This window comes from Cupressus sempervirens, chromosome 6, assembly GCF_028749045.1.
Source record: "Cupressus sempervirens isolate cs-2001-9-10 chromosome 6, ASM2874904v1, whole genome shotgun sequence".
Lineage (NCBI taxonomy): Eukaryota > Viridiplantae > Streptophyta > Pinopsida > Cupressales > Cupressaceae > Cupressus > Cupressus sempervirens.
This window is the reverse complement of record NC_143123.1, coordinates 230907915-230980003: the sequence shown is the minus strand read 5'-3', so window position 1 is coordinate 230980003 and position 72089 is coordinate 230907915. Positions and strand designations below refer to the sequence as shown.

The 72089-nt window shown below is 33.2% G+C and overlaps 3 pseudogenes; 2 read left to right on the top strand and 1 right to left on the bottom strand.

The window, feature by feature from the left end:
* Nucleotides 1–24747: 24747 nt before the first annotated feature.
* Nucleotides 24748–38096, bottom strand: LOC149552103 (uncharacterized; annotated as a pseudogene).
* An 827-nt stretch (nucleotides 38097–38923) lies between these two features.
* On the top strand, nucleotides 38924–40318 carry LOC149552102 (formate--tetrahydrofolate ligase pseudogene; annotated as a pseudogene).
* A 1650-nt stretch (nucleotides 40319–41968) lies between these two features.
* LOC149552101 (formate--tetrahydrofolate ligase pseudogene) lies at nucleotides 41969–43750 on the top strand (annotated as a pseudogene).
* Nucleotides 43751–72089: the final 28339 nt, after the last annotated feature.

The window sequence follows — 72089 nt, the reverse complement described above, 5'->3', positions numbered from 1 at the left end:
ACACCTCCCCCTTCTCTAAATATAGTGTTCAAAGTATGCTCTGGGTGTTCAGTGTAGACACCTAAAAATCCTTTAGAAAATAAATTATTTTTATTTTCTGAAAAAGTCCCTGATGACATCATCATTTATTAATTAATTAATTATTTAATTTATTTATTTATTTTTATGCCATTAAATCCCTTTATCTTAATTTAAAATATTTAATTAAGGACTCCCTCCCAAAAATGTTTAAATCTTATTTAAACATTATTTCCTTATTTATTAATTATTTAATTTATTTATTTATTTTTATGCCATTAAATCCCTTTATCTTAATTTAAAATATTTAATTAAGGACTCCCTCCCAAAAATGTTTAAATCTTATTTAAACATTATTTCCTTATTTATTAATTATTTAATTAATAAATTGACCAAAAATCTCAAAATAAATTATTTATTTATTTTTTGCCCAAAACTTGGCCAATTTCCTTAAGACCACTAATCTCTTTCAAAATCTTCTAATCCTTCTTTAATTTCGATTAAAGGCTAATCCCATCATTTCCTACCCCTAATCCCAACTCAAAATATTTAATTAAGATTAAATATTAATCCTCATGTTTATTAAAAATATTTTAATAAATATCTCCTCAACCCAAACCCTTGAAATAAATAAAACTTTATTTATTTCCTAAAAATCTTATTTATCCTCATCTTAGGAAGTTCTAGACTCTTCTAGAAAGTCTTCATCCTCATCCAAAGCCTAGACTCTTCTAGAAGATGTCAATCCTTATCTTTGACCCTAATCCTAATCCCTCCCCTAACCTTGTCACATTCCCTAAACATGGGTTAAGACTTGCTAACCCAAGCCAAAGCCAACAAATATCTCTTCCTTCACCCACCCTCATTAAATGCCATCCACTTGCCCATCTCTAACAAGCCTAATCTAATCTTAACCCAAGCCTAATCCAAGCCTTAATCATTTGCACATTCCTAAGTCAAGATATCTAAACTCTCTCACAAATATCCCAACCATAAAACTTTATGAAGCCCACAAAGCCATAAATGACTCTTACAAGCCCATTCATTGCTCTTACAAGCCATTATGAGGGTCTTTATGAGCTTTGAGCCTCCTTTGTTGACCCCTCAACCCCTCTTGCTCTAACTAATGACCCTGTGACATGTGTCACTCCCTGATTGGTTGTAAGGAAGCACAATCCATTTGCTCTCCTCTCATTAAATCTAAACCTTCCATAAGCTTTCTCCCATCCTTGCATCCTAGCCCTTGATCCCTCAATCCCTTTGCCTATTTAAGGAATCCTCTCCCAAGCCATTTTAACACAATCACCCATAGTAACAAAGTAATGCCATTTTGATCATGAAGTAAAGCCATAATGCATTTTTGAGAAGCCATTTTACATCAAATCCATTCACCCAAGCCAAAATCCATCAAGAACACCATTGAAGCCTTTGGAGAATCGAGCATGCATCCTATCTAATTAGAAAAAGCTACTCAACAAGAGAGCTTCTCATTGAGAGAGCCCATTAATGGCTCATATTCTCAATTGAGAGCTCATCTTAGTCTATCTTGAAGTTATGTTTATTTAGTTTTTTGAATACTTTTGATTTGATATTTAGTGTTCTTTGCATTACTAATCCTTGTATACATTCAAGATCAAGAGGAACAACGACTTTGGCTAGATATCCTTTTAGGATCTCAACTTGCCTTCAAAGTGCATGGAGTTCAATCTCCTCTTGTTCCATGTACTTGAGGACCTCTTTGACTCCCATAGTCATCATTTGTTGAGCTGAATCCCATGTAGGCCTTCTCAATATAACATCCTTCAATTCATAATCTTCTAGGCTAAGGCCTTCTGCATCTATGCCTTCAGGAGGGAGAGCCACTTGTGCAAATAAATCCTAGTTCCGTATGGTGGTGACAAACACCAATGGTGTTGCCTCATGTGATGGAAGACTCAATTTTGTTCAAGATCTTTGCAATGTCACAAATATCTTCCTTTGAAGCATGAAATTGAGGCTTAGTACTCATTATCTCCTTTCAAATCCATCTAGGGATGCATCCTACTTAGGACCTAGCTCTTGATGATGAAGGAGTATGTTCTACAACTTCCTTCCCTTTGTCACTCTTGTTGGGAGTTGTATCCTTTTAGGAGGGCTCTCCTTGTGTAGCCTCAGTCTTGGTAGACCCTGTAGCCTAAACCTTGGTTTCTTGGGAAAGTGGTTGAGCATATTCTACCATTTTTCCTTCTAACACTTTATCGATTTCCATTTGTTTCGGTCTCTCCTCTGATAATGGTTCTTTCTAAAGATGCTCTTCCTCTAAACTCTAAGGTGGGGGAGTCACCAAGCCCTGTTCTACTATTGTAACTCATGGTGGAGATGGAGGAGTAAGATCAAGACCCTGTGTATTTGGCGACGTCTGCATCCAGTCTTCCTATTGAGGTTCACCTATAGGGGTGTCCCTGATCTTATCCCCAATCAACTTTGTACCTATGGGCATGAAATCAAAATCTGACATTGAGAAACCATCATCGCTCTCTTCACTCTGCTCATCTACCCACTGTTGTACTTCATCTTTAAAAGAAAATAGCTCTAATTGTTCTACTTGAGTGGATGGCAGGGCACCCATGGCACTCTTTCTCCTTTGCAACTCTATGGCTCTAGCTAGTTGAGTTCTTCCTTATAGGGGCACTTGTTCCTCTTCCTCTTCTGATTCTTCTTCTTCTTCCTCTTCATCTCCCTCTGGAATACTTTTGGGAATAGATGGATTGGGCACTAATCTTCTACTAATCTGTTGCCTTTTCTTCATCTAAATCTTAATCATTTTCTTCTATTTCTTGGAGGTAGAAGGAGAAGATGGCTCATCTTGCATAGGAGGAATGGAGACTTGCGGAATCTCTCCCTCTTCTAATTAATTAGTCGCAACGGGATGCAACTGTGGTTCATCTTGAACTTGGGTAACTCCAATATCTTGGGACCCTTGTGGGCTTTGTTCCTACTGTGTTAATGTCTGAGTGCAGGTATAGGAAAACTATCACCAAAATGATAGTATCATTATTGTGGATAGTAGGATATAAGTTTGGATTATAGTTCTATGATACTCGAAGTCATTTTATAGGAATCATTAAAGATTATAATTATTACCTTTTGTATTAAGAGCACTTTAATGAATGATTTTTATTCATATTTCATTTGTATTGTGTGCATAGATAACTAAAACCAAGATCATAGAATGATTAACAGTTTAAGTTGTTAATGTAAGTTATTGAAGACTATGATCAGATTGATGTTATTAATGGATATTGTCAAGACTAATGAGTTTTATTGTGCTCAAAATATTGTAAGGAAGTTAATTGAAAAATGTTAGGCATTCCCTTACTAAGAATAATGTTTATTGTGGCAAGGTTTACTATTTTATGTGAGCAGCAATGTAAACTAAAATTATGATCAGCATATACAAGCTTTGGGAAGATGAATGATAATGTTCTTAGATGGATCATATATGCAATGTGTAATACCCCATATCATTCTAGACTTGGACTCAAATTGTAAGAACTTGATTAATGTATGAGTAAGGTGTTTTGATACATATACTATGAATTATCAATGTGGTTATTATTCTTGAAAAGATTGTAATTAGAGGAGCAGTTATAGTAGAAAGAATGATACTTATTTGTAAATGAATTTCATATGCAAATTATTTTGAAGAAAATGATATTGGAATATGATATTGATCTAATGGGTTGATCTATGGTTAATTTAGGGATATGTATTAATGTTTATAGTCTTATATTTATATGTTTGGGTTACTGATGTTAAATTTGAATTTGTGCAGCAAATGATTATGAAGACCTTCAAGAAAACTATGCCAACTTTTGTACAACAATAAAATTCTACCTCAATGAAAACTTCTTCTAAAAATTAGATATGAACTAAAGTTGGACTTTAGAGTGGTTAAAATGGACCCTAGAGTGCATTCTGGGTTAAAATAACTTAACCCGCTTGTACTACCTAGGGTTGGGGGTTAGTTGAAGGTCAAATCATGGTTAAAGCTTTCATTATGACACCTCAAAGGTACCACTTCCCAAGAGGTAAAAAAATGAAAAGTGGGAGACACAATCCATGCCTTCTCCCCTTTTTAGGAGATGTGACATTTGAGTGGGAGATAATGGAGGACATAGAGCCTTGTGCCATCATTAAAATAGTAGGGATAGAAAGTGATAGGGAGGGTTTTAAGAAGAAGGTATGAAGACATTTTTGGGGGGGAATTCATTTTTTTTGGGGGGATGGTGGGAGAGAAGGAGATGGAGGAAGAGGAGGAATAGCTCTTGGTTGAAGATGAAGATCTATCTAAAGGGAGAGCTCTTGAAAAGATAAGTAGCTTATATGCATCTAGAGTAGTTCTTAATGATTAAGATGAAATAATGTTAGAGGGATTATTTCATAATATTTTAGAGAGAAAACTCTTAGGATTTTCATCCATGATCTCTTGGATGAAATGAGTTCTCTTGCATGGGGGTATGGCTAGGGCACAAGAGGCCTCGTGATGTCATTATGGTAGGGTGGAAACGAACATGTGTGTAAATGGTTTTGTAATATTTGTTGTAATCTTGCAAGAAATATAGATTGAAATTAGAGATTTTGTATAGTGTTATTGATTCAAGTTATTCATAATGTTTTGCAAGAAAATATCGTAATTATGAATATTTGAATGAATTGAAATAAATACTTAAGTTGTTTTGATTGGAATCTAAGTTCTTTCAATTATTTCAAAAATTCTTAGTTCATTAAATTAAGAGGAATATTCTCTTAATAAAAATTTAAAACAAGATCAAATTATCAAAATACCTATTGCAGATCTAAATATTGAATATAAATCTTGTTATTTATTACTTAAATTTAAGTAAGTTTTTGGTAGGAAAAAGTGGGCATGGCATTTGGTATCAGAGCATAGATTTTCCAACACTAGGATCTAGGCTCATTACATATCTAGTTTTGTTATAAAATTAAAGAAGAATGAAACCCATAATTGTAGATCTGTAACTTGTTGTGACTAGATTCATTTAATAGCTATTAAAAATTTGATTTCCTTATTTATTTTAGAAGAGGTGTGTAAATTAGAAATCTGATCTACTAGACATTAGAAGTTAATTGTTTTTATATAAACGACTAAGGTCATATTTCTTTACAGTGAAAGAGGAAATAAAATATTAATATAGAACATTTTATAGAATGTTTTATAAAAAAATTGTACATATGAAAACTTGCATAGCTAACACTGAAACATAAATAGAGTTTGGTGTACACATTAAAAGATGTATATTAAACAGGATATACATACGCATTTATACAATGTTATTCTATGAACTTTTTGAAGACAATGTCTACATACTATATAATATATAATATGATATACATTATGAGGATAATATATAATACTATATATCTAAAAAAACCCAAGTGCTATTAGATTTATGAAGTAAGAAAGGGAAATATTATTTTAGCCCCTTAATATAGAATGATTTCAAACTTGGATTTGAAAGATAAATTATAAGACATTAATAGTAAATTAAAAGATAGATCTGCATTTTATGTACAATAAGTTCCAACAAGGTTTAAGAAGAAAATTCCCTTGTAGGTACACTAATTGAAAAAAAAAAAATTAGTGCATATCACAAAAATAAATCTGTAGCTAGTAGTTATGACTATGTAATCATTAGTTTGATACGTGGTTAAGCAAGGCAAATCTGGTTTGTTACATATATTCAAAAAAATTATAAGGGTTTGAAACCCATGACAAAGAAATGCAAAATAACTTCACCCCTAGGACATAACTCACTTTTGTATTTGCTCCAAACCCTAATTTGAATTAGGGTTAAAGATGAATTATACCCACATTAGTTAACTCAAATAACTATGGTTATTTTTGGAGGGAAAGTCCAAGTTGACCCTTGACCCAATTTTGGATTGGACCCTTTATCACCAAGTTTTGTATTTTGAGACATGAAATGAAAGAGGGTAAGTTGGTTAATGGGAGTGGGTGGAAATGTTTGGAAGAGAAGAGATTGAGACTTCAAATGCTACTCCCACCACTTGCTTCTTTTATGTTATCTTTTATCAATGTTTTAATTTATTAACTTAGTGAAATTACTATTTTTATTAATATATTTAACTATGCGATGAGTATCCATATTTGGAACATTTTTTGTTAATATATTTAACTGTGCAATGAGTTTCCATATGTGGAACAATTTTGTCCCCGTTAGTGATTTCTCATCATTGAGTACGTCAATATTGTTGATTCAATAGTGCAAATTTGGGGGTGTTAAAAAAAAGTATAAAACAAAAATTGACTTTCAGTGGTTTCGTAGGGTTTGAGTTATTTTAAGTTGTGATGTGAATATCAGGATTTTTTTTAAGTTTTTTTTTTGTATGTAAATAATAATAATAATAAGTTAAAATGGTAAAAAAATGCATAATAATAATTATTATATATATATATATATATATATATATATATATATATATATATATATATATATATATATATATATATATATATATATATATATATATATATATATATATATATATAACTGATAATAATTACTGGTTATGTATGATGTTAGCTTTTCCAAGTGGATTTAGATATTTAGAATTTTTTTTTTTTTAAACATTTTGTATGGTAGGAGTTATCCCAAGATGATGGAGGTATTAGTAGTGTTAAATGTTTTCCTCGAAGGCATTCTAGCTTGACATTAGATTTACCATCAAAATCCAAACTAATATCTATAAGATTGTTATTGTGATTAGTAATCCTACTATTCAAGAAGGATGTTAAAGACAATAGGTATAATTTGGAGGAAATATTAATATAATTTTATATTGCATTTAAGAAAAGGAAGAGATATTGTCTTCTTACTTTATGAAAACTACATCATGATAATGGATTATGTAGTCTTCTGGATATCCTAATATGGGTAGAAAAGGCTATGAAGACTATTACTTGACTTTCTTAACTGTAGGGGTGATCTTATAAAGGGGTCTAGATTAAAATATTATGTATAACTAGATATTATGAACAAGTTAGTTTTTCTCTTATGAGAATTCATGTAATTCTTTTAGTAGGACAATAGAGTTACTTACAACTCTATTCTTCACAGAAATGTTCTATGGGATTTTATTAGTGCATTATAGGAAGATTATATTAGGATAGCTTGGATATTATGATGACCTTATCTATTATGACTGTGTAAATTCATCTTCCTTCTTATAGTTAATGATGACATTGACAAGTTGTCGTAAGATATTTTCCTCATGCAATACCATAAAGCACTTCAGATGTGAAACGTAAGCCCAAGTTGGGAAGACTTTGTGGCTATCCCCTCTAGCGATTACTAAAAGAAAAAGTACCATATCACTAGAGAAAATAGAGAAAAATAATTTAAAATATATATAGGTACTTCATCCTTGAATTGTTTCATCTCATGCTCCTGTATGTCTCAATCCACCATGTGTCTCAAAATAAAATAAAAATAGCATTGAGGATACAAAAAATATTATTTCACCTTATTTAAGTTAGTCTAAAATCAATAAATGAAGATTTATTGCTATGTTGTAAAACAAAGTGACAGGGAGCTACCAATAAGAAAATAGTACAAAGCAACCTTGCATAGAAGCTTGCATAAATGGTAACTCAGGTGTAAGTTATATTTTCATACATACATATGTATTGGTAACTTAATTATTTTGAGCACTCATTTTGTTATCTAGTTAAATAATAATAATTTTTATTTTGTCACTCAATTCTTATAGCTTTAAAAGACATTGTATTGATAATGCATAAAACATTTGAATTAATGATTGAAGAGATAATACTATTAGTAATCAACCTACTCCATTCTTATATTAAAGAGGGAATAAAGAAAGATTTAGAATTTTAAGGTTAAATAAAGGGAGCAATAAGTGTATACCTAATGGCATCTCATATTGGTTTTAAAGGAATAAAGCTCATATTATGTCGAATGCAAATATTTTGTTTAGGTCATTTTATCTATTGGTTTATCATTACTGTCGAAAGTAAATTTAAACTCAATAAAGTTTTGTAATTAAGTAAAAATACAATACTTTATTAAGTAATATTTGAAAGTGAAGACTATAGATGTTCACATTTAAGTATCTGGTGTGACTAAATTAGGTGTTTAGATTTTAAAGATATTGAATGCCATATAATTAGTTAAGAGTGAATTTTACTAAATTATTTTTCTTTGAAATAAAAACTTGGGATTAATGTTTTAAGAATACTCTTATGCAACAAAAGGGTAGTTTAAAAATAATATTGGTATATTCAAGCAACTAATGAATATAAGATTCCACATTTAGCCTACAAGATTATCAAAATTAGTGGATACCATGAGAACTCTAGTTCAAATGCTAAAAGTCTAAACTATGAGAGCAAATTCCACTTTCATGTTTTACTAAGAGGCATAATCTCAAGGAGTACAATTAAATTAGGATTGGTACACTTAGAAGATAAATAAAACTTTGTGAGGGGTGCTTGTGATAGATATAAAGGTGTGTGTGTGTGTGTGTGTGTGTGTGTGTGTGTGGTCATTCATAGTTTTTAAATTTTGAAAGAAACTTCTTATAGGAATTAGATTGCTAAAAGTACTTAAACCTTTAGTAAGGCCTTAGTATGAGGATAATCAAGACCTATAGAGGCAACTAGAATATTGTAGGATTTGAGCAAATAAGCCAATCAAATCCATGAAGCCCAAAAAAACTTGCATGCAGAAAACCTATCACGAAGAAGGAAAAGACAAGAAGAGGCAAGGGTTTGATCTAAAAATAGAAAAATTGTATTCAGATAAAGAAAAATATTATTCAACGGATTTAATGATTGAAAAATAAATCAATCCTTATAAAGGAGATCGAAACTCGAAAAGGGTAACCTAAAGCCTAAAAAAGCTAGGGTTGCACATTATAATTAATAAAATATTAATTATATGCACCTACAAGATAGCTTAAGCAAACTAGAGTAATAGGCAATTTATTTAATTAAATCAAAGTGATTTAATTAATAAGTGAAAACAAGTAATTACTCTAACACCCCCCCTTAAGCGAAGCTCGGGAGGTAAGCTAACTTAGCATAGCTATGAAAGCAAAAAAATGGGTCCCAGCAACAAGGCCTGATCAGGTACCCAATACAAGAAAATCTCTATGAAATGAAGAAATAGAGAAAATCACATGGGAAAAACCCTACTCCAAAAAGAGATAGCAAAGAATGTTCTAGAAGATAGGAACAAAGAGAGATCATGAAGAGAACCACTGAAGCATGGAAAGTAGCAAAAACCTATCAAAAAGTGTTGATCTGTAGAACCTCCACGGAAATAGAAGGCACGAACCAAGTGTGTCTATATGGTAGATGATCCATCTCACCGAAATGCATAGGTAGGCAGCCACTACAATTGCCTAGTATGTGGGATTAGGTACTAAATACATAGCTCACACTAACAAACCATCGAACCAAAGAAGCATTAGAACCAACAATATAACCCCCTCTTAATGTAGATAGGGTGAGGTGACAAGCAACTGAAAAAGTGGGCCAAAAAATCTCCTACAACACAAGAACCAGACACATCAAGAGTGAGGTATAGACACCTATAAAGGCACGTGTCATTGACATTGCATGAGGCAAAAGAGGAAGAGGGCACAAAATTGGCAAACAACTATCCCCCACATGGCACTTTATAAAATAGTGCGAGTACAACAAATCACAATGATGAAAAAGATCCCGAAACGCAAGAAGTGGCACTTTATCTCAATGTCTTTGCATAAGGATGCTTACAAATGATATCAATAATGATTAGAAAAGACATAAGACTGGCACAACAGAAGGTATAAGCTAAAACAAAGCATCTGAAGCAACAAAATCAATCCCTAGACCTAAAACAACTAGGATATCTACCAAAATGAAAAAATGCATAAGACTGAATAAAAAGTTCCTAGAGTAGAATCTAGAACAACAACTAGCATCACTAGAAAGAGCGTGGAAAAAACTTTTCAACGATATAAAGAAGTCCAAAATCGGAGATTGGATGCTCAAGATATGCCTCTCAGAGTGCAAAATAGAACATTTGGCTTTGACTACCAAAATAGGAAACCAAACTACATCAAAACCCAAAAACACCTATACAAATATCTCTTTCTCAAAACCAGCTTTCTGATGCATTTTTTGGATCGAAAAAACACATCTATATGCTCAAATTACAGAGAAAAAACTGACAAGGCCTCTAAAAATGCATGAAAATTTATTTTTTTAATAAAAAATAATTTGAAAAAAAATCTCCAAAAAAATCGCGCCACCACTGGGCAGAGGCAAAGTAGAGAAGTGGTGGCTGAGCTACTACTGAGCAGAGCCACTGTGGGGCTATGGCGGAGCCGCAGCGGAGGCCGCCGGTGGAGGACCGCTAGTGGCTCCATTGTGGTTAGTTAACTGCCACTGCTAAAAATTGTTGCTATTTTATTTTTTTTTGCAATTTTTTTAATTTTTTGTGCCTTGGATTGCGTGCAGAGGTCGTACGGCCTTACCCGATAAAAAAAATTGCCTCCCAGATTAACATTGTCCAAATCGGACAAATTTTATATGGAAATGGGGGTTTTGATGCCTTCTGAATCCATTTGTGATGTCCATTTGGCCTCAAACTACTTCAAAAATTGGTGACCCCCTATTTTCATAGAAAAACTCAAAAAAACACTAGATCTGATCCACCAAACCCTTGTTCTCCCTTTTTCTCCAAACACCAACCAAGCTACAGCAGATTTGGCTATAATACCATGTAGGATTTGAGAAAATAAGCTAATCAGATCCACAAAGTCTAAGAAAAATTGCGTGCAAAAAACCTATCACGAAGAAGAAAAAGATAAGAAGAGGCAAGGGTTTGATCTGAAAACAGAAAAATTGTATTCAAACGAAGAAAAATATTATTCAACGGATTTAATAATTTACAAAGAGATCAATCCTTATAAAGGAGATCAAAACCCGAAAAGGGTACCCTAAAGCCTAAAAAAGCTAGGGTTGCACATTATAATTAATAAAATATTAATTATATGCACCTATGAGATAGCTTAAGAAAACTAGAGTAATAGGCAACTTATTTAATTAAATCAAAGTGATTTAATTAATAAGTGAAAATAACTAATTACTCTAACAAATATAAGTTATATATAATTTTCACTCTCACATTTTAATTAGTGATATACCATGTTATTTGGTTAATTTTCTCTATTTACCCTGTTTAGGTGGGTATTCAACAATTGAATGTTTATGTGTAGCATCTTATATTATTGATTTAAAATGTTGACTATGAAAGTTTCCAATAGATTCTCCTTGCTTAATTTAAGATGTATGATGTAAAAGATGAAATTAATATGTATTTGGATAACTTTTATGTTATGATAATAACAATGTGAGGTGTTTTTGCATTCAATAATAGACTAGTAGCTGAAATAATGAGTAGAGTAGAGATCTAGTGATGAAATCATGCACCAATGTACATGGGCTAATATATTCATGTGTTGATAAGAATTTTATGTTTTGGGAATATCTTACGTGGCTATGGATAATGCCTGATGTCCTCGTCTAGGGAAGATTAGTTGAGCATTATAGTAAATGTTGATATTGTATGTGGTTATGTAAATGCAAGCTTATGGGTCCATGAAGTAATAAAAGATGTCACTTTTTCCTTAAATAGATGTCAGTAATCCATGTGAAGCTATGAATCATGTCATCTTATGTTTCCTCATCCATGTGATTTCACCAATACCACCTTTTTGTTAAGTGTTTTGTAAAACCATCATTTATCATGTGTGGCCATGTGAATTAAAAACAAATGTTCTTGTAAATTGTGTTTTTACATAAGTATGTGGAAGTCATACCTTGTATGTGTTGCTTGCTTGTATGTAACCCTACTAAGTACCACTTGAAAGGATAGTATTGTGACCAATTCCCACAATTTAAAACAAAATATCAAAACTTAGAATGAGGTTCCTTAGATAGATTTATGTATATTTTCCTATGAGATCCAACATGTGGAGGGAGGATTTCCCATGTTGTGATAGATACCATTCCTGCACATGTTCTAATATGATGCAATGGGTATGATGCCACACCCTACTAATGGTTTAACCTAATATGGGGTGATGATGTCGTGTTGTTGATGGTAGTGAGAAAATCTCAAGAGCATGATGCCACATACATCGTTATGTGAAGGCACTATTGTTTTTGTATGTTTCAATTTTCCACTTGATGTAGAGCTTATGGGAGATGCTTGCATTTTGTGGAGGGGTGCCCATGGATGCTCGGTCATGTGTACATGGGAGTGCATATGGGTTAACCCTGGCCATGTATAGCTCTGACTATGGTGATGCGTACTTAAGATCGCTATGCAAAGTGTGTCCTAGATGTGCCTTCTCTGTGAGGAACACTGCCATGCGACAGATGACCAGAGTGTGTTATCCACTTGGTGTATGGTCATGTCAAGTGAGTCAATGTGCTTAGTCTATACCACTCAATTTGAGGTGTTACTAATGTGAACACCCCATGCCATGTGGTTAGTGCACCTAGAGTGCCCACATGAAGGGCTACTGCACTAGCTAAACATTGTTCCCTCCTTCCTTGTGAGGTGGCTAGATATAGTCACATAGTGATGTAATGTGCACCTTATGATTTATTTTATTGTGTAGACCAACAAGTTTATTTACTTTGTCTTTGGTAGTTTAGCCACAACCTTGATCTTCATTTTTCACTTAGCTTATTTTTGCAATACATTGAAATTTTCATATTTTATTGTTGTTAAAATATATGATTTAACTTCTTTTATCAAAAAATTTATGTGGCTAGACTAGTTCTTTGGCATTTTTGAATGTTGGTCTTGTGTTGCAATGTGATTCCTCATCAAGGATGGTGGAGACAAACTTGATGAGTGTATACGAGGAAGCAGACACAGGGAACCCTTAAGGATGGGGGTATGCGATGTTGTTATGTAGCTATTATCCACTACCTTCCTATGTGTGTGGTGTATATTCCTTGGAGGCTAACCACCTTACATAAAAAAGGGATATGACATGTGGCTTCGTATGGATGACCTCTTAGTGTGATGGGTTTGTTTACCATCGAGCCACCAAGTGAGGCTTGGATCATAGATTATTGATTTTGGACTATGGTTATGTATATGGATTTTAGATAGTTATATGGTATAGTAGACTTCAGACCAAGATGAGATTAACATTTTACCTCTATAACCATTCCTGAACCTTGTGATGTGTTTATCCCAGTGATGTGGCTTGTGTATGAGTGTATAGGGTGCATATCTAGTATTGTTGTAGATAAAGAAATAATTACTTATCAAAATTAAGTGGTAGAAGTCTCAATGAATGAAAGTATATGTGTTGGTACATTTATATTGTTGGGTTCAGTAAATTAATAGTGAAATTTTACATGTGGATAATGTGAGCTATTCTATGGTTACAATAAGAAATTATTAGTGCAGTAAATAAATAAATATTTTCTACCTTTCTTTATTTCATGTATTTTGTATGTAACTTTGAAAAAAAATTATGAACTAAAATGAGTATTTCAATTTTGTTTAATATATCATGTTTTATGTATGCTCATATAACTATAAATTGATAAATGTTGAAAAGATCACTTACATAAGTAGGATTTGATAGATAAAGAAAAATACATAAAATAATGCTAACTTCCAAGAGGAAGTCAAAGAATAGTGGAGGGGAATATAAGGTCCCATCTAAGTAAGAACTTGAAAAGAACATTAATTTGATTTCAATATAATTTTTTTTTTTAAAAGTAATCATATTTATGAGTTGAATCCTACAATTAGTGAGAGTAAGTACTTACGCTTGATGAATTTATAGATATGTAAGAAATTGCCACTCAATTTAAATGAAAAGATCATTGATGTGAATAATAATCTAAAGATGGGAATGATGTTATAAACATTGGTGACTTCCAAGAGGAAGTCAAGGACAAGGGGAGAGTATGTAATACCCCATATCATTCTAGACTTAGACTTAAATTGTAAGAACTTGATTAATGTATGGGTAAGGTGTTTTGATACATATACTATGAATTATCAATGTGGTTATTATTCTTGAAAAGATTGTAATTAGAGAAGTAGTTATAGTAGAAAGAATGATACTTATTTGTAAATGAATTTCATATGCAAATGATTCCGAAGAAAATTATGTTGGAATATGATATTGATTGTACCCCGCCAAGGGATCCAAAATAATTAACCTAAATTTTTACTAAGTTTTCCAAACAATTTTTTTTTAATCATGAAAGATAAACCATTCACATCAAACACATAGTAGCGAAAATAATAACATACAATCAACTGTAAGCATACATAACAAGTTACATTCCTTAAGGATCCCAAGATGTTGAGTCACATTTGATTTAATTAATACTAAGTCTAACCACTACCACATCCACATGAAAGAATAAATAGAAAGTCCAATGTCCATATTACACATTTGTTCTGAATGCCTCTTGGCAATTAAATTTAGAATGCTGAATCATCCACGATACATGACACAAGGTATGAAAGGCTTAAAAGAATATACATATGTAAAAATAAAGATACATCATCCTCATCAAATCCATGATACAAGTGCAATAAAGTAAATGAAACCAATAACATACATGATACATCCATTAATCAATAACGATATAACAACCATCGTAAAAGATATCCATCTATCATAAAACACATCTAATATAAGTGCATGGTTCCTCCCAACCATCAATAGCATCATTAGACCATCGTGGGCCCTAGCCAACCCTTCGTGCATAACATCCCAAGTCACCGAAGAGATCATCGGTATTATCATAGTAGTAATGTCACTCCTAAAACATACTACAACATATGCAGAAGGAAATCTAACATGCAAATTAAAAACATAAGATAAGTAAATAACAACATCTATCATATGTTAATCATCAATATAAGGATACATGTCCACCATCATAATCCAAGAACAGAATGAAGATAGATGCCAACAAGGAATGCATCAGCCATGGTGTCTTAGACGGATCTCAAATGGTAAGAGTGAAAAAGCATTACCACCCGACTGCGTGGAACCTAAATGGTCTACTCCCACCACACTAAGGAGATAATCTCAAGTCCCGAACAGGCTATCAATCATGTAGCACAAACACTTTCTAAGTCTAGGAATCTTAAAAGTATACTAACTCAAAGGTTCCAATACACAGATCGACATCTACTTCTAGAGGCACAACAAAGACATGTAGGAAACCTACTATGTACGCGGAAAAGTGTCATCACACGGATCATGCTAAAGTTACCCTGGTAGTCTCTCAGTAGACCCTATCCCCCTAGTGATCCCTATGTGGCCACTAGTATCTTCTCATACTGACGAGGCATACTACGGAATGTGAGGTCGCAACCAAGCGTTCTCTCTACTCCCATCCTAGTATGTACTAGCACTCAAGGCATGGACGAGAACATACAATTATCTTATTAGGTTCATTTAATCCCCATTTAGTGTAAATGTTTTCACTTATTAAAACAACCTATAATGAGTTACCCTGGAAGCCACTTAGGGCCCCAGCCCCCATTGCAAGCCACTTCCCGACACTACAAGTAGATAACCTACCCTAAGTTCATGGAATAATAAATCAAAAAATCACCTCAGTCCTATACAAGTGACTGGAAAAATACCAAAAGATAATCTACAATAAGAACATCAAATCTCCATGAGCAACTGAAAAGCATCCATTGATAATCATGACCACAACAGTTCTCTATTGGCAACTGAAGGTATCAATGATAATCGCAATATCCATCAATTGTCAACAAGCAACCATAAGGAATCTCAAAATTAATCACAATATCCATTGGTTCTTAACAAGCAACCAAAAAGCATCTCAAAATACATACTATTGATTGAAGACTCCAAAATGGTCAAGTCAAACATGCCACAACATAACATCATCAAGAAATAAATCAACGCTTCAATCCCATCATGGTGACTGGAAAGTAGTCCAAGGATAACTGATCGATGACTCAAAAATGATTAGGTCAAGTGTCTCATACACATACATCTCAGCTTCACACAAGAAAACTAAAAAGCAATAACAATCAATAAACCACACGCATCATAGAGCATGCCATCGCATTACAATGGTTGGGTTTTAAAAGAATTGAGACCAAATAACATCAACATGCCATCACATTCGCATAACTCCCAAGCCTCTGGTAGACATCCTAACTGGTCAACACTCTAGGACCACCCAAACCCCAAACATGGATAGCATAAAGAACAAGATACAAACACATATTTTAGTTTGCTTTCGCAATCACATGGTTAAGCCAAATATGAGATTTCAATTTTTGTTTCAAGTATACTTCAAGTGTATAAGATTCTTCATTTAATCTCCAAGTCAACCCATTTATCTTTTCGAATAAAACATAGAATTATCCCTCCATTATTTAAAATAATCAAAAGATACTTGTTTGCTTATTTCAATCATTGAACTAGTTCCTATTGACTTTTAATAAAATCATTCGCACTATTTTACTAAAATCAATGTTACTAATAATTGAATAAAACCCCCTTAATATTTAATTCAATTTCTCCAAAAATAATTAAAGGATAATTAACCATCTATCAAATAAAATTACCCTCATTATACGTTGGATCAACTTTCCCAAAATATACCAAAGAAATAACATTTATTAATAATTTAATAATTTTAAGGCTTCAATTAAGCCACTTCTCATATTAATTAATCTTAATTAATTCATATTAATTAATATTAACTAACCATATTAATGAACCTACAATTTTTATTTAACCGAATACATCAACAATTAAATTTAATTAAACTAATTTTAAATTAAATTAATTGATGCTTATCAACTAATTGCTTATATTAATATCCCCACAATAAGCGGTTAATAATAATTAACCTTAATTAAACTAATTTTAATTAAGTTAATTATTAAATTCTAAATATAAAACTATATTTACATGTGTTGACAAATGAATTGCATGGATAATTGTCTTTTATTGCAATTATAACATAATGACCAAATATCGATGATAATTGCATGTAACCACCACCAAGAATTATCGTTTACCCACGACGCTAACTATCATTTTATCCTTACCATTACGTATTTAAATATTAATTAAACAACAATGAAAATAATTCTCATTAACAAATATTATTAATTTAAATACTAATTAATAATAATATAAAAGTTAAATGATATATCAATTATTAATAAATGATATAACATTAGAGTTCTTTTAAAACAAATTTACAGTGATTACAAATCGCTGAGACCATACGGCTTAATTAAAACAGTCGTGTGTATATATATATATATATATATGATCAAATAAAACATATTATTTAAATAGACTTAATAAAACTAAATCTTTGTAACAATAAAAGTTTAACATATATATTACAAGAGATATCAACTATTTAAAAGCAATTTTAATCGTTGCACACCAAATGGAGTGGATGCGGCTGCTGATGAAAGCCATGTAAAAGTCGATTGACATCCATGACTATTGTAATTACATCAAAAAAGTGGGTCAAAGGATAGAAATTGATTCCGGATTAGAAGATGGAAATAATCTAACCAGTAGGATTGATAGTATTGGTACTTCATAACCAAGAACAGTGGATTATGATATTGCTACTAATCATGTTGCGCAAACACTTGTTACAGATCATCAACAATATCATGGAGAGTAATACTCCTTCAGGGCATAGCTTTCGATTTTAAACAATATTGTTTATTCAGGACTCAGCATTCGGTCCTAGAGATTCACTACTACCATATCATAATCTACATTGAAGATTAATTGTGCCACAATATCAGCGCCACTGCACTATGTAGCATGATTGATCGTAGAAAACAATAGTAGCCTCATCTTGATTAAAGAACTATAGATCAAAACTCAAATTGATCGGCTAAACATTAGCAATAAACAATGACAACGTGATCTAGCTGGTGCAGTACAATTTAGCCAGATTGTTATCAACATTTTTTCCTTATTTGGAATACACATGTTCTTTTGTAATTGGAAATATTTCTATGTACTTGATATTTGAAATAAATATAATTGTTTCCATCCATTACTGTGTCCAAGCCTACAATTATAGACAAGCAAATAAGTATAAATCCACTAACACGTGTGATCTCACACCTAGCAGATTTATAAGATGTGTATTAACATGACAAATTAACTAGAGCGTATGAATTTAGGTTAGCCATTTCAAGTCTAGACAGAGATTCACATGGAAGTAGTGTTCCACAGAGATGTGCAAGCATCCAACCCTATCCTCAATGGCATTTTAGGTAGCAGGATAGCACAAGATGTAACTTGGCTATCCCCAGAGATCTTCAAATCCTTAAAACAATTCCAAAATTTATTGTTGAAAGCCACAGAGACACTTGGCCATCCTAAAGAAGTCCCTCCACTGTCCCAGGGATGGCCAGGAAAATTTTTGTAATGTTTAAATAAACAAATCACTTATGACTTTAAAAAAAAGGCCTATTAAATATATCCTGAAAGCTTTATAACAGCAGTATAAAACAATTAAATTAATCACAATGATAGTGACAGTAGTATAACAGCAATAAATATATCATGATTCAGATTCATAGCATTGGCCATGATCTGGTACAGTGTAGAATTGTATGACAACTGCAGATGAACAATTGTTTTGGGAATGGTCAGTGTACATGCTTTTGCAGACATCACCCAGTATCATTTTTAAGTGATCAGCATGTAGGCTTCTGCAATGAAATTTCTTCCTATTCCCTGTGATAGAACCTAAAACTGCCACTCCATAGTTTTTATATGAGAGGTTATCATTACCATAGATTATACTATTAAATATGCCAATTATTTCGCCCAGTCTACCTAGCTAAAGTGAGTGCAAATAAAAAACATAAAATAGTCAAAGAACCCTACAAAACTCACCTCTTTCGCTATTATTGCACTACTAAATTATTCACACGCTCGAGGCAGGTTTTGTCTCAATATTACAGTATTTTATCAAGCCTAACGAAGTTAGTATCTCATACTCTTAGGCTTAGTCTTCATTGAAGGAAAATGAAAATATGTATAATCCAGCAGTTCTAAAAATTTGTTTTCTGAAATCAATTTATATATGATTTTATTTCATCAATGTTTGGGGTCAAGATGGAAAGATCATTTGACCTATCAGTTAATTTTTCCAGCTTACATTTGTTGATTTATCATTCTCTAAATTTATTACCCTATCTCCAAATATATCTGCAAGTTGCTATTGTTTTATTGTTTGCCTTTAAGAGTGATCGAGTTATAATCACATGATTGGGTTATGTGCACATTCAAGTCTGATTAATACCCTTGCAGACTGGTAATCATTTAGAGGTTTGTTTAAACAAAACTGATGATTAATCACCAATTGATTATGGAAAATGGAGGAATGACTGTCATTGAATAAAACAGTCCCAGTACAGGGGTCATATCTCCCTAATGAACCATTGGATTAGGCCAAATTTGAAATATGTTGGAGAGGACCAAGTTGAGCCAATTTTGACTGGAGCGATTGAATAAATTTGGTCAAGGTAAAAAGTTATGAATGTCTGAGTTCAGGTCTATGTAAGGGACAGTGACAAGGCAGTTTGTGATGAATTTCCTTTATAATAAAATTAGGGTTTCCTAATGTTTTCTTCGCAACCAAATAAAAATTAACATACATATCTAGATTCCAATTTCAAGATTGAAGATTCATTCATGGAGTATATCCAAACACATATAACAGACACGATGAAGATAGGAAGAGAAAGAGTGCAAATGGAATATGTGAAAATCACGAGTGCACCTAGATACTGATGCTAATTTGCTATGCCTTAGAAGTCCATAGAAAAATCCCTTCCTTCTCCAACATTCGCCATTCCTCCAAGAATCAAACCAACTGAAACCCCCAAGTGACTAGAACTTCTTGTAGAAGCATATGAGCATGTAGAAGCATATAAGCTTCTCAAGTGCATGTAATCTTGTCCGTACACACTAGGAGAGCCTCTATATAAAGGCCTCTAAGATGCATCTAGAATGTGTCTAGAAAGAACTAGGAGATAAGCATGACAACTAAGCATGTAACTTCCATGACAAGAAGATAGACATGATGAGGTCTCTAGAATGTAGTAGACACCATGTGCTCAAATAATGTGCTAACTCCTAAGTGTAGACAACATGTGCATACTTAGAGTGCAAACTCCTGCGTTGTCTATATGACAACTCCCGAGAATTTGCAAACTCCTATGTGAACAAATATTAAAATAATGCACCTTAATTAATTTAATATTCACTTTATTTATTTTTATTAATTTATTAATTTTAAATCTCATGCACTCGTCATGTGGTCATGAAATTTTAATAAATTAATTTCTTTTCCATTTATAAATTTATTTTTGAAACTTAATTGATAAAATATATAATAATATTATTTAGCATTTATTAAAAATGAACTCTAAATATATTATTATTAAAATAAATATTGTCACGTTCCAAATTTAAACTTATAACTTTTATCTTCAAATTTAATTTTTTTATTTAATTAATTCCCTAATTAATTAAATTAAATAAATATTAAAATATCACATTAATTTTCCATTAAATTAAACCATTAATTAAATCTTTTAATTAGGCTTAATTAATATAAATTCACTAAGAAGGATTTCGGCAACAATAGCAAAATGCAAACTAGGGCAGGTACTACATTGATATAATGGGTTGATCTATGGTTAATTCAGGGATATGTATTAATGTTTATAGTCTTATATTTATATGTTTAGGTTACTAATGTTAAATTTGAATTTGTGCAGCGGATGATTATGAAGACCTTTGAGAAAACTATGCCAACTCTTGTACAATAATCAAAGTCTACCTCAATGCAAACTTCTTGTAAAAATCGGATATGAATTAAAGTTGACTTTAGAGGGGTAAAAATGGACCCTAGAGTGCATTTTGGGTTAAAATAACCTAACCCACTTATACTACCTAGGGTTGGGGGTTGGTTGAAGATCAAATCATGGTTAAAGCTTTCATTATGATACCTCAAAGGTACCACTTTCCAAGAGGGAAAAAATGAAAAGTGGGAGACACAATCCATGCCTTCTCCCCTTTTTAGGAGATGTGACATTTGAGTGGGAGATAATGGAGGACATAGAGCCTTGTGCCATCATTAAAATAATAGGGATAGAAAGTGATAGGGAGGGTTTTAAGAAGAAGGTAGGAAGACATGTTTGGGGGGAATTAATTTTGTTCGGGTGGATGGTGGGAGAGAAGAAGGAGATGGAGGAAGAGGAGGAATGGCTCTTGGTTGAAGATGAAGATCTATCCAAAGGGAGAGCTCTTGAAAAGATGAGTAGCTTATATGCATCTTGAGTAGTTCTTATTGATTAAGATGAAATAATGTTAGAAGGATTATTTCATAATATTTTAGAGAGAGAACTCTTAGGATTTTCATCCATGATCTCTTGGATTAAATGAGTTCTCTTGCTTGGGGGTATGGCTAGGGCACAAGAGGCCTCATGATGCCATTATGGTAGGGTGGAAATGAGCATGTGTGTAAATGGTTTTGTAATATTTCTTGTAATCTTGTAAGAAATATAGATTGAAATTGGAGATTTTGTACAGTGTTATTGATTCAAATTATTCATAATGTTTTGCAAGAAAAGATCATAATTATGAATGTTTGAATGAATTCAAATAAATACTTAAGTTGTTTTGATTGGAATCTAAGTTCTTTCAATTACTTCAAAAATTATTAGTTAACTAAATTAAGAGGAATATTTTCTTAATATAAATTTAAAACAAGATCAAGTTATCAAAATACCTATTGCAGATCTAAATATTGAATATAAATCTTGCTATTTATTACTTAGATTTAAAGGGTGTTTTTGGTAGGAAAAAGTGGCCATGACACAATGTGATGTTTAAGATTTTTATTTGAATGATGGTTCACTTCTAGTGAGTTGATTCATTCCTTAAAATCACTAAATTGGGTGGTATTTGTGTACATGTTAAGTTGTTGATTGGGTATGGTTGAACGCCTTGATGAAAGAGATGTCTTGGATCCTTGATTGGTCAAGGCTCCTAATGAATATTTGATAGTAGTTATGTGAGATAATGAAAGGGTATTATTTGATTGATCATGCCTCTAACCAAATAAATATATTGTGCTATTGATTGCATCGGATAGATCATATTGATTGATTGGTGTGATAAGTTGTAAGCTATGTGAATATGTCTCTAGATTATTGGGTTTGGTCTAGAATATGTCAAAAATGATGGTTGGATCAACATTATCCTAGAAGTTTGAACGTTGTTCCATGATTTTATACATCAATTTAATTGGCACCAAAAGTACGAATATTTGTGTGTGTTCAAGAATATCTCTAAACGCCTTATTTTTATAGCAGTAGATTCCTATTGGATTGAATTAGCATAACACCAATGTTTGGTAAATCACATAAGAAAAACATTTACAATTTATTCACTTCAAATGAAAATTTTAATTACTAAATTAGTTGGATTTCCATCACTTACAACTAATTTCTATGAGAAAAGAAATTATTTTTAATGACTTGTAAATGGTGATCTTCTATTGTAGGACTCTAATTAGCAATAATATTTTTGAATTCGTGAATTCTAGATAAAAATAGACTAGAAAATTCTTACCAAAATTTAATCATCTTTGTCAGATTTGAATAGACATACAATAGGTATGCCTTGAGACTCTATAATCATTTATTATAGAATGCTTAAAATCATTAAAGTTATTTATCTTGGCAATGGGAACCTCTTCCTTCACTAGAAATGAAAATGGAAAAGCCATGAGATTTAGATTCTGAAATGGGACACATCCTACAAAATCCAAAATAAAACAAATTTCTCCATGCAAACAAGTTCATTTTACAAAAAAGCCATCAATGTAAAATTCCCATAACACAAATTGCTTATTTCACTAGCACAAATCAAAACAAGACAAACTGAAAAAATCAAATGGTATGAACATTCTTTGTGGATTTTTTGTGTATAAGTTTTTATATCATTGTTTTGAATTGTACTTCATCATCTATCATTAAGATAGGAAGAGTTGAAAGATGATGGATTACGGAGTATGATTCAAAATGTTGATATAAAAGCTTGTACACAATCAAATTTTTAAAAAAAATTCACTCTATTTGATAGAACATTGAATTTTTTTAGTAATTAAATCAAATGGTTTTCAAAAGTAAGTGCTTTTGAATTCGATTGTGTACTAATTTTTTCCTTGTACACTCTTACACTCATTCTTGTGATAGATCACTTTGTGGTTTGAAATGTTGATACAAAACATAGAACACAATCGAATCTAGAAGCTCTTATTTTTAACTATTATGAATTGTGAAAATCTCTTCCCTTTGAATAAATAATTAGCTCTTGCATTACTATGAATAGAAATAATCCAAGGTTCAATACTATTTCCTATACTCTATATTGGTCAATTTAAATCTAAATATAGTCGTATAATCAAGAGAAATAACATCCTAATTCTGAAAAATCTTGGTATCACCCAAAAAAAGATCTCCTTTGAAATAAGCACAAGTTTGAATACCTTTTGCAAGGAATCCTGTTGCACCAGTGATTAAAATATGTTTGACCTTAAGAAAATCAAGTATACAAAAATGATAAAAATTTGATAAGAATTTTCTAATCTATTTTTATATGGAATTCGTTGTTGGATGAGAATGTTAGGTGTATGAGATCTAAGATTAATAATGTCCACAAACTTGTAATTTTTTTAATATTAAATATCCATCAAGGAGCTTAATTCATTTACTTGTGTTAGTTTCCTTTCTTCAGATTTTGTGTATTTAAGACCACATATGACATGAAGGGAAGGCATGTAGAGTTTCAAAATATATATAATCTAACTTTAGTTTCACAAGCATCATTTTACAAATTATTCAAATTCCCTCAGTAGTTGGGATGCACTTTTGGTTGGATTAGTATTATCCAAAACATCTATTAAAAAATTAATTCATTTTTTTAATCTAGAGAGAAATGGGAGCTATATTAGCTACAAAGATAACTTTACAATTAGCGACCAACACCATCAATATAAATAAATATACAACAACAACATAGACCAGCCTAGAAAAAAGGGGTTACTATAGAAAATAGAATCAATAGAAAAAGCCAATACTAAACCATGAAGTGGAAAATATATACTAAAATATGAAGTTGAACTGAGGTAGTAGACATCAGAAAGAAACAAAAAAAATTTACCAAATTTTATACCTGAGAGCATCACTATTGTATGGAATGTCCATCTTGACCATCTGATCTAAACAAGGCAATGTGAAGGGAAAGTTTTATTTGTCAAATGCACCCAATCTAAAAGGATGTTTCTCTTCAAGATGGAGAGGAAAAACTTAATTGTATGCCCTATTTTTCTAAATCTTGATCAAATTACATCTAAAAGTAATTGATCTCAATGTTAAATCATTTAGTTGGGAGAATGATACCAACTCCAAAAGAAAAGTAGAAAGAACTTCCAAAACTTTCTAAATGAAAATGACTAATGCAAATCACCCATTAATTTTGTAAGATTCCTAGTCTTCTCTCATTAGTTAGACCAACCCTTCAAGATCTAAATCCCAAAAGGCTTATGGGACCCCTTATACTGCACACTAGAGAAAAATGACCTCCTATGGAAAACTATCATAAATAGGTGTTGGGATGTTCTAAAATCCTTTTCCCCTTGGTAATATAATATTTAGAGTTACATTATAAAATCCAAAAGGAATGGCAGAAAAAATATCAAGCTCCAGCAATACAAACTCTAGAAGTTGGCTATCTGGACTAATGCCAGCAATTCACGATGTAGAAGCAAATGCAAAACCATGAGTTGGCCTCACAAGAGAATACCTTTCATCAACTTTGTAGGTATACTTTATTGAAGAAAGTAAAGCAAGACCCAGTTTCCTCCATATTAACCTAGAGGCTTGATGAGAAGTACAACACTCATTTCTAATGTCTTGTCCCACATCTATAGGACCTTGCACCATCCTGGGTCTCTCCATATCCAAGCCAATTTTTTTATTTCAGTGAGCCCTCAAATACCCAAGTCTGTGGTTGGAGTTTGGTGAAAATGTCAATGCCACTACTAAAAGGACTAGTATGATGACATTGGTGGTGTTGGGAAGACCAGTAGACCAACATCAAGGGTAATGATGGTAGACTGGAAGATTCCCAAACTGTGGAGGAGGGCATTGGCTTGTGTGGCTTCTTGCATACCTCACTTCCTCCAATTTGCATTCCACCATAGAATCATTTGTCTTTGTGCTACCTTTTCTCTTTATATTGTGCATGTGTATTAGGACTTTCTCCTTGATAAAACTTTCCCTACTATAACTATGAAAGTTGTTGAAAGTGAAAACTGGAAAGAATATAACAATAAAAAAGAAGAAAAGCACAAACACATGATTTTATCATGGTTTACAACAAATTGTGGATACATCCACACTGCAAGGAAATCTTATTAATGTTAAAGTTTGAACTTTACATCATAGTTGTAGCTTTAGATCTATGAATACGATGTATAATAATGAACCTCCAATACATATATATAGAGTCTCAAAAGAAATGAAGAGACAAACAAGTAAAGGGAAACAATAATAAATTATGAATAATAAATGGAATACTATTGGGCTTTACATATACACACAATAATAACCTCCCTCTCTTATTTCTCCTCTTCCTCATCATCCTTCTCTTTCTCTTCATCTTCATCTTCATTCATTGTAATCTCATCATAGAGAATGAGGACATGGCTCCACTATTAATGAGAATCTATAGGAACCCTAGGTTATTGTTAACAATTGGCTAATGAAGATATGTAATTATTGTCATTTATGGAAACACATGGTGTACATGCTTATAGGAAACCTTGCAAATAAAGATACTTAGCTTTTGGTACTCTAAAAATTGTCTAAGTATGAATTTGGTTTATAGCAGTGTATTATTTTGTATGTAACTTGTTATTGACGTCATATTATGACTAGAAAAGTTAGATGGAGATATTATACATGTTGATGATGACATGTATAACCTCAAAAGTTAGTATGGATGGTAAGGAAAAGAGATATCCATGTTTTACTAACGAAACAAGACAATGGAATTAAAGGAAAGAAATTATTTTGTTTACAAAATAATTACTTGACCAATTGGGGTTGACTTCCTAAATGTTTACTCTAAGTTGGAAAAGTATATTATGGTCTTAGATGACCTAGCAACAATTTGTGAAAAGGTATGGGATTTATGCAAAGGACATCTTGCAAATTCAAGTGTGTAAGTTGTGCAAGTATTATGATATACGAACTTTCTGTGAAAGTGATATATGAAAAGTTTGAGAAGCTATTTTGTGATCCAATATTGAACTAAGGAAGAACCTATACTCCTAAAGATTGATTACTTGTTTAGGCAGTGAGCTCTTCTTGTAATTAGAAGTGCATGTTTGGGCAGTGGGCTCATCTTGCATCTATTGTACTACAACTCCTAAGAAGGTTGGAATCTCTTAACAAGGATTAAAAGTTTCCTAATAGGGACTCTTTATATAGAATTTTTTCATTGACTCCTAATAGGGTCCATCCTCTGTAGTGCCTCTCCTATTTGACTTATGTAGGTCATCTCGATGGATGCAACCTTGTTGATCTCACCTTGAGAAGGGATCATGATTGTGACCATAAGTGGTCTACACCATTGAAGTGATTGGATTTATGTTCTGTATTTGTTGCTTTGATTATGCCTTGGCTAATTTTTGAGAGTATGATGTGATTTATGGTTCATTGAGGTTTGTGCCAATGGTTACCAGGATCAATGTCATATCATTATGTTATGATTGTGTTCGCTTATGTGTTTAAGTGCCTTTTTATGTTGTTTAAACAACCATTATTAAATGCTTAAATAATTATAAATGGATTATCCATGTTGGATTCATTGGTTATGTGTTGCAGATATTTACCTTGCTATATTTTGATCTAAGAGATAATTGTTACTCATGTTATGTTTTATATTTGAGATGACCTATGGGTCAGATGTTATACTTGATTTCAGTATCATAGATGTTAGACTACTATGTTGTCTAGCTATTCATATTGCATGATGATGTCATTTTGGGATGATAGTGTGTTTTATGATGATATCTAATTATCCAATATTTGGACATATCTCTAATTAAGTTATGTGATGGATTTAATGCTATGGTTATTTACTTTATTCCTATATTGTTATGCTTTATGCGAATATGAGTGATGTAAATGGATTATTTCAATAAAATTAAATAAATGGTTAAATTAGGTGATTTAATGAAATTATTGCTTCAGCTATGTTATTATATGCAATTTCACTTGATCATGTTGTTTAGTATGCAGGAACTATATCCTTGGCGGTGGCACATAGAGTTAGTGATTCAGCCATTCATATTTTACCAATGTCATCCATGTATGGTTGACGTATCCTTATTTTAATTGATTAATTAATCTTTTCAATGATTATTAAATCTAAACTCATTTGCATAATGTGATTAGACCAGTAAGCATGTCTATACATTTAGAGGTTTGCATCATCGCAAAAGTTGTTAAGGAAATTTCTGTGTTTTTGGATTTTCGAGCTTTTAATTTAATTTAATTTAATTTTTGGTAGCTTTTCCATAGATGAATTCCTATTTATAGGAATAGCCTTTTTTTTTGGGTGGATTCAAGGTTTAACTAGGTTGGCTGGTTATTTCCCTTAATCAATTATTCACTTGAAAAGTGAATAAGTATCCAAAAAGGAATTTAATTCCTCACTTCTCACTTTTGAATTAGAAAGTTGGAGAGTAAAACCCAAAATCCTCTTCATGAGGGTTTACTATTTTGTTCATTGTGGGAGCTATGGGTGTGGGATCATTGTAAGATTGAGCTCATTGGATCCAGCTTGGCGAGACTTTAAATTACCATGATTTTTGGCTACTTCTGCGAGGTTCTATTTTATGGTTTAGATTCCCATTTTGCCCCCTTTGGCTATGAGGTAGGGCTCTCCCGTTTTATTTTTTCTACTTCATTTTAGCTTCTATTTTTGGTAGTTTTTTGTTAAGAGGCTGAGAACTAGTGTTCCCCTCTGTTTCTGTATGCTAGCTCCAGTCGATTGGGCGGGTATGAGTATTTCCATATTTTTTAGGTTAAGGGTTTGGGGTTTTGCACTGTTATGTTGGCCATTTTTGCATACAAACTCCAAACCCAAATTTTATTTGATATTTGTGGCTTTTGTACCCTAAGACCAAATGGGTTTTAATTTTGAAGTTTTTGAGTTTTGAGGTTTTTCACCTTGGTTTGCATGCCACCCAGTTTTCTCAGGTTTTCTTGGCATGGTGTTGGTCGTGGACTTGGATTATCCATAGGATTTTATTCAAACCATTGTTTCAATTTTATGTTTTCATTGGGATGCATGTCATATATGTACTTTTGATGTCATATTTGGTTTAGTGATTTCATACCTATTGTTATGGTTTCTTTTAGACCTTTGTTCTTGTTTCGTGGACACTAGGATTCGTGTAGAATCCATACTCCCAGATTGAGGCCGGTTGAGTAAGTTCATGATGTTTGGTCTTGTTGCATCATTGGGATTCATGTAGAATCCATACTCTTAGATTGAGACTAATTGAGTGATTTCATGATGTATGGTTTTATTGTCTTTGGGATTCATGTAGAATTTGTCCTCCCAAGTTGTTTTTGGTTGAGTGATATTTTGCTTGTGTTCTCATCCAATCCTTGTGTTATGATCTTCATGATGGTGGTGCACCACACACAAGTATGTGCATGTACATTTTTTGTCAGGCTTGATCTTCCATGGCACTTTTGAAAGTTATGATTGTTTGGGATTGGGTTGGGAATCTGCATGCCTACGGGCACTCATCATTGGAAGAGCATGGGTAGGGTAGGGTAGCATATGGAGGGGGCTTCTATCTCTACAACCCAGTGTCTATTTCCCAAGGGTTGGGCATGCAAAATCTTTAATCAAGTGATAACTAAATAAAATGTGTGAGTGGTAATAAAACTTAAGATAATAAAATGTGTGAGCACCTGATTAAGTTTGAGGACACAATGTGTGAGCACCTATTTAAGTTTGAGGACACATGATCTGAGCATGGGCTTGTCAATGCCAAGAGACTCTCCATGATGTTATCCCAGGACCTATAGTTTATGCATTGTCTATGTCTTTTAGTCATTATACTACCTAGTGTGAGTGTTAGCCATGAATGTTGTGCTTTATGTGTGTTTGTGGTTGGATCGTTATCTCCATTAGCATTGTGGGTGTGGACCTACAAGTTCCACATGATCGGGAGGCATATCTATCCATACCACTATTGGGGACCAGTGTATAGAGATGGTCTTTTTTCCTAGTACAACCATTTTTGGATATTTTCACTTGATGCTTCGAGTTCCAGAGTATGCTTTCTTATGATTTATGCTTTCATTGGAATGCTTAGATATCATGTTTCGATGATGCTAGTTTATTTGATGCATTCCTATATTATGATGTTTAGCATATGATTAGATGATGTGGTTGATTTATTGGATTAACTAATGCTTTTTTTTTAGCATGTTAGATTTCCTTATTCTTATGTTATAGCATATTTTAGTAGTGATGTCCTCATAAGATAGCATGGATGATCTAGTCAGTAGATTGGGATGTTATGGGAAGGGGATGGCTAGGATCCACGATGGTCTTATGATGTTATTGACAGGTGGGAGGAACTGTGTACTTAGTTTGGTTGTTAAGTTATTGCGATGTTATTTTTGTACATTGCGATGTTGCTTCTATACATTACAATGTTGATTTTAGTATGTTATTTTACTACTATGGTTAGATGGATTGATGTTCCTCTTTCTTGTTTCATGGCATCTTGTTGTTTATGCACTTGAGTGATCATTCCTTGATTTATGTGGATCTAGTATTCCCCAGTGTACAGGAAATTTATTTCCTATCTTTTTATCTTTATGCTATATGGCTTACTAATTTGTATCCTCATGAAAAATTGTACTTTTTCACATGAGAATGTAGTTGTTCATGTGGTGTTTTGGGTTTCCTTGCACAACATTAGTGAATCCTCACGTGAAACCCCACACCAATGTAGTGTTTTTGACTACTGATCCTAGCATGTCCTCGTGTGATATGGTGTTTCCTCGTGTGTGTTTTGTACTTTCTTGTGTGAAGAGGTGCTTCCTCATGCAAGATTGTCATTTTTTATTCTCTCGCACAAAAAGTAGGTGGCCTTTCCATTGTTCTTTAGGGAATGCAACTTGGACTTTTGAGTATCCTTTAGGATAACTTGTGGTTCCATGATTTGACAGTTCAGAGATTTTATGTTCTAACATCATCTTTGGTTTTTATTCTCGAGTTTGTGTGTGTTAGTTTGGTAGTGACATTTGGAGATTTGTTGGTTGCTAGGATTGTGGTTAAGTCTTTCGTTGTGATCTTTGTGATCCATGTATAATGTTGTCATGTGCTTTCATACTTGTAAAATAAAATATCTTGGCTTGAACTGAATCCTTGTTCCAAGGATCTTCGGGCGAGGCATTACATCCTCTAACAAGGAACTTATATATTAGTATATTATCTAGTGGGTATCATCCCACTGGGGTTTTCCCTTGGCCAGGGCTTCCCTAGTTAACAAAATATGGTGTAATGAGTTATCTTTGTGCATGGTTACTGTTACTATTCAACATTACTTTATTACTTTCTTATGTTTGGTTCAAAGTAATAAATAATATTTAGTTGGCAACTAAAGTTTTTTAAATTACTAATTCACACCCCCCGCCCCTGCCCCCTGCCCCTCTTAGTAATTCTTATTTCTAAAAATTGGTATCAGAGCACAATTACTCAAAAGAGGCTTAACAACTTGAGTAAGATCCCTATTGATATGGAATGGTTGATGAAGAACCTTGAAGAGACACTTGAACAAATTGATCTCCTTACTAAAGAAAGAGTGTGAGGACTCCAAAGTATATATTGGACAATTGAAGGATAAGATTGAACATCTCAAATCTAAACTTGAATCTATTGAGTCTGAAACTAGTGATGATGATTATTCAAAGCTAAAGATAGAGTACAAGATCTTAAAGCATGAATTAAAGATTACCAATCTAAAGTTGACTTTGAAGAATGATCCTAATAAAGTTGAGATCTAATTTGAAGAATGAGAATACAGATCTTAGAGAAAGTCTAGCGAAGAAGACATCTAAATTTGAAACATTGAAAGAAGATCATGAAGAACTTCATAAGTAAAACACTATTATGAAATGTGAACTAACTCAATGCAAGCAGCAACTTGAGAAACTTTATTCTAGCAGAGAAAAGCTTGATGATTCTATGTCAATACAGAGACCTACCTATGATAAGACTGGTCTTGGTTATCCATTTAACATGTCTACAAAGAAACCGAAGATTAGATCAGTTTTGAAAGAAAAAGATAAATCTGATGATAAGATTGAATCTAGTCAATCTTCTAATAAACCTAAAGAAGTTGGACAAGACAAGGAAGTTGAGATTTTGGATGAACCAAAGCAAGTGGAATCTCCTAAGGAAACTAGGTAAGTATTTTTCATGTAATGAAATAGGTCATATGAAAAGAGATTGTAAAAATAAGTCATTTAATCATGTTAAGGATTTTTATTTTCATAATTTTCATGGTATGGGTCATAAAGCAATTGATTGTAGGAAACTAAATATGATAATGACAGAAGAAATAGTATAATATCTAGAAATACTAACCATAGAAATAGAAGAAGATCTAATGAATGGACATTGATAGAAGGAAGACCTTATGTAGAGAGAAAATAAATCGTGTGCTATAAGTGTAACAACTTTGGACACATAGCTTGGAATTGTCATGCATCAGTTGATGAACAGAATCCTAGAAGCAGAACTCTAGTATGTCAATTATGCAATAACTTCAAACATATAGCAAAGCATTGTAGAATGGACAAAAACTTTGGAGATAGAAGGAACAATGGAAGAAACTTTAGAAATAGAAGGAATGATGGAAGAAATGTTATAAATGATAGAAGGAACCATGAAAGGAACTCTAAAACTAAGAAAGACAATGAGGAACAAAGAAATGTAGCTAGTGAACTTTGAAAAGAATTCAATGAGGCATTTGTAAAAGGATTAGACATCTCAAAAGAAAAGTTAGAAGATGATGAGATAGGAAGATCAAGGTTAGTAATCAAGTTTGATTCAACTAAGTTGAATTAAGCTTGTTCACAACACAAAAAAATTTAACTTCACTCAAAGATCAAATTATGGGTAGCAAAGTTGGGAAAAGGTGTATCGAGATAAGTTTAGACTGTATCTAAGCTCACTTGAAATTTGGTACTTATCTAAACTAGTTATGGAGGAATTAAGAGTTACTATTTTTATAGAGAAAGTTAATTCTATAGCAGAAGATGAAAACTATGTCCTTACTGATAATTTCATGGAATGAAGTTTTGTGGAGCATTGTCATGATGGAAGGAGGCTATGGTAAACCTTGAGTAGCATTTGAAGATCAGATAGAAGATCTTGAGTAGATATTTGATTTCAAAATGTAATTGACAGCTCTTTCATGTTTGTAAAGTACACAATTAATATAAGTTCAAGTTGATGAATAAAATGGAGTACAAACTTGATTACCACTTCATTGCGATCACATCGTAAGCATAGAGCACTTAGAAGCAACTTGATAAGGCAATTTTGAAGTAAACCCTATTTTCAAAAAAAGGTATTTTATCATTTATTTGCAAGATTTATTTGGTAAAGTTCTTATTCGTTAGAACCATGGATATGTCTATAATTCATAATGTTGAGAATGAGGAGAGACCAAAACTGAAGGTTTTTCTATGAAACCCATAGAAGGAAACCCTAGTTCAACATTATCCATTATGCTAAACAATGTAGTGCATTTGGAAGATGTAGGAAGTTATCTTAATAGCAAGTCTAAATCTATTGGGAGTGAATATATGAATAAAGATATGGAATTAGTCTTTAATCATGATATGACTATGAAGCACATATTTGAACATTTGAAAGAACTAGACCTATTCAAATATCATTTCTACCAAGAATTGGACACAGATTATACTAAGTAGAATTCATGATGGAAAACTATGGATGGAAGATAATGTAGTTGATATTTCAGCTAACCTTATTCATGAGGTAACTAGTCTTAGCAAATAAGGCAGTGTACCTATAGGCAAGAAACTTGTTAAGAAGAAGGTTGAGAGCTACACTAAAGCATTTTATAATGGAAAGGTCATGGTGATCAATACCATTAAACAAGATGATGTAAGATTCTTGAGTAGAATCATTGCCTACTCTATATGTGCAAGTTCTAAGATTGATGAATTTTCAGTCGGATTCATCTATGCAGTATACAAGATATGTGTTGAGAAGGAACAAGTTAATCTTAGTGAAATTATAAGAATGCAACTTCTTGAGAACCTAGAAAAAATCAAAAGGACTAAGAATGGTGTGTTTAGATTTTAGTCACTAATCAATCGTTTATTCTTTTGTGTACTTAAGAGATTTCTATATTTTTCAGTCATAGAGATTATGAGCAGTGAGAGGTGTACAATGGAGAAGATTACTGATGTATGTAGAAGACATCCAGTAGATAAAATATTGGATAGTGGGAATTTGATAATGTAAACATTTCAAAATGAGATGAGATAAAGATTCAGAATTGCACCTGTAATTGTAGAAAGGTTTAAAGAAGACATATGTATTATGGTTAATAAAGATTTTACTTATATTCAAGTAGTAGAACCTTGAGAAACATTCCTTGATCCCTTAGGTTATGAGATAAGTGATGATATAGCAAATGGATACATTGATTTATTATTAAAATCTGATAAGGACCAAGCTAAGTACAGATTTGGAACCTATGATGAGATTACCCAATCATCTCATCAGGCATCTTTAGAGAGAGCATCTCACAAGAAGATAAAAACAATAATGAAGAAATCTTTATCGGAGGCTAGTATCACTAAAAGTGAGTCACGGGCAATCAGATAGACTATGAAGCAAGGTATAACATATGTGCAACCTTTGTCAGTATCTATTGCAGAGTCATCTTCGAAACAAAGCATTCCATATGTTGCAGTGTTAGATGTAAAACCAAGTGAGCTGAAGAGAAAATCAAAAAGATTAGTGGAAGCTATGACCACCAAAACAAAAAGGGTCAAGCAACAAGCCACTGGACTAGGAAAGAGATAAAAGACATTGTTGATAATTATTGAATCTAGTGAAGAAGAAGAAGAAGCTAAACAGGCAAAGAAGGTTAATACTTCTAAATAATTAGTAGGTAAAGCTCGACAATCCTTGGAAGCTAAAGATAGAGAAGATTAATTTAGCCATTACTAATGAAGGCAACTTTGTTCAGATGAACAAATTTTATGACTTGTATAATGATATTGAAAAAGATCATATTGATATCTCTATTGTGGGATACATAATAGCCAATAATCTAAAACTTAAGGATATTAAAGGTATAATAAATTAGAAGGTCTATGACAGACTCATTGTAAAGAAGGCACCAGCTCAAGAAGAGGACTTAGAACTCTAGAAGTCTATGTTAAGGACTATATGCAAGACTAATGACAAAGAATAAGTCAAGAGATTGTTGAATAATATGGAACCTTACTTAAGAAAGAAAGTAAGACCATTTCTTTTTATGTGTGTGTGAGAAGGAAAAAATAAGAAGTGAAACAGTGGCAACCATAAGTCAAATGATGAAAAAATCCAAGGCAGCACCTTCACCAACACCCAGAACCTTGGAAGTGTCGGTAAGTGGTGACACAATATAGATCAATGAGACCAATGTTACAATTAACATTGATGATACCAACCCTTTTGAGAGTTCAAAATAGACTAAATCTCATACCAAGGGTATTGAAGAACAATTAAAACAAATTGAAGAGGAGAAAAGGCTTTTAAAGAAAGAAAATAAAAAGAAGAGAAAAGAGTCAAAGAGGCAGCTGAAAAGAAGCAAAGGAAAGATGAATCTAAACATTCTAGTTCATCTACTCCACTTTTTCTTGCTATCCTAACAACTAATGATGATGAACAAATTCACTTGATCTCATCTCTAATCAAACTTATTGAGAAAAACATGAAAGTGAAGAGCCTACAGAGAACCTTGATGGAGGTTACTGATAGATTACATAGTACTTTGGCAGTCCAACATATAGAGGCAAATCTTGAACAGAGAGCACAAGAAGTGTTAAAATATTTTGATGAGGAATTTACAAATTTACTGAATGTTGTAGAATCTAAGGCACATATTTCACATAATGCTAACTTGTTTAGCACTATTTGTCAAAACATCAAGAACGATTTGATAAGTCTTGATACTTCTATCAAGGAACTTCAAAAATGTCAAAAAGATGAAAAGGTAGTGTACATCAAGTTTACCTTATCTCACAAGTTGACAAAGGATCTTGATAGTCAAGTTGAAGGTAAGCTAAGTGAGCTAGAGGGTCTATCTAGCCAGATACATCCTTCTAGTAAAATTGATGATTTTGAAGGACAAGTGGCCAATATTCATTATGATATTAGGAAAATGGAAATTTGGAAGGAACAAATTTTGAAAATATTTTCAAATTTTAGAGAGTCTATTGCTCTGAAAATATCAATTGTAGAGAAATAGTTGGAGGAATGTGTCAAAGCCAAGGACACTTATTCTAACTTTTTATATTCTGATCTTAATGCAGTTGAGATTGCATCATATGCCTTGTGTGCAATTCTCACCTTTGTTGAATCAACCAAGGATACATGGAAAAAAGGTATGAATAGTCTTAAGGAAAGTTTTGATGATTGCATGAAGATTCTATTAGTTTAAGATAGATGTTTATAGAGTTTTTAACAGCAGCTTTGACAATTTTTGACATTTTAACCTTTGTCATTGATGTCAAAGGGGGAGAAGATGCATAAGAAAATTGTAAATAAGGTAAGGGAAGATTGTAAGGTATGAAACCATATTGTAAGGGGGAGAATATTTAAGATGGATAAGTCATAATAGATGATTAATGTATTGTTACTGTATTATTTTTTTGACAAGTTTCTGATACTTAGCCAATTTTCCCTCTTTTGTTGCCATAAATGCAAAAGGGGGGAATTGTTGACAATTGGCTAATGAAGATATGTAATTGTTGTCATTTATGGAAACACATGATGTACATGATTACAAGAAACATCAAAAATAAAGATACTTAGCTTTTGGTACTCAAAAAATTGTCTAAGTATGAATTTGGTTTATAGTAGTGTATTGTTTTGTATGTAACTTGTTACTGATGTCATATTATCAGTAATATTATGACTAGAAAAGTTAGATCGAGATAGTATACATGTTGATGATGATGTGTATAATGCTGGAAGTTAGTACAGATGGTACACAAAAGAGATATTTGTGTTTTACCAAAGAAATAAGATAGTGGAATTAAACAAAAGAAATTATTTTGCTTACAAAATAATTTCTTGACCAATTAGGGCCGACATCCTAGATGTTTACTCTAAGTTGGAAAAGTATATTATGGTCTTGGCCAACCTAGAAAAAATTTGTGAAAAGGCATGGTATTTATGCAAAGGACATCTTGCGAATTCAAGTGTGTAAGTTGTGCAAGTATTATGATATGCAAACTTTCTGTAAAAGCAATATACAAAGTTTGAGAAGCTATTTTGTGATCCAAGATCAAACTTAGGAAGAACTTGTATTCCTAAAGACTGATTACTTGTTTGGGCAATGAGCTCTTCTTGTAATTGGAAGTGCATGTTTGGGTAGTGGGATCATCTTGCATCTACTATACTATGACTCCTAACAAGGTTGGAATCTCCTAACAGGGATTCATAGTCTCTTAACAAGGAGTTTCTATACTAAATTTTCTCATTGGCTCCTAACAGGGTCCATCCTCTAACAAGGAACTTATATATCAGTATATTATCTAGTGGGTATCATCCCCACTAGGGTTTTCCCTTGGCCAGGGTTTCCCTAGTTACCAAAATATGGTGTTATGAGTTATCTTTGTGCATGGTTACTATTATTGTTCAACATTACTTTATTACTTTCTTATGTATGGTTCAAAGTGATAAATAATATTTAGTTGGTGATTGAAGTTTGTAAATTATTGATTCACCCCCCCCCCCCCCCCCCTCCCCACCCCCCCCCCACCCCACCTCCTCAGTAATTCCTATTTCTAATAGTTATTGTATGAACAAACCTTTGTTATTTCAAAACCTACCACTATCCACATATCACAACACTCATTTGAAAATGTAATGCAACATAGATTTATTACCTATTATAAAATTAAACAAGTGTTGTTTAGGGGCTTAGTACTTCCCTCTAAGTAGCATTAGTTTTAATTTTGAATATAAATTTAGTTTTAATTTTATTAGTAGCTATTAAATATTTTTATTTTTTACTTGATATCTTTGTTTATAATTATATTAATGTATTTTAGTAAGAAAGTAGTATTGTTCTTTGCCCAATGCTTGTTTCATATTTTCCAAACATGTTTTGATTGATTCATTTTGTGAATGACGTAATTGTCCAAAAATTGTTCAAAAAGAACATTTACACATTGTAATATATTTTTAATATTTTAGATGCTCCTAGATTGTTTGCTAATAATTAAGGATCGTGTATATCATTGAGAAAATATAGGCTATAAAAAGGGTTAAAATATATTTTATTAAATATCATATTTCACAAACTAATAAATTGGCATATAAGAGTTCAATCGATTCATCCAATTAAAAGATACAAAAATAATTTATACAAATTATAAATTTGAAAATTTAGCATGTATATTTTAGAAAATAAATTATTCAAAAATTAATACCTTATTGTCCGGATATCAAAATTTGCCTCAATCCTCGCCTTTCTGAGCTATGGTTATTTTCAAAATAAGCCTCATTTTAAGCATTAAAATGGTCACTTTCCCTCAAAGTTTTTGAGAAATTTCACACTTCAAATATCTTTGGCTTGTTCCCAGCTCCATCCAACACTTCAAATTTTTAAAATCTGGTTCTCAAGTCAAAATTTCTTGCAGGTTAATGGAAGGAACCAAAATATGTATTTTCAACTTGATCATTAACCAGTAACCTTTTAAAAGGTTAAGGTTTAGGGGTCAAAACACATATTTCGAACCATTAACCTTAACCTCTTGTCCAAAAAGGTTAAGGTTAGAGGCTCAAAACACGTATTTTACAAATAGTTATCAACCTACCTCCTTGTCCATTTGAAAAAGGTTAAAAATTCAGAGGTTAATTAACCTCCATGAAAGTTGTTCTAAATGATTGTGCCAAATGCAAAGAAGCAATGGCCACAATGCCAATGTTGGGGAGTAGATAAAGAATGTTGAATAATTGAGAGAAACATGATTGATGGGCCTATAGCCAATCCGACCATAGACAAGGCATGTAATTTGTTTAACCAATTTATTTATTTTTCTCTCCCAGCACGGAGTATTCAGAACGGTGGTGGACACAGCAATAAAAAGGCATGTTAACTATTTGATAGAATATTTATTGATCGGCCTGAGCATGGACAAGATGCAATAATTGAATGGAAAGAACAAAATGCATATGCAATACAAAATGCATAAGAATGAGTGCACAAATTCCTTGACATAATGTGTTTGTTAGATAACCATTATATGTGCAAGTGGAGAAATTGACAATCATCAAAATTATCTAATAAAGATGTCAATGATTGATTTATAGAAATGTATAACATGCCTCCTAATCAGACACTCCATTATTCAATAGACTATGCCCTCAAAATAAATAAGGAAAACAAACTTTTGCAAAGGTCATGCTAAAAAGCCTAGAGAAATTCGGTATTAATAAGAATGATCCTAAGGATCTTACACCTGAGGAGGTAAATAAATTTGTTAGACTTAACATAGATCCACAAACTATTACATAGAGAAGAGTCATGGTTGTTAATGATTGCTTCTTAAGAAAAATTGCAATTGGTCAAGGTCCAAATGAGAAAGGCATGTTAAGGGAAACAGGTTTTGATATTGTTGTTGCTAGTGAGATCATGGTTGTTTTAGCTCTTACAAATTCTCTTGTAGACATGAGAGAGAGGCTTGGTCGAATTGTGATAGGAAACAACAAGGTTGGAGATCTAGTTACCACTGATGATCTTGGAATTGTTGGTGCTTTGACTGTTCTTATGAAAGATGCAAATCATCCCACATTGATGCAAACACTCAAGGGCACACCAGTGCTTATTCATGTTGGTCCCTTTGCCAATATTGCTCATGGAAATTCTTCTATTTTGGCTAACAAGATTAGGATGAAGCTAGTAGGTCTAGAAGGATTTGTTGTGACAGAAGTAGGGTTTGGTGTTGATATTGGTACAGAGAAGTTCATTAATATAAAGTGTAGATATAGTGGTTTGAAGCCTCAATGTGTTGTTTTAGTGGCCATAGTAAAAGCTCTCAAAATGCATGGTGGAGGACTAGACATGTCTACAGGAAAGCCATTAGATCATGCTTATGTAATAGAGAATGTAGCATTGGTTAAGGTAGGCTATGTTAATCTAGCCAAGCACTTGGAAAAACATCAAATCATATGGAGTGTCATTTCTATCAACATGTTTTCCTTTGACTCAGAGGCTGAGGTTAATGATGTAAGAAATGTTGCATGGAAGTTGGTGCCTTTGATGTTGTTGTTTGTACGCATTATGCACATGGTGGAGTAGGAGCGGTAGATCTTGGTGTTTTAGTTCAAAGGGTCTGCGAGAAGCACAATAGATCTTTGCAATTTTTGTACCCTTTGAACATTAGTATCAAAGACAAAATTAATTTGATTGCCAAGTCATATGGAGTAGTTGCAGTCGAGTATTCAGAGTAGGTTGAGAAGCATATTGAAACATACACCCTACAAGGGTTCTTTGGACTTCCAATCTACATGGCAAAGATAGTATTCTTTTTCACATATTGCTTTATTAAAAGGGGATCCTTCTGGTTTTACATTACCAATTAGAGATGTAAGATCTAGTGTTGGGGCAGGATTCATCTATCTTTTTTTAGGATCTATGAGCACAATTCTTGGGCTGCCTACATGACCTTGCTTCTTCAACATAGATGTAGACATTGCAATAGGAAGGGTCCAAGGTCTATGCTAGGGATGTGTAAAATATATTGTGGCTTTGTATGTGAAACTCAAGGTTCATTTCATTAGAATGTTGAGATGAATGGAGGTGGGTGTAGATATAGACTATAAAGTGATCCTTGGAGCATGATCAAGGATACAAATTCAAGTGAAGAGTTTCCCATTGGGGTAGGTCTAGCAGAACCATATAATGAAGCATGGTGTGTTGTTGAATATTATGAAGCAAGTGGCACTATTCTCATATTGTTATTGTGACACTTAAGCCCTAATAGTGAGCATAGAGGAAGAACATTAATTTGTCATGCAATCCTTTTCCGTAATACAAGGGCTATTCAGGTGCTTTTAGATGTTGGAGCTAATGTTGCCTTTTATGTTAGATTAACAAATGGACATGAATTTCAACCTATTCACATGGAATTAAGAATGGGTTATCTAAGTATTTTAAAGTAGTTGATAGAGCATGGATGTAATTTGAATGCAAGGATAGAAAGTGGTGAAACTACACTTATGTTGAGCATAAAATCTAACCATCTAGAATGCTTCAGAGAGTTGTTATTTTTAGGAACTGATTGGGGCTTTAGAATAAGGAGGGGTAGACAACTATTAGCTTATATCTTACCCCTGAGAAAAGAGACCATTTTGAGGTGGTAATGTTGGATGCTACCCTAGAAAATTTCTTAAAAGGAGAAGGGTTTAAAGCTCTTCATTGTGCTTCACGGAGAGGGAATATAGAAACAATAGAGCAACTTCATGAAAAGAGGAATATATACTCATTAATAAAGTGATGTAATTTGAATAAATCATTCAAATATCAAAGGGAGATCAATAATGATTGATTATTCAATCCTCCTCTCGAAAGGTGTAAGATCCAAATTTCAAGTCATATTGGGTTAATTTTGTAGAGGTTAATTAACCTCACCCAAATCATGTATTTGGGAAGTAGTTATTGACCATAGAGGGGTAGTTGTTAGGAGTTTTTGTTGTGTTGTTTTGTTGTGCCTAGTCTTCCTTTTTGTTGCCCTATTTTTGGTGTTTGTTCCCTCTTAGTTTCCCATGTGACTCTATAGCCTAATGGATAAGGCACTACTCTAATTTTTCTAGTTTTGAGATTTGTCCTTGTCCCTAGTTAGAGCCAACTATTGTCTAGAGATCAAAATTTGCCTCAATCCTTGCCTCTCTGAGCTATGGTTATTTTCAGAATAAGCCTCATTTTAAGCATTAAAATGGTCACTTTCCCTCAAATTTTTTGAGAAATTTTTCCCTTCAAATATCTTTTGCTTGTTCCCAACTCTGTCCAGCACTTTAAATTTTTAAAATTCAATTCTTGAGTCAAAACTTCTCGTAGGCTAATGGAAGGAACCAAAATATGTATTTTCAACTTGATCATTAACCATTAACCTTTTAAAAGGTTAAGGTTTGGGAGTCAAAACACGTATTCTAAACCATTAACCTTAACCTCTCATCCAAAAAGGTTAAGGTTAGAGGCTCAAAACACATGTTTTAAAGATAGTTATCATCCTACCTCCTTGCCCAATTAAAAAAGGTTAAAAATTAAGAGGTTAATTAATCTCCATGAAAGTTGTTCTAAATGTTCATGCCAAATGCAAAGAAGTGATGGTCGTAATGCCAATGTTGGGGAATAGATAAAGAATGTTGAACAACCATGAGAAACATGATTGATGGGCCCATAGCCAATCCGACCATAGACAAGGCATGTAATTTGTTTAAGCAAGTTTATTTTTATTTTTCTCTCCCAACCTGGAGTATTCAGAATGATGGTGGACACAGCAATAAAGAGGCATGTTAACTGTTTGACAGAATGTTTATTGATCAGTTCGAGCATGGACAAGACATGATAATTGAATGGAAAGGACAAAATATGTATGCAATAAAAAATGCATAAGAATGAGTGCACAAATTCCTTGACATAATGCCCCTTTTAGATAACCATTATATGCGCAAGTGGAGAAATTGACAGTCTCATCAAAATTATCTAATAAAGATGTAATTGACTGATTTATAGAAATGTATAACAGGCCTCCCAATCGAACACTACACTATTCAATAGACTATGCCCTCCAAATAAAGAAGGAAAATAAACTTTTGCAAAGGTCATGCTAAAACACCTAGAGAAATTGGGTATTAATAAGACTGATCCTAAGGATCTTACACCTAAGGAGGTGAATAAATTTGTTAGACTTAACATAGATCTAAAAACTATTACATGGAGAAGAGTCATGGATGTTAATGATCGCTTCTTCAGAAAAAATACAATTGGTCGAGGTCCATATGACAAAGGGATGTTAAGGGAAATAGGTTTTGATATTGTTGTTTCTAGTGAGATCATGGCTATTTTAGCTCTTACAACGTCTCTTGCAGACATGAGAGAGAGGCTTGGTCGAATGGTGATAGTAAATAGCAAGGCTGGAGATCCAGTTACCACTGATGATCTTGGAATTGGTGGTGCTATGACTGTTCTTATGAAAGATGCAATTCATGCCACATTGATGCAAACACTCAAGGGCACACTAGTGCTTGTTTATGCTAGTCCCTTCACCAATATTGCTCATGGAAATTCTTCTATTTTGGCCAAAAGGATTGCGCTAAAGCTAGTAGGTCCATAAGGATTTGGTGTGACAGAAGCAAGGTTTAGTGCTGATATTGGTACAGAAAAGTTCATGAATATAAAGTGTAGATATAGTGGTTTGAAGCCTCAATGTGTTGTTTTAGTGGTCATAGTAAAAGCTCTAAAAATGCATGGTGGAGGATCAGACGTGTAGGCAGGAAAGCCACTAGATCATGCTTATGTAACAGAGAATGTAGCATTGGTTCAAGCAGGCTATGTTAATCTAGCCAAGCACTTGGAAAACATCAAATCATATGGAGTTAATGTTGTCATTTCTATCAACATGTTTGCCTCTAACATAGAGGCTGAGGTCAATGCTATAAGAAATGTTGCAATAGAAGCTGGTGGCTTGATGTTGTTTTTTGTACACATTATGCACATGGTGGAGCAAGAGTGGTAGATCTTGGTGTTTTAGTTCAGAGGGCCTATGAGAAGCACAATAGATCTTTGTTATTTTTGTACCCTTTGTACTTTAGTATCAAAGACAAAATTAATTTGATTGCTAAGTCATATGGAGCAGCTACAATTGAGTATTCAGAGTAGGCTGAGAAGCAGATTGAAACATACACCCTGCAAGGATTCTCTAGACTTCTAATCTGCATGGCAAAGACATAGTATTCTTTTTCACATATTGCTTCATTAAAAAGGGCTCCTTTTGGTTTTACATTATCAATTAGAGATGTAAGAGCTAGTGTTGGGGTAGGATTCATCTATCCTTTGATAGGAACTATGAGCACAATGCTTGGGCTACCCACACAACCTTGCTTCTTTGACATAGATGTAGACACTACAACAGGAAGGGTCCTAGGTCTATCCTAGGGATGTGTAAAATATATTATGGCTTTGTATTTGACACTTGAAGTTCATTTCATTGGAATGCTAAGATGAATGGAGGTGGGCATAGATACAAATTGTAAAGTGATCCTTGGAGCATGGTCCCAGGATACAAGTTCAAGTGAAGAGTTGCGCATTCGGGTAGGTTTAGCAGAACCATATAGTGAAGCATGGTGTGCTATTCAATATTATGAAGCAAGTGGCATTATTCTCAGATTGTTACTACAACACTTAAGCCCTAATAGTGAGCATAGAGGAAGAACATTAATTTGTCATGCAATCCTTTTCTGTAATACAAGGGTTATTTAGGTGCTTTTAGATGCTGGAGCTAATGCTGACTTTTATGTAAAATTGATAAATGGACATGAATTTCAACCTATTCACATGGTATTAAGAATGGGTTATCAAAGTATTTTAAAGTAGTTGATAGAACATGGATGTAATTTGAATGCAAGGACAGAAAGTGGTGAAACTACACTTATGTTGAGCATAAAATCTAACCATCTAGAATGCTTCAAAGAGTTGCTATTTTCAGGAGCTAATTTGGGGATTAAGAATAAGAAGGGGGAGACAATTGTTAGCTTATATCTTACCCCTGGGGAAAGACACCATTTTGAGAAGGTTGTGTTGGATGCTACCCTAGCAAAATGCTTAAAAGGAGAAGGGTTTAAAGCTCTTTATTATGCTACACAGAGAGGGAATATAGAAATAATAGGGCAACTTCATGAAAAGAGGGATATATACTCATTAATAAAGTGATGTAACTTGAAGAAATCATTCAACTATCAAAGGGAGATCAATAATGATTGATTATTCAATCTTCCTCTCGAAAGGTGTAAGATCCAAAGATCAAGTCATACTGGGTTAATTTTGTAGAGGTTAATTAACCTCACCCAAATCACGTATTTGGGAAGTAGTTATTAACCACAGAGGAGTAGTTGTTAACCTTAGTGTCTATATAAGGAGCCATTTTTGGCTTTGTAAATGGGGGGACTTTTTGAACTTTAGAAAGGGAACACTATGCTAAAACAAAATTGATCAGAAGATAATATTTGGAAAGTGTGTACAAGTTTTGTCTTTGTAATCAAAAATTCCTTTTAGGTTCTTGGTACAAGAAAATAAAGGAACGTGCATTTGAGTTCTCTTCTTCTAAATCTAAATTGTTAGAAATGTTGATTCTCTTTGCAATGAGCATTCTCACGGTATTGTGCAGATGTTTGTGAATCTTTGGATCAGCATTGTGCTAGCAATAGTTCTCAAGCGTAGATCTTGATTGTTGTTATTAGCAGTTTATGTTAATTCAAGGAAGCTGTGAAGTCATGTGGTGCATTCGTCATCATTAGCTTTCTTATCTTTTAAAATTCGATTTGAATATTTATTCGAAAAAAATCAAAATTTATATCATACAAGGGAGTTGCCCCTCTAAACGCAAAGGAAGGTCACATATCAAGGGCCTATCCAACTATTGTGAATAGTTTTTTGCATACACTCCGTTGGGACATTTTCAAGTGACAAATCTATTTACCAACATACCTATGGGCAAGTGCTAAAAATACAAACATAAAAGAAAAAAATACATAAAATAATAATAAGTGTTATAAAATAGCTTACTATTTACTTTTAATTATTAGTTTTGATTTTATATGTACATTTATTTTTCTAATGATAATTATTATAACGAATATTAATCATAACTTATAAATAATTTAAAATATAATAAAAATAAAACTTTATTCATAATTAGTTTTAAAATAGTATAATATTGTTTTACTAATATATTATGTCATTATATATGTTCAATAATACTTTAAAATGTGCTATATTATTTAGAATAAGTAATAGTTATTAATATAATATTTTTTAATATAAAAATATAATTTAATTCAAAAATTTAATGTATAATCATAATAATGTAAATTTTTAATTAGAATTAGTTAGAACTGGAAATAGATGAAGTAAACACAAAAATTTAAAAATTTTAAAAACACAAACAAAATTTTATTTTAATAAACATATATCCACATCCATCCAATGAAAATAAATTCATTCACTCCACCAAACATTGAAAATGTAATTTCATTATTATATAGCAAACCCTTTAGAAAATGCTAGGTGAAATATTACATAAGTTGCTTGCAAGTCCTTAAAAAATGGTTGAAATTAATTTTAGAGAGACCTCGTCCTTGTCCAAAAACTCAATTTTTTTAGTCAATGAGATAGCTTTAAATTAGTTTTCTATGAATGTTAGAAATGTGCATATAGAAAATCTTAATTTTATAATAATATTTAAAATTAATTGATTTTTATTGATAGAAATTAGAATCTTTAATCAATAATTATCAACAACTCTTGTAATAGAGACATGGTGCTTGTCCAAAAACTCAAATATTTTAGCCAATGAGATAGCTTTAAATTAGTTTTCTATGAATGTTAGAAATGTGCATATAGAAAATCTTAATTTTATAGTAATATTTAAAATTAATTGATTTTTATTAATAGAAATTAGAATTTTTAATCAATAATTACCAACAACTCTTGCAATAGTACTATGTCTAATGGCAAGTACTAATTATTAAATTAGGTGTTTACATTATATGTGTGTGTATTATAATAAATATACATGCTTATTTTTATCTCTTACTAATTTTTATCACTAATTTATTTTTTTTTTTTTTTTCCTTCGTTTATGTCTTTTGGATTTTCTTAATTTCTATTTTTATCTTTTTTTTAATTATTATTTTATTTAAGTTATTTCATTTTATTATTTTTATTATTAAATTACTTTATTTCAAGGTTTAATATTTGGTTCTCACTATATCTTTATTTATTTATTTTTGGCAAAATATTATATTTATATTAATAATAACTGGTTCAGAATAGCTCCCGGAGAAAAGAACCAAAAAAGAAAAACTTCAGTCATTGCCTAATAGAAAAAAGATGCAGAAGAAGAAATATTACATCAAGAGAGTATTTATTAATACTAATGAATCTTGTCCTAAAAATTCCCAAATCGAGAATATAGTGATTACAAAGAGCCCAAAACTCATATGAATACAATTCATTGTTTGGTGCTAGGGACAAAACCAAGAGCCTAGCCAAAAACTGTCATAAAAATTACCATCACTGGTCTACACCCAAAACTCCAATTGAGTCCATGATATTAGAAAGTCATCTGATGCAAGTGCAATCCAAGACCCTGACCTACATACAATATCTGAAAAGAACAAGTGAGATCCATAAAAGAAAAAACATGTGAAATCATAAAGAAGTTGTGATTTACTATCAAATAAAATATGACTCAACCTTATTCTAAACATATTCTTTTGTCATAATATTAACCAAGTTGAGGAGATCAAGGAGGTTAAGTGAGGAAAGTAAAGAGTTAATATAAACCTTGTCAGTACCCAAATTAGCCAGACAATCAGCTAAAAGATTGTCTTCTCTATAAGTGTGCATGATGTAACATTCATAGATCGAATCAAGAAGGGACCACACTTCATGTAATATATATTTTATGGACCAATTATATACATAACATTTAATACACGCATTAATAATAATGGATGAATCCCCTTCAACATGTAACTTAGATATAGAAAGTGATTTTGCAAGTTTCGAACCAAAAAGCAAGGCCAAGGCCTCAACTTTGTTATTAGTACACTGAGGGAGAGAAGATGATTTTGTTGCAATCACATAACCTTTAAAATCTCTAATGACTATGTCATAGCCAAAGTTGCCTGGATTTCCTTTAGAGGCCCCATCAAAATTGAGTTTGAAATAACCCTCAATTGGAGGAACCCATTTGATTTGTGCTCAAATAAGAGGAATCTTCGATGGACACAATGGAGCAGGACGATTAGGAAAAAGTAAACCCTTCCACCAATGAATAGCATAGCCATCCCAAGGAGAAAAAACATGTTTGCCCTTATATTTACTAACTAAAGCATTAACAAGCTCAACAATTGATCTCTCTACTCATTCCAAAAATTGAGGGATTGGAGATGATGCTTGTCTAAAAATTCTCTTGTTTCTTTACCACCAAATTGCCCATACTAAAAATGCAAAGATGCACTTCCAAAGACATGAAAATATTGATTTAGAATATAAGATTAGCCATGCTTGGAATAAATCCCATAGAGAATTAAGTAATGGCATATGAAAATTAAGCTTATTAAGGAAAAAATGCCAACAATCTTGGGAAAAAGCATAGTTTAAGAGGAGGTGATCTATTGTTTCTATAACTTGCAGACTAAGCACACAGTTAAAGGGATCATAAATGTTCAATCTATGAAGATGATCACTAGTTAAAATTTGGTTCTTTAATGCAAGACATGCAAAGCATCCTGCTTTTGGCAAAGCTGAGCTATTCCAATAGAATTCAAAAGAATGATATGTGGTCTTATTAAACTGGTTGTGTTGGAGAGCTAAGTATCCTAGTTTAATAGAGTATTTACCATCTTTAGCTAGAACCCAAAAGAGGCAATCTAGTTGATTAGACATAAAAACATTCCTTTCAACTAGTACTTGTTTGAAAGAAGTAGCTTGATTGTGAGATATAGGAAAAATTGAGGGGTCTTGCCAAATGAATAGCCCTGTGAATCTATGAATAGCTAAGACATAAGTAGAAAAAGATGTCCCCCAAGCTTGAGTCACTATGTTTGAGAAATCCTTTAAAGATTCAATAGTGGCAAGCGGGGGAACCCATTCCATGAATCAAACCAAAAATTGACACTATCCCCTTTGTTCACTTGCCATGATATGAATGAAGTAATAACTTCTTGAGAAGCCATCATGAAATCCCAAATGACAGACCCCTTTGGTTGGTCTAGCACAATAAGAACTCTATAAGGTTCCAAGTTATCTAAATATTTCTCTTGTAAAAGGTGACACCATTTGGTAGAGGATTTTTCATACATTTGTCAAACAAGTTTAGCACCAAAAGCCCTATTCCTATTGGTAATATTGGGAAGTTTGACACCTCTTGTTCTATAAGAGGTTGACATGGCATGAATAGAAATTAGTAGTATTTTCTTCTGACCATTCCTATTATCTGACCAAAGAAAGGTGTGGATTAAAGTCTCAATTTGAGAGATGATAACTTTGGGGGCTTATAGAATGGAGAAGTTATAATTAGGAATGGTAGAAAGAACAGTTTTGATAAGCAAAATTCTACCCGAGAGGGATAATTGGTGAACCTTCCAAGCACTAATTCTACTATTGATATGATCAATCATAGATTTCCAATAAGAAGGTTTGTTTAATCCCATAAAAAAGGGAACACCAAGATAAGTAGAAGGTAAATGATCATGGGGAAAACCAAGAAGATGGATTATTCTTTGAGTAACCAATTTGGATGTATTAAAAACATAAATTTTAGATTTAGTTGCATTAATACATTTACCTAAAACTTGTGTATATAGGTCAATGGCTTTCTTCATACTTTGTGCTTCTTGATATGTAGATGATCCAATGAGTAAAGTATCATCAAGAAAAAGAGAATGGGTTGTGGACAAAGATGTACCTACAATATTGATACCTTTCTACAACCCTTTTTTATTAAAAGAGTTAATAAGTTTGTTGAAGGCCTCTACTATAATGATAAACAAGAATGGAGAAAGAGGGTCACCTTGATTAACTCCTTGGGAAGAGGCAAAGAAACCTACTAGTGCACCATTAATGAGAATAGAAAAATATGCACCTAAAATGCAAGCTTTAATCCATTTATGCCACCTAGAAGAAAACCCAAACTCACGAAGGACTAGAAGAAGAAAAGACCAATTCAATTTATCGTAAGCCTTCATCATATCTAATTTGGTAACAAAGGTTGCAATATTATGTTCTTTGATGGAATGAAAGGTCTCATGGGCTATTATAGCTCCCTCAATTGTTTCTCGACCAAGAACAAAACCCCCTTGTTCTATCAATATAATTTTTGGAATAACGGGCTTAAGTCACAAATAAATAACCTTTGTGATAATATTATAGATAGTGTTACATATAGAAATGGTATGAAATCCATCAAAATAATAGGGATCATTAACCTTTTGGATGAGATTAATATTGGTGGTATTAAAGTTCTTCAAAATAGAAATATTTTTCCTGGATTCTTCAAGAACCTCAAGCAATTCAAAACAAATGACATCCCAACATTTTTGAAAAAATAATACAATGAATCCATCAAGGCTTAGTGCCTCATCAGTAGGCATAGAAAAGACTACAACACGTATCTCAGAAAGAGTAAATGGGGCCATAAGAATCAAATTGTCTTGTTGCGTAATCAAAGAAGGAATGGAATCCAAGATCTCATCCATAAGGTGAGAAGAGGGAGGATCCTACAGTGGAGGGGAAAGTAGATTAGAGAAGAACCTTACACTCTCAATTTGAATGCCCTTAGCATCAGAAATAAAATTTCCTAGATGGTCATGAATTGTAAAGATTATGTTATTAGCCTTCTTTTGTTTGGTAGATGCATGAAAAAACTTAGTACTCTGATCCCCTTGTTGAAGCCACAATTCTCTAGACATTTGTCTCCAATACTCTTCTTCTCACTTACATAATTTAGACCAATCCTCTTGCAAATTCTTATGTCTTGAATGCATAGCAACATATAAACCATGGCGTAAAATATGTTCATTAATCTCAACTAGCTTTCTTCTACCACCTTTTTCTCCTCAAAAATATTTTTAAAAACATGTTTATTCGAGATCTTGATAAGCCCTTTGACATACTGCATTTTCTTGTGAAACTAAAATATTTTTGTTCCTGGCTCTAGTGGAGCATCCTTCCACCATTGTTTTAAGAGGCCATAAAAGTGGGGATTATGATACCATATACTTTCAAACTTAAAAGATCATCTAGAAAAACTAGTAAGATGAGAATCTAGTGGAAGAATGGACAATTGAATAGGGAAAAGGTCAAATTTTGAATATGGTAATATATCTGATTGGATAGTATAACTCATTAATTTCTAACAATATGAACACAAAAATCTATCCAATCTAATTGCAATCTGGTGGAACCCAATTCTTCTATTAGTCCAAGTGAAAGATATAACTTGTGGGGGAACATCAAATAGAGCATTCTTGTCAACAAAGTCATTAAAGTCCTGGGTAGCTCTAGGAGGGGGAATAATACCTCCATACTTATCCCTAGGATTAAGAATGGCATTAAAGTCATTTACAATAATAAATTTGGTACCTACTGATTGCGGGATAAAACTTGTAAGAGTAAGCCATAAACTTTGTTTATTTGACGTAAGGGTAGGGCCATAAACATTAATCAAATGGAATGAAAGTTCATAGTGTTGAATGGATAATAGTTGCCAATTAGTTCCCTGATGAAGATGTTGAGATGTGATAGTCTTAGGATTCCATAATACAGCAAGGCCCCCAAAAGAACCTAAGCTAGAAACATGTGAGGAATTCCATGATGACCAACATCCAATAGATTTTTGAAAGTTATTTATTGATAGCTTAGTCTCCTAAAGCAAGACTAGATCAAATTAGATAGACTGAAGACACTACTTGATCCTATTACACTTGTCAGGGGCATTAATGCCCCTGACATTCCATGAGAGGATCTTCATAACTATCAAGGAGCACTCTTCACACTCCTTGTCGATCATTTAGAGGTAGGAAAATTACTATCTAAAGTTGACTGGATCCCTGCATCAACTTCTTTTTTAACTTTTGAAGCTTTCGATGACCTACACCTAGGCTTAGAAGTTTTCTTAATTATAGGAGATGATTGGAGGGGGGTTTGTAGCACAGACAATTTCTAGGAGAAATCAAAACTAACATTAGTAAGAAGTGGATCCACAAAGTAGGACCTAGTCTGACCAGAACTATCTGTTTGAGCACTTTTTGACTACCAAGCCAAGATCTAAAACATTCATTAATCCCTCCATCCTAGGTGAAGGGGGGTCTAATTTAAAGTGTACATTATCCTCAAGCAGGTCATGGAGCATGTTATCTTCATCAAAGAATTTGGGAAGAATTGGTACACTACACTCTACTTCTAAAATTTGAACATATTCAGAAGACAATGAATGTCCTTGGGAAACTAATGCAACTTCTAATCTAGACAAGAAATAAAGAGGTTGATCATTAAAAATGAGCTCATTAACAACAACATCCATCTAAGAGGGATAAATAGCATCTTCTTCATTGGTAGTCACATATGTAATTGCAAGTTTAGAAGTTGTCAATGACATAAAAAGAGACTGATCTAGACTTATATACTTATCTCGATGAGTATTCCATTTAGAGAAAAATATGGGTCAAAAATAACATAGAGTTTTTAGAAAAATCAAAGGAAAAAGACACTAAATTGGGAAAATCCATAAGATAAAAATAGTTCCCCAAAATGAACATTGGGAGTTATTAGGACCCGAATAGTCTCCATGGGATTGATCTTTTTGTGTATAATAATGATCCTTTGGCAAATGGTAAACAACTGGATTTACAAATGAGAAATGATATGGGTCACTTCATAGTTTAGCTTGAGATACACAAGTATCATTTGGGGTAGAAGGAATGGATTGTGTCCTAAAAGTGCACTTTAGGGGGTCAAAGTTATGGTTACTACAAACTATCAGATTAGAGCAACATGGATCTCGACATTGATTAGTAAAATGACCCAACCAACCTACCATCTTAACCACAGTCTATGCATCCTGAATAATAATTGTTTGGTTCCAACATCCATATTTAGATGACATAATTAAGGAATAAGGTAATGGTTTATTCAAATTTAGCAAGGCACAAAACCTTATAGAAAGAGATGGTTCATCAAAAGGCACTAGATCATGTTAGATGAATACCCCAATTTTATTTGTTATTAATTAAATAATTTGTAGATCTCCATATTCCATTGGTAAAGTAGGAAACTCAATCCAAAATGCCCTAAAATCATAGGTTGTATGACTAGGTTTAAAGTTTGGAGACTAAGCATTGGTATATATTCCCAACCCTTTACAAAACCAACTCTTAATTCAAAGAACATTATCCCGAGCAAGCTTAGAATCAAATATAGCAATAAAAAAAGAGACTCATGATCAATGTAGAATAAATCAGTAACACCATACCAGTAACACTTTGTCCAAGTAAGAAGATCTACAACCAAGAGGAAGGACCAAATTTTATTGATGATTGTTGTGTTGTGCATATAAGAGATATGTGGTTCAAGAAGTCCATCTTCAATCACAAGAAGTTGGGCATCATCATCTGTGAGTGTGGCATTTGAACTATCTAGATTATTATTGGGGCCAGTGATTTTACTAAAAATGTAGACCCTAATTTTTCCTTCCAAAATTTGGTAAGCTGATTTCCCACAAATTTTTAACCTCTAAGTGAAATATTATTGGGATAAGACAAATATTTTGGATCGGTAATGGAGACATTACTTGGCCATGATACATAAGAAGGGAGTTGGCAGTTGAAATGTCTGATCTCCTTTCCAATTTTAGAAAAAATAGGTGTGGGCCATTGAAGTGGCCCATGAAAAATGGCAAAAATTGGCTGGATTTGGGGTTTGGTAGCCTTGAGACCATATTTTTTCTTCTTTGCACCATGTCCACTATGGCCAGAGCCATATGATGTATTGAAATCCCTTACACCTATTTTTTCACCATGATGATGAAGAAGAGGAAGATGATCTTGGTTTGAAAACCTCCCATGCACATCAAGAGCTCTAGTCCTTCCACCTTGCTCATGCTTAATAGAAAACTCAACCAATTCCCCTTCTACTAGAGATCTAAATCCATTATAGAGAATCAATGTCTTGTGAATGAAATTATCTTTACTACCATCATCAAGGGTAATGAATCCATAACCCTTTTGTGAATCAAACCACTTGATCTTTCTAGTCCTTTTCCTATTCTCATTCTACACCATTATGTCTAAGAATATTACCTTACAAATCTAGAGGATTTGATCTCAAGAAAAACTGACTCTGCCCTGGCGATGAATCGACAAATGTAGTTGGGCTTTTTTTGCTCAGATAATCAAAAAATAGTATTTTTCCCACCAAATGTTTGCAAATATATGATATTATAAAGTAAAGTTTGTCGTAGATAGATTAGAGAGGAAAGTTATTTCTGTCATTGATTGTAAGCATTGTATGATTTATATATTTTGTTGAGCTTGAACTATCTATTCCTCCCCTTGCCGAACCTTAATCATTGCCCATGATACTTGTAATAGTGTCCCACTCCAACAACACCAAGTTTGTAATATAAACTCTAGATCTGGATTCAAAACACTTCTACACCAAAATTCTTGTTCTCCTTTGCATTTAGAAACTCTCTTCTAGATATGGACTTGCAAGGAAATTGCGGGCAACCCTAACTGAAATCGAACCTAACACTGGCTTCAATGATGGATTTGAATTTTGAAGCTCATTCTTGGCCCTTCACTAATCTTCTTATGCCCTTGCACTCTTTTCCTACCACACATGAATCTTCTTTATTCTCTTTCTATAGTAAGCGAATTGCGCAGATAAAAACCCTAACTTCACTATTCACTTTCCATCTCTTAAAAAATTGGGTCAATGATTTTCACTAGATCTAAATATTAAATATAATGATGATGAAATAATATTATATTTTAAAATTATTATTACATGACATTAATGTGATTAATATCAATTATATGTTGAGTTTATAAATTACTTAATTGATAATTAATCTTTTTGACATGTAGAGATAGTCTGGAAGAGTTTTCTTTTGAGTGCATGGAAGATATTTATTTTCTTTAGGGCTTCATAGATATTTTAAGGAGTTTGAGTACAAATTGGAGTGATTTTGAGTTTATTTCTAGTTCAGCATCAATTGAGAGGATATTTGAGGAAGTTAATTGATAGTGTTGTATTAATGAGACAAAAACTCCATTGGTGAGTAGGAAACATTATAAAAAAGTTGAAGAATTTATTAATATGATTAAAACATCTATTGATCATCCATTTAGTCATTTGTTTAGGTGACTAATTATTAGTGACTAATTGTTTAGTCATTTATTTGATCATTTATTTGGTCACTTATCTTTGTCTAACTCTGTGATTTTAGGCAGTAAGAAAATTAGTCATTTATTTAGTCTCTTATAATTATATACTATAAAACATTAGTATAATTTGACCACTTTTAGTTACATGACTAAAAATTGTAGTCTTATGACTAAACCTTTTAGTCACATGGTCATTTATTTGGAAAAATTCTACTAGTGCGAACATATCACTCAAATAATCAATGACTCAATGGTTTTACACCATCTGTTAGGATTAAACCATGGATAGAAATAATAATTACATGCAAATATAACCAACATCAGAAAATAACAGATCACACAGAAAAGAACACAAGACATCAAGATTTAATGTGGTTCGCCCAATCCCTGGGCCACGTCCACCAAATAGAAAGTTTGATATTATTATGATCCAATGATTACAACCTAATTACAATCCATAATCCCTTATAGCTCAATACTGCCACAAGAACCAGAATTTGCATCACCACTATGAAACAATCCCTAACCTTAAGCCCTTTTATACAAGTATTTTTATCGCTCTAGGGTTACAACATGTCAACTAGATGTCGGCCAAAGAATTTATGAAGTATGTACAGTACTTCCCTAATCAGTCACCATGAACTAACAATCTCCCACCTAGACAACAATCTCCCACTTGGAGACTGATCCTATAGCAATACCACTACCACATGGGGCTCCCACTGGATCAAACCACCTAGACTATGTTGTTCTTTTACTCATGTTCAATCTAGAAGACCAACTGAAGCTGAAGAGGAGTTTAGCTTCTTCATGTTACTACCATTGTAAAAATATCTATTGGATTGTCATCTATTGTATCTTGTCCAGCTTTAATTGTCCATCCTCCAAAATTGACTAAAGGAATTGGTACCATAACTATATGTGTTTGGTATTTGAATGTAGAGTTGAATTCTTTGCAAGATGAATGACACTCTAGCTATTGGTAAAAAAATAATTATTCTACTGAGGGTGTCCCAATTCTTCCAAGAAGAATTGAAGCCATATCATCTCCTTGGCTGCCTTTGTAGTAGCAACATACTCTGCCTCTGTAATGGATAAAGCATTAGCCTTTTGTAACCTAGAAACCCAACTCACAACTACCCTACCAACAGTAAAGACATAACTTATAGTACTCTACCTGGTATCAATATCCCTTTCCAAATCTAAGTCAACATAGCCCTTTAAATAAATAGTAGAGCCCCTAAATTGTAAACACTTATTGGATGTTCCTCTCAAATATCTAAGAATCCATTTGACTGCATTCCAATGCTCAATTCCTGGATGATACATATACTTGTTAACGACTCCCACTACATGTGCAATATCTAGCCTTGTACATACCATAGCATACATCAAGCTTCTTACAGTTGAAGCATAGTGTACCTTGGACATATTAGCCTCCTCTTCTTGTGTCTTGGGACACATCTCCTTAGTCAACTTCAAATGACTAGGTAAAGGTGTGCTAACAGTTTTAGCATTCTCCATAGAGAAATGTTGCAACACCTTCTCAACATAATCAACCTAAGATAGTGTCAATTTCCTATTCTTCCTATCTCTGCAAACCTCCATACCAAGGATTTGTTTTCCTACCCCCAAATCCTTCATAGCGAATGCATGGGCTAACTGGCATTTCAGCCCCTTAATATGATCCATGTTAGACCTAGCTATAAGCATATCATCAACATATAAGCATAAAATAATGTAGCTGTCATCATCCAACCCCTTAAAATAAACACAATAATCTAAATGACATCTACTATATCCATGCTCATGCATAAAATTATCAAATTTTAGATACCATTGTCAAGGTGCTTGCTTCAAGCCATATAAACTTTTCTTCAATTTGCACACTAAGTTCTCTTTACCTTTGACCTCAAATCCTTGTGGCTGAGCCATATATATCTCTTCATCCAAATCACCATCAAGGAAGGTTGTTTTAACATCAAGTTTCTCTAAATGCAAATCTTCAGTAGCTACAATACTTAAAACAGTACAGATAGAAGTCATTTTAATAACAGGAGAAAATATCTCATCAAAATCAATGCCCTTTTTCTATGCAAATCCTTTTACAACTAACCTGGCTTTAAATCTTTTCTTACCTCCATCCTCTTCTTTTAACCTGTAAACCCACTTATTCTATAAATCTCTTTTACCTACATGCAACTTGCATAAATCCCATGTCTTATTCTTCAACAAAGAGTCCATTTCGTCTTTCATTGCAGACTCCCCCTGAATCTTAGTATCCACCTACACAGCTTCATCCTAACATTCAAGTTCACCAGCATCGGTAAGTAAAATTGAATACAAAGAGGGAGAAAATCTTTTTGGAGGTCTAATTTTCCTTGTTGACTGTCTAACATTCACTAGTGTGTGTGGTATTTTTTGTTGCAGTTGTTGCACATCATGAGGAATGGCTGGAACATCATCTTTTGGAATACCATCTAGCACTACATAATAATCTTCTTTCTTCTCATGTTGTTGCAACAGATCTTTGTACAATGCTTTCTCATTGAATATGGCATCCTTGCTTCTAACAATTTCATGATTTTCAAAATCCCAAAGCCTATAAGCAAATTCATTAATGTCATATCCAACAAATACACATTTCTTTAGCTTAGCTTCCAGCTTGGTTCTATTTTTAGAATCTATGTGAGCAAATGCTTCACAACCAAAGGTTTTGAGAAAAGAATAACTCACCTTCTTACTAGTCCACACTTCCTCTAGGATACCACAACCCAAAGGAGTAGAGGGACCTCTATTAATCAAATATACAGCAATATTGATAGCCTTTGCCCACATGTGTAAGGGCAACCCAACATGCAACCTCATGCTCCTTGCATGCTCCATTATAGTCTTGTTCATGCATTCAACCACTCAATTTTCTTGTGGAGTCCTTGGAACAATTTTCTATCTATGAATACCATTAGTGGATTAATAATCTTCAAATTCGTGACTGCAATACTCACCACCATTATCAGACCTGAGACATTTTAATTTTTTACCAGTCTCATTTTCAACCCAGCATTTCCATTTCTTAAAAGTTTGAAATACATCATATTTATGTCTAAGGAAAAAAAAAACCATACTTTTCTAATTGCATCATCAATAAATGTAACATAATAAAGAGAGCCACCAAGGGAAGATACCTAAGCTGGTCCCCATACATTGATATGTGCAAGCTCTAATTTCTCCTTTTTATTTTCCTTCCCAATCTTCACAAAACTCACTCTCTTTTGTTTTCCATACACAACTTTCACAGAAATCCATATTAACACATTTTAGACCTAGTAAAACATTCTTTGAATGAAGCAATTTCATACCTTTCTCACTTATATGCCCAAGTTTGTTGTGCCATAGCGCTATAGCAGAATCTACAGCAACTGTTTGTTCTCCCTGTTCAATTGCAGCAACTGTTCCTGAACATTCATTTTTTCTAAAACAATTAAAGTAGAAGGAACAATATGATGTGTACAAAGTTATAAGGTGCCTACTTTGACACATCTTGCTACTACAAGGGAACCTTTTGAAACCTTCCAATTTTTATCATTAAAAGTAACTACACAACCCTCATCATCGAGTTGCCTTGCTGAAATTAAATTCCTACTCAACCTTGGAACATGTCTTACCTCATGTAATAGCCAATGATTCTCATTCTAGAACTTAATCTTAACTTTTTCCTTTCCAACAATCTGATAGGGTTCATTATCCCCCAAAATCCCTTTGGACGTAATCAATGAAATAACCTCTATGAGGTGTAGCATGAAATGAAGCACTAGAATCTAAAACCAATGAATCATCAATACTTTCTAAAGATAGAAGCAAAGCATCTTCTTTGGATTTGTTACTTACCACATTTGCCTCCTTGTCTCCATCTGGTTTATCTCCTTCATTTTTCTTTCAAGTCCAACAATCTTTGTTTTTATGCCCTAGTTTTCCATAGTACCAATAGTCGTTTGGTCCTCTCAATTGAGACCTCCTCCCCTTTGACTTTCCTCTTGATTTCTCATGATTTCTCGAATTACTTCCTCTCTCAGTTGTTCTGCCTCGACTTTATGCATTCAATGCACTTCCAGATGTAGATCCGCCTGAGGATTTCCTACAAGTTTCCTCACTCAAAATAACATTGATCACATCATCATATTTTAGGGTACTAGATCCAGGAACAGAATTACTCACAACCATTACCAAGTCATTCCATCTTTCAGGCAAAGAACACAAAATCAAGAGAGTCCTAATTTCTTCATCAAAATTGACACCCACAAAAGATAACTGACTAGTAATAGTATTAAACTCATTTAAATGATCTACAATGGATCCACCATCTACCATTTTTATATTAAATAAAAGCTTCATGAGAAATACCTTGTTTGAAGTGGAGGGCTTTTCATATAGTTTCACTAGGGTTTGCATCAACTCTTCTATCATCTTTGCTTTTGTAATATTAAATGCCACCAATGGTGCTAGGCATAATCGAATGCTTCCAAGTGCCTTTCTGTCCAAAAAATCCCAGTTGTCATTTGACATAGATCCCTAATTCTTGGTTTTGCCTTCCAACCGCTTCCACAAATCCTTCTAATAAAGATAGTCTTCCATTTGCATCTTCCATAACTGAAAGTTCTGCCCATTAAACCTATCAACTCTTAGCTTACCCTCGTCTACCATTGCTCCCACTCAACCATGAGACTTTCTTGCAGAGGATAACCAAAAGAACAACCTTGCTCTAATACCACTTGTTAGGATTAAACCACAAATAGAAATAACAATTACATGCAAATATAACCAATATCAAAAAATAATAGATCACGTAGAAAAGAACATAAGACACCAAGATTTAATGTGGTTCACCAAATCCTTGGGCTACATCCACCACACAACAAGTCTAATATTATTACGATCCAGTGATTACAACCTAATTATAATCTGTAATCCCTTACAGCTCACTACTGCCATAAGAACCAATTTTTGCATCACCACTATGAAACAATCCCTAACCCTAAGCCCTTTTATACAAGTATTTTTACTACTCTAGGGTTACAACATGTCGACCATATGTTGGTCATACTTCGACCACAACATTGGCCATGACCCAAAAAAAATTCAAAGAATTTATGAAGTATGTACAGTACTTCCCTGATCAGTCACCACAAACTAACACCATCTAAAGGAAGAGAAGATAATAATGAGTTTCCCTTTCAAGATTTGTTCCCACACTTCTTCCTAAAGGAAATTGAAGATGAACATAGTGAATGATTTATCGACCCTAGTTCTCTAGATCATCTTGAGGAAGCAAACATTATTTACTTACGTGATATAATGTATGCATCATCAAATGAGGTTATATCTTTAAATCCAACTTAACCAGGTTATCATTTTGAGTTAGTATCCTTGATCCATCCTCAGCTTATCACTTGGGATACAACCAAAGCTCATGATATACCTACATTTGACATAGGCCAAGGCATAAACCTATATCTAAATGCACTTGAACCATCTTCAAACTAAACCAAGTAATAAATTAATGGATCATGAATATATTAACGGTCCTAGTCATCTAAAAAAAAGAAAAGATCTAGTAATCTAAACCATCATGTGTTTGGACTAGAAGCAAAAATAAAGAAAATAAGTGATGATGAATCTAGTGGTGAAAACCCAACTATGGCACCTAATGATGGTATAGTTGATACATTACTAGACCATTTTAAAGAAACATCTCTAATCTTGATAGAACCACCAGAGAAAGTCAACATTGGAACAACCAAAGATCCCAAAAATCATCCATCTAGTAGTATCTTTGACATCTATTGAGAGAAAAGACTTCATTCAATTCCTTAAAGGAAGGAAAATTAATTTTTCCTAGTCATATGTTGACATGTCGATTTTAGACCCTAACTTGACCTTACATCATCTTAACATAGCACTTGGAGTGAAACACGTGAAGCAAAACTTAGAAAAATGCATCCTCACATAGCATTACTAGTCAAGGTTGAATTAGAAAAGCTTCTTGAAACAAGATGTATAAGACAGTTGGCATATGCTTCCTAGATATCAAGTATTGTTCCAATATCGAATAAAGATAACAACATACAGATTTTTATTGATTTCAAGGATTTAAACAAGGCATGTCCTATAGATGATTTTTTATTTCCCAACATTGACACCATTGTAGATCTAACAACAAACCATTCCATGTTCTCATTAATGGATAGATTTTCTAGTTACAATCAAATCTAAATAGCTCTAGAGGATCAAGAAAGGATAATATTTACTTATGCTTAGGGAACATTTTCTTGGAATGTTATGCCCTTTGGTTTGAAAAATGCAAGAGCTACAAATCAATGAGCCATGACTACCATATTACATTATATGATCCACAAAATATGGAAGACTATGTGGATGATATTTTAGTTAAGTCACATACTAGAGAAGAGAACCTTTCAATTTTAGATAAGATCTTTACATGATTGGAAGCTTTCAAAGTTAGGCTAGATCCTAAAAAGTGAGCCTTTGGGGTGTAATACAGGAAACTTTTGGGCTATATTGTCTCTTCCATAGGGATATAAGTTGACCCAGAGAAGGTGCAAGCTATTATAAAAATGAAGGCACCCAAAAACATTACCTAGTTAAGATCTTTGCAAGGAAAACTCCAATTAGTAAGAAGATTCATCTCTCAGTTGGCTGAGAAATGCAATCCTTTCACCCATCTTTTGCACAAAGACATGGTCTTCAAATGGGATGAACAATGCAAAGCATCCTTCAACTTACTCAAACAATACTTGATGAATCCACCTATTTTGATACCACCTGTAATTACCCAAAAATAGTCACCTAGACTATTAGCCCCTTTCTCATTATTTTGCTAAGATTATTAAATCACTTATCTTGATCAAATCCTCAAAAATCAATTTATATGATTTTATCCTATAGTTTGACCACTATACCATAAGATCTTATTTAGTTAAAAAGAACATTTCCCCACTTTAATAAATAAAAAACCCCTTTCATCTCTTATCCTAGGTTACACACATAAAAGTATTTTCCCATTTTTAAAATAAAAGAAAAGTCTTTTGTCTCGCATGGAGATACAAAAGTCAACTCTTTGTGATTGGTGGAAATGATCTTGCACATGGATCATGCAAAAGTCAACTCCTCACCCTCCATACTTCTTTAAAAGGGAGATCTCTCTCCTCATCTAAAGATCTATCTTCTTTGCATTAGTGTTATGATGTAGGTTTTTCTATAGGTACTCTTCGAGCTTTGGAAGATCTTGTGGCTTTACTCTCATACTAGCATAGCATTGTAGCTTAGTGTCATATTGCATCATCATAGCTTATTTTATTCAATAGAGTAGCACATTTAGTTTAATTATAAGGATTGTAACACTCTCATATTTCTAGTTAGTTGCATTTCTTGCATTCCATATAACCTAGTTGCAATTTTGCATAACATTTCATGGTAGTTATTAGACACTAGCATCATTGCTCTTTTCTTAGAATCTCCCATTTCATGGTGTACTGGCAAGGAGTTGTATTCTTATGCTTAGTTGAGATAAACAATATCGTTATTTGCATTCCTTTGCACTCCATGACTAGGGAGTTGTGTAATGATCTATGAGCTTTTCTTGGAGTGTTTCAAATATGATAGACCCATGGAAACATTTCAAACATACACATGACATTAGCATTCATAGGGTTTTTATTTTTGAGATATCACAGGTGCTTGTATTGACAAGGTTTCTTTGTCCCTTGTTCAATTTTTTGAAGAGATTCTTATATCCCCAATTGTTTTCAAAATTTTGTATATATTGTTACAAAATGAAGTTTTTCTCTGTAATGACTATATTCTGGCCTAAAAAAACTTGAAAATTGAATCAAGGCATAGACATTTTAGGAATTAAGTCATATGCTACAAAGTTTACTAGACTTTTATCACATATCAATTCTGAAAAATAACATGTGATACTTCTGATTTTCCAGAAGTATCACACCACTTTAAAAAGTCTATCACCCTACTATGTTATATATACTCTATTGTATGACCTTCCATGAAGTATATTCTGTCTAAAAAGTATCACCTACATATTCTACAAACTATCAAATGATAAAATTTACTGAGCTAATACCATATGGTATGTTGTGAATTATCACTTGGTTTTTGTTGCTTGCAGAATTGGGTCTAGATTGTGTTTAGCTGAATTAGGGATGTTTTTACCTATATTACCATGATCTAGTCTAAAATCTTCATTTATGGTATTTCCTTAAGCTGAAAATATGAGTTTAGTCTCTCGGATATGAACTTAATGTCTTTATCACTCACTTGTCAAAAACTTGGTTACCTCATTCTCTTGGCTATTCACTATCAATTTTCTTGCTCAACTCTTGGTTGGTATCACTTGTGTTATAAAGTATTGAGCACTTTTGACAAGCTATTCACTCCATTATATCTTTTAACAAGTGATCATTTTTACTATACAGGTTTTGATCCCAAAAGGCTTTGCATCTTCTTATTATGCTAAAGGCTTACCCTTACATGTTGGTTGTGACTGGACTCCAACTCGATCAAGGAAGTTATCCCTCTTTTACATTTTCACAATTTTCCACTCCTACTAGATGTCCTCATAAGAAAGATGGTGAAGAAGAACCTTTCCTTGATAGGAAGGAAGATACTAGCACCACTACTTGACACAACTCGCTTTACCATTTTGACAATTTCTTTGATACCTCCCTTGACACTCCTAGAGCTATTGACAATGTTCCACTCCCCATGAATCCTAAAGAGAGGAACTACCACTTAGAAGATCCTTTTTCACTAAGAGAAGAACAAGCTCAGCTGGATAGAGAAAGACTAGAAGAAGTTAGGCATATAGCCACTAGGGAAATGTCTCACCCACACATTGAGACTAGTTCTTGTACACATGACTTTGAGAATAGACATGCTCATGGAGACTATAGCAACCAATTTATGAACAACCTATCTTGTGGCAACAATGGGAATAATACTCTGCCAAGATCTCCAAGGACACACATTGTGGGATGTCCCTCACCACCTAGACCCTCACAATCACACCATGAGAGTGAGGTAAATAATGAGGTTACTAGTGAGGACCTCATAAGATCTCAACAATATGAACTTGTCCAAAACCTTAAGCTAAAAGCCTTAGAGAAAAATTGAGATCAATACTCCCAATACATGACTTCTCAATAAATTGATTGGTGGAGAGATGACCAATATTACAATTACCATAGGAATAAGGGTCATAATATTGATAATTACTACAAGATCAAGGATGTCATTCAATATCTCATTGATGAATGAAAAGTTATCACAGATGGCTTAGATAAAAAAATTAACCAGTAGGCTTTTAAACAACCATTGCCCAAATACGAAAAAGGAGAGACATCTAAAACCAACAAAAAGGGTAATGATGTCAAGATTAACTATGTGTACGCTAATGCAGATAATGTAATCAACATGTTGGAACCTATTGAGAGCATCTAAATGATGGGTCCCAAATTCAATGAGGAACCCAATTATGATATTGATGATGAAAAACCCAAGGTGGTCTTGAGAACTTGCAATCCTCATCAACACTTGAAAGGTACTAGACCTAGGGTGTCTCTTAGGGTGACAAATTCCTCATCTTTCTCATGGTAAGACCTTGAATGTTGTCACTAGGGAGAAATCTAAGGTTTTTCTTAAAGTGGCTAATGATCCCAAACATGACTCATCTCCCAAACAAGTGGCTCCACCTATTATACCTAGTTATGACCTTGTAAGTTAGTTATAGTGGACTCCCATGTAGATTTCTATCTTCTAGTTGTTAGAGTTGTCTCCTTTGCACAAGTCTAGATCCTAGAGAAATATCTATGCACTACTAATATTCCCATAGATATTGGTGTTGATAGGTTCCAAGCTATGGTAAACCAAATTTACTCACCTCACTATCTTACATTTTCTAAGGAAGATGAAAAATCTCTTAGTCATCCATGTTAGCCCCTCTTTCAGTGCCTTTGTTTTCAAAAAGATTTTTTGAAGTTTCACTGGTCATGTTTTTCATCATCCAGGGTGGGAAGATTAGAATAAACCCTAGGTGTCGTAAAATGTTTTAAACCCTTTTTATTATTAATCCTTCGTTAAGGTTGTTACTCTACCTAGCCTTTAATTTTTGAAAGCATGGGGTTAGTTCCTTTTAATCCTTGGTATTATTTTACCCATCATTATATCTTGATTTGTCTATGTGTTATCTAATTGCAGTGGGTTAACCCAAGGTACGAGCTATTTTATAACCTTTCAATTCATCTTAGATCTATTGTTCTTGTGTTATCACAATCTGAAGGTGCAATTTATTTATTTTTTGTGACAAAGCAAGCTTGTGACACCTATCTAGTGGGACCAAAGAAATGCAACAAACCTCACAATTAATCTTAGCCTTTAGATGCTAAAAGAATCAACACTTCTCTCTTTTATGTTATGAGAACTTGTGCTTGTTTTAATAGTGACATAGCAATGTGAAGACATGTGCACATGGTGGGTCCATAAACCTCTAAGGATATTGCATCATCATAGGGAAGTTATCACATTGTGGTTGGTTCATAGCTCAGGCCAATCAATTTTCAAATGTTTTCCCAATCATTGATCAAGATCAAGATCCATAGACGTCGCATTATCGCTATGGAAAAGTGCTTGTGTTTTAAAAAATGTGAGAATGCAAGAAGTTTCCATATGTCTAGTGGGCCCACATGAGTGAAATGATATTAGTGTTGAATATTAGCCATTAGATGAAGACTAGATCTATTGTGGTCACATAGTCACAAAATGAAGGTGTGTGATTTTTAATGAAAGTGACAAAGTGACGTAAATATACATAGATAGGGTGGGACCATGTGGCTCATAAGATTAGAAAGGAAATAACGATGTTAGGAGGCAATAGGTGTCAAATTGTGGTTTTCTCATTAGTTCACAATATGCATTTGTTAAAGTATTGTTCCTAGTCATTGATTAAACTAGAAACCAATTATCCTCTCTTTGTTTCCATAAGGAGTAACAAGGCCATTAATCATAGCGACTACATGACATTGTGATGTGCATCCCAGTGGGCTAGTGATATGATACATCAATAAATAGATATTGACTATCCAACATCCAAAAAATCAATGATGGTCACATAATCACAAAAGGAACATGAAGGATCTTTAACAAAAGCAAGAAAGTGGTTAAGTGACATGTGTTCCTAGTGGGCCCGTTCTATAAAGAAATACTAAAAGAACCACAATTATTCTGGATTGTCTGATTATTAAATGATCAATGGTTGTCACTATATCATTAATTAAAGGTGCAAGATTTTTAAGTCTTGCAACAATGTGAGTGGTTGCCATGTGTCCCAATAGTGGAAAGATGACTCAATATCTATTTTGAATTACAACTGTTGGAAATAATTTAGATCAACAGTTAGTTTTTAAACTCTTTTGCATTGCATGAACAATCTAACTGTTGCAAACATTAATGATGAATTAAACTTCTCCTTGTGTGAGTAATTTCAAAATAAAATGTACAAGCCTCTCCCTCATTTTTCACAGTGTGTAATAATTTGAGTATAGCAAACAAAGCCAATTTTTTAGTATTATTCAATTTGTGAACCGTTGTGGTCAAAGAAAATTTTCTTACAATTACGATATGCAAGAAGTGCTCGTAAGATTTCTATATTTTTTAGTAAATCTTTTCTATCCCAGAATTATCAGAATTGTGAAAGATGTCTCCATGAAGGGATTTCTTTGAAAAGATTGAGTACCAACACAAGAATGTCCATGATGACTTCCAAGAAATTTTGACCTCCTCAACTAAAGAAATTGCTAAAGGCAAAGAATTGGTTCCTAAAAGCCCTATATTTTAATAATAGGTGAAGGTTTGTATGATAGAGGGAATTTATTGAGAGATGAAGAAACATCAATTGGTGGCCTGGAATTATTTTTAAAATGGTTTCACAAAGGAATCATGATACACCACTCAGTAATGTCTAGGAATTTGATGTTGGGAGGCTTATTGTACCAGGTGTGTTTATGGATGTCAACTTGCTATCCACTTTGGCCAAGAGGTGTGACCCAATACTGCAGATGATAAAGAACCATTCTAGTGATAATGTTTTTAAGATTACAGCTAAGGAAATCAAGGAAGTTTTTATGTTGAATCTCAATACTGCTTTGCATGAGAAGATTGATTTTGATGATTTGTATGTGAGATATGATGGCCAAAGGGTATATCTCTGAGGTGGACCATTGTAAGAACATTTTACTAAGGTGTGAAACTTGACATTACTAACACCATCTACCCTAGAGCCTCTATTGAAGAAGTATTTCAATCCTAGGGCACAAGCTTTATATATTTTTCTTTGTAAGATTTTTGGCATGGATGAGCAAGAGCATGTCCCAAGGAGGCAATCGGTGTCAAATTATGGTTTTCTCATTGGTTCACAATATGCATTTGTTAAAGTATTGTTCCTAGTCATTGATCAAACTAGAAACCAATTATCCTCTCTTTGTTTCCATAAGGAGTAACAAGGCCATTAATCATAGTGACTACGCAACATTATGATGTGTGTCCCAGTGGGCTAGTGATATGATACATCAACAAGCAGATATTGATTGTCCAACATCCAAAAAATCAACGATGGTCACATAATCACAAAAGGAACATGAAGGATCTTTAATGAAAGTAAGAAAGTGGTTAAGTGACATGTGTTCCTAGTAGGTCTATTCTGTAAAGAAATACTAAAAGGACCACAATTATTCTGGATTGTCTGATCATTAAATGATCAATGGTTGTCACTATATCATTGATTAAAGGTGCAAGATTTTTAAGTCTTGCAATAATACGAGAGGTTTCCATGTGTCCCAACAGTGGAAAGATGACTCAATATCAGTTTTGAATCAGAACTATTGGAAATACTTCGATCAACAGTTAGTTTTTAAACTCTTTTGCATTGCATGAACAATCTGACTATTGCAGACATTAATGATGAATTAAACTTCTCCTCATGTGAGTGATTTCAAAAAAGCTTCTCCCTCATTTTTCACAGTGTGTAATCTTTTGAGTGTAGCAAACAAAGCCAATTTTTTAGTATTGTTCAATTTGTGAACCATTGTGGTTAGAGAAAATTTTCTTACAATTATGATATGCAAGAAGTGTTGGTAAGATTTCTATCTTTTTTAGTAAATCGTTTCTATCTCAAAATTATCAAAATTGTGAATGATGCCTACATGAAGGGATTTCTTCAAAAATATTGAATACCAACACAAGAATGTTCACGATGACTTCTAAGAAATTTTGACCACCTCAACTAATGAAACTACTAAAGGCAAAGAATTGGTTCATAAAAGCCCTATATTTTAATAATAGGTGAAGGTTTGTATGATAGAGGGAATTTATTGAGAGATGAAGAATAAAAAATGAGTGGCCTAGAATTATTTAAAAAATGGTTTCACAAAGGAATCATGATACACCACTCAGTAATGTATGGGAATTTGATGTTGGGAGGCTTGTTGTACCAGGTGTGTTTATTAATGTTGACTTGTTGTCCACTTTGACCAAGAGGTACAAACCAATACTGCGGATGATAAAGAACCATTCTAGTAGTAATCTTTTTAAGGTTACAGCTAAGGAAATCAAGGAAGTTTTTATGTTGAATCCCAATACCACTTTGCATGAGAAGATTGATTTTGATGATTTGTATGTGAGATACGATGGACAAAGGGTATATCTCTAAGGTGGACCATTGCAAGAACATTTTAAAAAGGTGGGGAACTGACATTACTAACACCATCTACCTTAGAGCCTCTATTGAAGAAGTATTTCAATCCTAGGGCACAAGCTTTATGAATTTTTCTTTGTAAGATTTTTGGCATGGATGAGCAAGAGCATGTCTGAATACCCCTAGTGTTCATGATGGCCCAAATATTCTAGTATGGAATGGGCTCCATAATTAATTTTTCTTCCCACTCAGCTGAAGAGATACATAATGTGTTAATAGGCATAAGTAAGGGTAAGGTTGATAAACCTTTTGGTTGGTTTTCTCTTCTCATTTACATGTGTCTTTGTAATGGTGTTTATGTCTTTGAAAAAGACGTGAAATTTGAATGAGAAAGAGATGGTGAAAAGTTACTAGCTCAATTATGGAGTGCTAACATGACTTGGGAAGTCACTACTGCTAGTTTTCTTTGATTCATTTGATATTTTGCATCCAAGATGACGGCATTGTTAGTCCAAGAAAACCCCCAAATCCCCAAACCTTTGTTGAATTTGATCATAACTAAGGATCATGTTAAGGGTTTGAAGGTCATTCATAATTGGGGAGATGTTATCCCATATTTTGTCTCCACTACTTTTAGAATATATGGATTCTAGGGGAAGCCTCATGTCTTGCCTTACCAAGTACCATTAAAAGGTAGATGTTGCTGAATTTCTATAGCAAATTGGAGGGTTTGAAGAGAGAGCTAGAAGGGAGATGAAGAAACATCAATGGGTGGCCTGGAATTATTTTTAAAATGGTTTCACAATGGAATCATGATACACCACTCAGTAATGTTTGGGAATTCGATGTTGGGAGACTTGTTGTACCATCTGTGTTTATGGATGTCAAATTTTTGACCACTTTGGCCAAGAGGTGTGACCCAATACTACAAATGATAAAGAACTATTCTAGTGATAATCATTTTAAGGTTATAACTAAGGAAATCAGGGAAGTTTTTATGATGAATCCCAATACTATTTTGCATGAGAAGATTGATTTTGATGATTTGTATGTGAGATATGATGGACAAAGGATACATCTCTAAGGTGGACCACTACAAGAACATTTTACTAAGGTGGGGAACCTAACATTGCTAACACCATCTACCCTAGAGCCTCTATTGAAAAAGTATGTCAATCCTAGGGCTCAAGCTTTATATATTTTGCTTTGTAAGATTTTTGGCATGGATGAGTAAGAGCATGTCCCAACACCCATAGTGTTCATGATGGCCTAGATATTGTAGTATCTAATGGGCTCCATATTTTATTTTTCTTCCCACTCAGCTAAAGAGATACATAATAGGTTAATAGGCATAAGTAAGGGTAAGGTTGATAAACCTTTTGGTTGGTATTCTCTTCTCATTTACATGTGTCTTTGTAATAGTGTTTATGTCTTTGGAAAAGATGTGAAATTTGAATGAGAAAGAGATGGTGAAAAGTTACCAGCGCAATTGTTGAGTGCTAACATGACTTAGAAAGTCACTAATGCTAGTTTTGTTTGATTTGGTCAATATTTTGCATCAAATATGAGGGTATTGTTAGTCCATGAAAACCCCCAAATCCCCAAACCTTTGTTAAAGTTGATCAGACCTAAGGATCATGTCAAGGGTTTGAAGGTCATTCATAATTGGGGAGATGTTATCCCATATTTTGTCTCCACTGCTTTTAGAATATATGGATTCCAGGGGAAGCCTCATGTCCTACCTTACCAAGTACCATTAAAGGTAGGTGTTGCTCAATTTCTATAGCAAATTGGAGGGTTTGAAGAGAGAGCTGGTAGGGAGATCTAGAGGGACAATTTTTCCAAACTTCATAGTGGCTCACTATTTTGTGATAACATAGGGAGGATGGAGACACCTGGGTAAGTTTCTAGACAAATATTAGATGGCTCAATCTCATCCTAGGTTTATAGACCCAAAAGGATTTTATGAAATGTTTAAAGAAATAATGAAAGCTAAAACTTACAATCATATGTTTTACTATCCTGAAAATATAATTAGAAATGAGTTTTCTTTACAAGAATAGGAAGTAAAAAAGGGAAAATGATGAGTTTTGAGTAGAGTTCTTGAGTTTATTAGTGCATTTGATAGCCAGTATGATCCTTTGGGAGACATAAAATCTAGGAAAGATAGAATAAATTAATTAATGACACATTTTGTTGGAATTATGTAAACATTGACTGAGAAAAAGAGTCATTGATAAAGACATATCCAGATCAAGCCAAGGATGTGGAAATAAAACTAGTAAGAAAATTAGTCATCAGTTGAGGATAATACACCCTCCAAAGAAATCCTAGATATGTAGTTGCTAGAAATGTAGAAGCACATCCTATGCCGGTCTATCAAAGGCAGTACTCTGAAAGCCCACCTTTAGAACCAACAACTAAGAAAAAAAAGTTAGAAGTGGGATCTTCAACAAGGATGGAGGAGTACTCGCCTTCCTAGACCCCCATGCATTTTGATAATGAGGATGCATTAAGGGAGCAATTAAAACAAATGGGAGGCCAGGATGATGTTTTAATAAAAATATCAAAAATAGAAGAGGGAATGCTTCCAGAACCCCCAATGCCACTTTTAGACCTCACAATTGAGGATTATAAGGGAGGGAAATGGATCCTATCATAGAGTAGGTTGCTAAAAAAATTGTGTCAGATGATGACTTTGTCAATTCTAGGGACTTAATTCAATTTTTGTGGAGGACTAATATTCCTAATTTTAAGGTAAAATGTAAGAAAATAAAGTCAAAGAAACCTAATAGACAAGACCTTGAGATTGAGGAAGATATCAAGCGTGATTTGATACAAAATTTTCATCGAATAACCCCTAAAGGGGGAAGACAACTGCTCAAAGATGTTAGTGTTCTAGTACTATTTTAATGGGACATTACTAATGCAATTATTTTTTATGAAATCGAGAGGGAAAAGGATAATAAGTTTAGCATAGAGGAAGAAGTGAAGGATGCCCATAATGAGGTGAAATACATTGAAGACCATAAGGCCCTAGGAATGTGATCAATTTAGAAGAGGGATGAATCCAAACTCAAGGAAGTCTTTAACTCAAAGCATATAGGGATTCTTGTAGTATACATAGTCTATGCCTAAATCTTGTTGCAACTCATGCTATATAAATGAGTTTCCAACGCTAGAGGATGGTCTAAGTTCTATTATAGTAAATGAACACATTCTTTTATGTTTCGGTCCATAACTATATATTGGTTTTTTTGTCTCAAAGAAATCATTAATGGAATACATGAAGTTACATTGTTGAGTCAATATTGAGTCTTTTCTAATGGTTGTTGACTCCTAATTATATATTTTCAAAGGAAATAATACAATAAGTATTTGCATTTTTATTACTTGATTCAAATCTTGTCTCTTCTTGTGTCAACTTCGATTTTCTTAAACTTGATGATAATGTTTTTTAAGCTTTAGTTATAATTCATTCAAGTTATATTCTTATTCCTATTTTGTTGATAATATTATGATTATGTAAATGCTTGATATTATT